This window comes from Juglans microcarpa x Juglans regia, chromosome 6D (assembly GCF_004785595.1).
Source record: "Juglans microcarpa x Juglans regia isolate MS1-56 chromosome 6D, Jm3101_v1.0, whole genome shotgun sequence".
Classification (NCBI taxonomy): Eukaryota; Viridiplantae; Streptophyta; class Magnoliopsida; order Fagales; family Juglandaceae; genus Juglans; species Juglans microcarpa x Juglans regia.
In genome coordinates, this window is record NC_054604.1 from 22,961,654 (window position 1) to 23,033,742 (window position 72,089).

General features: G+C 37.1%; 2 protein-coding genes across 9 annotated transcripts; both read left to right on the forward strand.

Moving 5' to 3' along the window:
- The first annotated feature begins 17,576 nt into the window (after positions 1 to 17,576).
- On the forward strand, positions 17,577 to 57,818 carry LOC121234448 (MATH domain and coiled-coil domain-containing protein At2g05420-like). 2 transcript variants are annotated; one of them, XM_041130388.1, is made up of 6 exons: positions 17,577 to 17,719; positions 56,175 to 56,322; positions 56,434 to 56,603; positions 56,793 to 57,075; positions 57,162 to 57,334; positions 57,513 to 57,818. In XM_041130388.1, the coding sequence occupies exons 1-6, from the start codon at positions 17,695 to 17,697 to the stop codon at positions 57,665 to 57,667; spliced, it is 954 nt and encodes a 317-aa protein (XP_040986322.1). In that variant the 5' UTR covers positions 17,577 to 17,694; the 3' UTR covers positions 57,668 to 57,818. The 2 variants fall into 2 exon arrangements, with proteins under 2 accessions (XP_040986322.1, XP_040986321.1); XM_041130387.1 differs by lacking the exon at positions 17,577 to 17,719 and adding an exon at positions 55,369 to 55,501.
- On the forward strand, positions 22,280 to 34,713 carry LOC121234450. Of its 7 annotated transcripts, none has more exons than XR_005934401.1 (4): positions 22,281 to 25,606; positions 25,713 to 25,918; positions 26,445 to 27,260; positions 34,405 to 34,713. XR_005934401.1 is itself a non-coding variant. In XM_041130390.1 (3 exons), the coding sequence occupies exons 1-3, from the start codon at positions 25,463 to 25,465 to the stop codon at positions 26,613 to 26,615; spliced, it is 525 nt and encodes a 174-aa protein (XP_040986324.1). In that variant the 5' UTR covers positions 22,280 to 25,462; the 3' UTR covers positions 26,616 to 27,454. The 7 variants fall into 7 exon arrangements, 1 of the variants encoding a protein (XP_040986324.1); XR_005934399.1 differs by having other exon boundaries at positions 22,281 to 25,388; positions 25,504 to 25,918; XR_005934400.1 differs by having other exon boundaries at positions 22,281 to 25,388; positions 25,507 to 25,918.
- Positions 57,819 to 72,089: the final 14,271 nt, after the last annotated feature.

Sequence of the window (72,089 nt, forward strand, 5' to 3'; positions counted from 1 at the left end):
TTTTCCATTTTGAAAGAGATATCTATTTTAATTTACTTGTTTGAACAAATATTTGGACGTTCGATCAGAGGCTTTAGATGTTTGAACTATGTACGATCCCATCCGAACACATGGATTCGTGAAACTTCAAGAATAAAATATGACGATTCATTTGTGTCGATGATCCCGGTCCATTCGAATAGGCCCGTACTCAGTTCGAATGACTATATAAGTACACTATATAATATAATACTTAACTATATACTACTAGAAACTACTATATACTATACTATATACTATACTACCATTAAACATATATATATGTTTATAGTAGTATGCTATATATGTAGTATAATATTTAACTATATATTATATTACTATATACTAAACTACTATAAACTACTATATACTAGACTATATACTATACAATATAGAATACTACCATTAAACAAATATATACTATGCTATATACTACTATGTAGTATATTATATAGTTATTTTATTCTTGTTAAACTAATTGAGTTGTCATACTTCTCAATTATAAGATGATAGCTTATATGTTACTAGTGCTTATACTAGTGTTATCATACTATAGTAAATAAAATACTAGTTGTATTATAGTACTAGTTATAATATTATATTATAATTAGTACTAGTCATTTTATACTAGCTATAGTATAGTACTAGTCATATACTAACACTCGTAATATTGTATAACACTTACACTAACTAATTATATGATACTAATGTCCATTATAATATAATATAATAGTACTAGTTATAATAATTTATTTCAAAATTATTACTAGTCATATTATACTATTGCTACTATTATACTATATTGTTAGTAGTATACTAGTAAAAATATAATATTGTATATAGTGCATACAGCTGCACAAGTTATTTATTTGAAGGAAAAATATTCCATTCGAATAGAATATTATCATATTCGAACGGTCTGGAACTATGTTCGAACAGAGACTCTACTGCATGATAAGTGCATTTGAACGGAAAGGATTTGACGTGTTTTTTGCGAGAAAATTATCACAAAATCCATGGAATCTATTCCCAATCGAATGCAATTTTACGGCATTTGAACATAATTGGATAGGCGATGTCACATACGCAAACCAAAGTTTGAGGGAATATGCTGAGGTATATTCTTTTCAATCTGTTCGAACAGAGTATAACTTATTCGAATGATTCTTTGTTGAAATTAAGTGCGCGGAATGTACGGCACCATTCGTAAAATTTCATGTTTGAATGCATAATAAATAAGTTTTCGAATGAGGACATTAAACTTAAATCGCCCAGACTTCCTTTGACTTCAGAATTAGACATAAGGATTTTTGGGGTGCCAAACAGAGTTCCGAGGGGGGGGGGGGGATTTTTGCCTTTCAGTGTGTTTCAATCTTAGTGAGAGTGAGAGGTAGAGAGAGATTGAGATTTCGTTCTAGAGAAGGAGTTTGATAGAGCCCAATGGTATGTATTGAATAACTACGCAGAGATTAACAACTACATGAGGTTAGTGATCTGTGCGTATAAAAATAAATTAAAAGTTCTAGAATATAATATAAATGATATGAATTAATTGTTAACTTGAACATGTGCAACATACATATTCAATTACTTTGAATGGATAGTGTAACTGACGTAGAAAAGAAGCACAAAGAAGAGTTCACCTCGTGTTTTAAACAGACAATATTAGTAAATAATATCCTACTATCTACGAATTTCATATCACTAAAATAGAAATTTTCCTATCTAATACTAATATCACTGAAATAAAATTTATCGATATAGGTTGAATCAAAATATGGTGATAATTAAGAAGAAATCTCAAGTGAACTGTATGCTTTGACATGTGGTCTCTCCAGACGAGCCATTCAATACTCAACATGTTTGGTGAGTAGATATAGATTTCACACGACTGATAGAGAATGGTATAGAAAACCTCAAAATTGTGGGGTCATAGTCGAAGGAAACCATGGGGAGGAGAAAAATTACTTCTTTGGAGTTGTTGAAGATATCATTGGGTTAAAATTACGTGGAGGGACACATGGTCTAGTTGTTAAAATGTAATTGGTGGGATGTCTCAACTCTTAGATTAGGAGTAAATAACAATGAATATTTTGTTAGTGTCAATACATCTTGCAAATGGTATGATGAGAATCCTTTCGTTCTCGCTTGCCAAGCAAATCAAGTTTTTTATTTAAATGATCTGGAGTACGGAAACCCATTGTGAGTAGTACAAAAGTTTTCACCAAAAAATATATATGATTACATTTTAGAGGCAGATGAACAACATGAAGAATTTGATGGTCCAACAAATGAATAAGCATATCAAGAAAATAAATCAGACATCAATTTATTTGCTGATTTTAGCTAATATGACATGGTTCCATTGGGTAGAGAAGATGTTGAACCAGAAGTAGTTGTGTAATAGTCGGCCCAGTACGAAGCTTTGAATTTTTTTTATTATTATTTTATATCAATGAAAGGCCCACTTAGAATTTAACAAGTAATCTTGGAATAGGCTATGAGCCCAAATTTATTTTGACAGAGTAGGAATTTTACTGGCCTTGATAATTAAGTTAAAATATTCTAATGGGCCAAGTGGGAATTGACCCAAGAAATCTATGGGAGAAGTGGATTATTTTAGAAGTGAGTCGAGGCCCATTAGTGTTGGTTAAATACTCAACTTATGAAAACACAGTTAACCTAAAGAGATTGTTTCGATTACTCTAACTTGCCCAGCCATTTTTTTTAGTCTTTATGTCACCCAAACAATGAGTCCAAATATTTCAGAAGTGACCCAAAACCCAAGACCATGAACAAGGCACATTTCCAGACCATGCAATGCACGTCTCCCTTTCCTTTCCTTCTCTAGGTTATACAAGTATAACCTCACATGTACATAGAAATTGTTAAGAAATAAAGAACAAATGGAAGCGGAATTTTAGCAATATAGTGACACTCCCGTGAGGGCATTTGTCCGGTGATAAACAAAGCGAATTGAGTGCATTCATTTGTGCACCAATGACCCATATTTATAGGCCATCATGCACCGGTTGGTAAAGGGCACATCCATTGGTTAACTAATGGTAACCCAAAAGTCACAACCTTAAGAAGTGACACAACCTATTGGCAAAGGGCACAACCATTAGTAAACCAATGGTAACCCAAATGTCACAACCTTAAGAAGTGACTGACACTTTACTAGTCACACACAAACTTTTGACTAAATCAAAAGGTTGTGTCTATTGACACTTCCTTAAACATCACCCCTCATGGGAACCATCACCATGTTAGAGGGTATCATTCCAAGGGGTACACCATTTGGTGATCACACTTCTTAGAATAACATCTCCCACTTGATCACACAAAACATTGATGATCCAGTTGAGTATTTTACCTTGGTACCAATATAAACTTTCCACTACTCAACTCTCATATGCTACTCTTGCAGATTGGCGTTAGAGCATGACAAGCCTCTACATGCACACGTTTTTGTCATTACCTTATCTGACCGCACCCTTTACCATATGTGCTCCCACTGATCACATATTATGGGTGACTTCATTTCACTAAAAAGAAAAATTTAGTGAACGACATCAATTCTCCATGATTGGATCAATTAATTCATATCTTGTGATTGGATCAATTATTCATTCCCCTGTCACAATTGACGACTTCAATTGAATACATAACACATGTATCGACCTGCGCTGAATTTTCGTTAAGTACTTTCTCTAGAGGCTATTCCTGAGGTTTTCCCTAATCACCTTATCAACGACTTTGTAAATGATTGACCATTTACTTGGGTAATCAAATCACATTTCACTAAAATTTTAATGAATGACACTGAATTTTTGTTAAGTACTTACTCACCTGAGTCTTTCCTTAATCACCTTATTAGCGACTTTACCATGATCAACCTTTTACTTGGTTAATCAACCTGCATTGAAATTTCGTCAAGTACTCACCCTAAGGCCATTCTTGAGGTTTTTCTTGATCACCTTATCAGTGACTTTACAAATGACTGAAATTTTCATTTGGGTATCACCATAACTCTAATTTTCTAGGCGTTCCCAGAATTTGCTGAGTTATGCATGTCCACCATGAGATTGCTTCACCTAGATTTCTCTCAATCTTATTCTAGTCACATGTTCTCTGAATTTCTCCAGAGTAAAGCTTTGGTCATCGGATCTGCTACCATTTCGGTCGAGGAAATAAAATTAACCTTGACCTTACCTCTTTCTACTATATCTAAAATATAGTGATAATGCACATCAATGTGTTTTCCCTTGAAACTTTGTGTTCTACTTTTTATCAAAGAAATGACAGACTGATTATCACAAAACACATTGATTGGTTCTGTGGATGTACCCAAATTCAAGCCTTCAACAAAACGTTTTATCCACACCGCATTACTCACTTTAGTACTACAAGCAATATACTCTGCTTCCATAGTAGATTTAGCAACACAACCTTGTTTCTTACTTAACCAAGAAACTGCTGTTCCACCAAATAGATATATATCCAGTTATGGATTTTCTATCCTCTATATCACTTCCAAAATCAGCATCACTATAGCCGATTAATTCTAGATCACTGTTTCCAAAGCACAATTTCAAATTTTTGGTACCTTGTAAAATCTTAATATATGCTTCACTGCTTGCCAATGTTCTTTACCTGTATTGGAATGAAATCTACTTACCAATCCTACTGCATGACAAATATCTGGTCTGGTACTTGTCATTGGATACATGAGGCTTCCCACAGCTTGAGCATAGAGAACTTTAAGCATTTTACTTATTTTCTCCTTATCTTTTGGGTACATACTTTTATTTAAAGTATGAGCTTTGCAAACAGGCATACTTAATGATTTATAATTTTCCATACCAAATCTTTTAAGTATTTTTTCTAGATATTTTTCTTGATCTAAATACAATAGATTTGAATTTCTATCTCTAGAAATTCTTATACCAAGAACATAGGCGGCTTCATCCATATCTTTCATTTCAAATTTAGATTTCAAGAATTCTTTTATTTCATGTATCATATCTAGACAATTACCTACCAGTAATATATCATCAACATACAATGATAATAATGCTAATTTATTATTATTTTTTCATATGTATACACAATGATCTAGTTGACTCATTTCATATCCCATTTCCAAAATGGTTTGGTGAAATTTCAAGTACCATTGTCTTGAAGATTGCTTAAGTCCATACAGTGACTTCCTCAACTTGTAGACTTTATCTTCATGTCCTTTAATTTGGAATCATTCTGGTTGAATTATAAAGATATCCTCTTTTAATTCACCATTGAGAAAAGCTGTTTTTACATCTAACTGATGTAATTCCAAATTCATCCTGGCAATAATGGACATGATGATCCTTACGGATGTGAATTTCGCCATAGGCTAATATGTATCCACAAAATCTACACCTGGTTGTTGAGTATATCACTTTGCAACTAAGCTTAATTTGTACCTTTCCAAACTACCATAAACTTTAAATCTTCTTCTGAGAACCCATTTACAATCAATAGTTTTTCTATCTTTTGGAAGATCTGTTAACTCCCAAATATTGTTTTTGTTTATTGATTTTATTTCATCTTTCATGGCCTCAAGCCATTTATTTGAATCAATAATATTGACTGTCTCAGAAAAATTTTCAGGATCATTATCTAAATTTTCCAAACTTGTATTTAGTGAATAATGGTCTTGAAATAATATTGATGGTCTTCTAGATCTTTTACTCCCACTGTCTCCAACATCAATATCTGAAGATTGATTTTCATCTGACTTTCTTTTATTTTTATTATTTTGGATTTGAATAATATCAACATTTTCATTGTCAGACTCTGTGGAGATCTATCGATTCTCTAAATCATTTAATAAATCTATCTGATCAACAGGAGTAATAAGGTTCGTATTTTTCAAGAAAATGACATCCCTACTTTCTATCAATTCTCTTTTTGAATGATAAAATTTGTAGTCACTTCCGTTTTCTACATACCAAATAAACTTGCATTCCCAGATTTTACTTTTTAATTTATTTCTTAGTGGCCTTGGGATAAGCACTTGTGTCTTACAACCCCACACTTGCTTACTTAAGTCTGGTTTATGTCCCGTCCATAACTCGTAAGGTGTAAGAGGTTTCGCTTTAGTTTCAACTCTATTCAATATATATATAGCAGTCGATAATGCTTCACCCCAAAAATGTATTGGTAGATCAGCATATGCCATCATCGATCGCACCATATCCAATAGAGTTCTATTTCTCATTTTTGCAATGCCATTCTGTTGAGGTTTATATGGCATAGTATAAATGTGTCTTAGACCATTCAATTTGCAGAAATTATCTAAAGTTTCAAATTCTCCCCCTCTATCACTCACTATTCAAACTTTTAATTGGTCTACCCAAGTGGGTTTAATTCTTTAAATTTCTCAATTGCTTTAGATTTATGCTTGAGTAAGTAGATATGTCCATATCTTGAATAGTCATCAGTGAAAGTAATAACGTACTCTATTCCTCTATGGGTTTTTATTTTAAAAGGTCCACAAACATCAGAATGTATAATTTCTAGTAAATCCATGGATTTCCAACTTTTTGAAAAAGATTTACTACTCATTTTTTCTTTGATACATGGTTCGCATATATCAAAATTATCTGAGTTAATTTGTGGTATTAATCCACTTTTACACATTCTGATCATTTTATTTTTATTTATATGGCCTAATCTTAAATGTCATAAATATGCACAATCTGTAGACACATTCAAATACTCAGAAATAGGTCTTTATTAATATCAACATTCAGTACATACATATTGTGATCTTTCACTGATATATTGTCCTTACTTATTACAATGGTTCCAAACTTAAACTCAACTGTGTAGGCTTTCTGATCTAGTACAAGCACTGATACTAAATTCCTACGAATATTAGGTACATATAAAACATCACTACGTAAAATAACGGATCTATTCACTTTGAATTTACATGTACCTTGCCCCAAGACATCGCAGTATGTATTGTTGCCCATATACACTTTGTGCTCTCCTATTTGTTTATCTTCAAGTTTGACAAACATGTGTTCCAGCATATATGTCTTGTTGCTGCAGAGTCAACCCACCATGAATCTGACGCTGGTTCTACTAGCATTACTTCTAAAACTGTCATCACAATTTCCTTACTTTCTTGTGCTTTTCCCTTATTAGGACATTGTGATTTGTAATGCCCTTTCTTTCCACACTTAAAATAGTTTCCAGAAAATATTTATTCTGTTTCCTTTTTAACCATTTATTTTTCTTAAACTGTTTTGGCTTCATCTTGTACTATGTAGAACACTTGTCTTGAGCGATCAATAAATTGGATGATTCACTATTTTTATTCCTTCTCTTCATCCTTTCTCCTTCAAGTACTAAAAGTACTAGAAATGATATTATTGTTACTTCATTTTCACTGTGTGTTAAAGAAGTAACAATATAATCCCAAGATGAAGAAAGACTATTTAGTATGGTTGTAACTTGCATTTTATCAGTGAGAGGATGACTGACATCATGTAATTCTTTTACAATTAACTCCATTTGAAGCATGTAATCACCATTATCATCATTCTCTTTCATATAAGTCCAGTTATACTTATCCAATAATAACTGTATATAAGTATCCGACCTTAAACCATACTTTGCTTCAACTGCATCTATAATTTCTTTAGCAGTTTCATAGTCTTCAAATAAAGGAATAATATGATCACTCATGCAATGCAAAATTAAACCTTTTGCCCATGCATTGTGTTCTATCCATTTATCTTTATTTGAAACGTGGCTCCCACTTTCACTTTCATCATTTTCTACAATTTCTTCCCATGGCTCTGGTGTTGTTAATGCATATAAGGTCTTTTCATAGGTTAGAAGAAAAGTTATATGCCTTTTCCAGGCTCAGAAATTTCTTCCATTCAGTTTTTCTATCCCTGAGGGATCAATACTTTTCTTTGGTGTCATGAATAATAAACCTTAAAAAGTAATCAACAAGAAGAATATAGAAATAATAAATGTGTACTATTTAAATATAATAGTTCAACTGTGAAAAAATTAAAACTATTACAAACTTAATAGTAATAATAACCCTTGTATTTAATCCAAGGTGGCAACCTAGAAATTCTCCTATATATTTTAAATAAGGAGAATAATGAAAGTGACGTCCTGATCGAGGATATCCATGACCTTTCCTTGATATTTCACCTTTTTCAAAGAATTTTTGGCGATAATTTTGACCAACAGGTACTTTGTAATGCTTTGGCTTGAAATTTAGAGCACAACGACTTTTAAACGGACCAAATCAGATTTGAAATGATCTCGAATGGCCCGATTGAACAAATCTGTCACGAACCGGTTCAGGAAACCGAGTAAACTGGTTCAGCTGGTTCAAACCGGGTTCTAGAGAAAATCTGCGGTCGGTGGCTCGGTCAACGGCTTGTTAAGCAGCTCGGCTCGAAGATCGGCTTGCGGCTTGGCTTGCGGCTCAGCTTGAAGGGGCAAAACGGTGTCGAAAATGACGTTGTCGGTTTTCTCTTTGGGCTGAACGACAATGTCATTTAGTCCATAAGGAATTTGAAATTCTTGACCGTTGGACCAAACGACGTAGTCGTTTGGATCTACGAGCTGAACGACACTGTCGTTTAGTCCCTCTCGATTTTGAATTGGGTGACCGTTGTACCGTTTCGTTTTGGGTTGTCTTCAACCTCGCGCTGGGACTTTCCAGAAACAGTGAAGCTCGTGTCTTCACTTCCGTCCAACCAGTTGGTGGTAGGCGACGAGGACTTCGACCTACTCCTGAGGTCCATGAAGTCCGGCGGCGGTGAGGGGCTCCGGCGACCGGCCGAAATAGTGACAGTGTGTGCAAATGGGCTAGATAATTCACTGTTTCTTTGTATAAAATAATGCCAATAATTTTCTTCAAAATAATAACAACTTACAAGATTTTGATGATTTCTAGTGTACTCTAGACCCCCCATTGTGATCTGAAAAAGTTTCTCTCTCGAATTTTCAAGCATGCGAAGATGATTATAATATGCAAGTGTGATTGCCAAACCAAGCACTTGCCTATTTATATTGTCTTCATAATGCGCGAAAAAATTCCCTCTGTCATGACCTAGGCTCTTGATACCACTGTTAAGAAATAAAGAACAAATGAAAGTGAAATTTTGACAATATGGTGACACTCCCGTGAGGGTATTTGTCCCACAAGTTAGTGATGAACAAAGGAAATTTAGTGCATTCATTTGTGCACCAATAACCCCTATTTATAGGCCATCATGCACCGTTTGGCAAATGGCACATCCATTGGTTAACCAATGGTAACCCAAAGGTCACAACCTTAAGAAGTGACACAACCTATTGGCAAAGGGCACAACTATTGGTAAACCAATAGTAATCCAAAGGTCTAAACCTTAAGAAGTGACACAACCTTTTGACTAAATCAAAAGGTCGTGTCTATTGAAACTTCCTTAAACATCACCCCTCATGGGAACCATCACTATGTTAGAAATTATCATTCCAAGGAGTACACCATTTGGTGATCACACCCATTAGAATAACAGAAATCTCCCTCACCTAGGGTTGTCGCACCTTCTCCATAAGTTTCTATCAAGCACGACGCTGCCACCACAACCCTCAACATGCACGTTTCCACCCCACATCGCCCTCCTCTCCCAACAATACCACATCTCAATGGCAGCTGTGAGCCACTGCATGCACCACTCCACCCCCATGACCACGACAACCACCAAGTGGCACGTCCACGAGCCACCCAGTCACTGCTCTGCACCACCTCCAATATCACTTATCGATTCCTTGGCTACAAGTAACTTCCTCGTTGCCATCCCTGCACTACACCATCGAAGGGTAGCCCACTGGCTAGCCCCACGTGAAAACTGACAACCACCTTGGCCCCCTTCCATAAACAGCAACCACCCACACGCACGACAACACCACCACAAGTCGCTATCGTGGAAACTACACGTCCTTTTCATCACGCAAAGCCCCTGTTTTAGCCCCTAAAAACAGAGCAAATCCACATACAACAACTCCTCCATGCCGGTTGCCTCAGCCGCAAATAATGCCACTCCAAGCCGCAAACCGAGAGCCATGAAAGCCAACCACAAGAGCACAGATTGAGAGCCGCCAACGTCAAGCAGAAAACCCCAGGAAGAAGCTTTCACCGCCACACATTCTTCACCCCATGGCTGTTAAGCCACTGTGGAGGCCACGACCTCACTGCCATCAGAAGACGTCAGAAGACAAGCCTACACCTTCGGACTTCGCCTGGTCGACGCCTAGCACCCCAGGTTGTCGCACGCCTCCTCGCTAATTCACGGTGAGTTTCCTCTCATCCTCACGCCGTGTCCTCTCTCTCTCATCACTCACTCAGTCTCTCTCTCTCACTCTCTCTCTCTCTCTCTCAGTGCCTTACTACCTTCCTCACCAACGCCGACCTTAGCTAGCTCCGTGCGCCATCGCACATTCCCTTCCCTCTCAGTGAGCCTTTGCCGCGCAAACCTTTGCTTCACGTAATATGAGCATGATTTTAAATAAAAAATGTTTTACTGAAGCTGTGTTAGTGTGTTTTGAACTTTTATTTTAGGATGGACATATTTTTTACGATGGGCCTAAGTTGTATTGTGATAAAACTATTATTATAGCTATGATGGTATTGTTGTGATAAGACTAAGAGAAATTAGATGATTAGGGGTGGAGAATAGTTTTAGAGTTTAATCGATTAATAGGTGAAATTATGTGACAATCAAAGTATTTTGGAGAGTGACAATATTTTAGGATTTTAAGGATTTTTAGACAATAGGAAAATATCTCAGGTGTTAATTACAAAATATGTGTTCAATCGAAAATTTACGAAGCTTACGTGATTATTTTATAGGTGACGATTAATATTTGCTCGGCACTGTTGTGAAAAAATTTAGAGAATTAAAAAGTTCAGGTAAGCGGAGTTTCTATACTAGACTTTGCATAAAAAAAAATGAAACGAGGTTGATTTTGAAAATATTCATGTTTGTTTTGAAAAGAAATCTAAAGACAATCTCAGATATGTGTTTTGCATATGCATGAAAGCTGTATAAGAGAAAATATTTTTTGTTATGACTGGTGTAGACATGAGCTAATTTTGTGCATTTTGTTTCAGAACTATGCAAAAAGAGCAAATATGGAATTTATGAAAATTTGTGCATGTGATGTGAAAATGTTCTAAAACTTTTTTTGAATATATGAAAAAATCTGAATTTGTTCAGTGTTCTATTTGGATATGTTGTGGTATCTGAAAACCTTGGTATGAGATTCTGAATTTGTATTCTGATTAAGTCTGATTCTGATGTTTGTTCAGTTTCTATTACGGCCCAATCACGAGTGATAATAGTGGCATACGACCATTCCATAGGTTATAATTGTGGTTTATAACCCTACCACGAGGGTTAAACATGGTATTTGTCCCGAAGTGATGCTCTGATATGATGAGGATGAGTTTTCAAATTTTGATATGCAAAGGATTTTTGACTAAGAATGTTTTATGAAGGTTTCGTTCTGATACTTTTGGTAACATGTTTTGATTTTGCATTCTGAAAACAAATGTTTCTGATTCTACATTATGAAAGTAACTATTTTGTTCTGTATTCTAAATTCTGAAAATGTTCATATTTACATACTAGTATATGTTCTCTACTTATTGAGTTGTTGATAACCCATCTCTTATCTCTACAAAATTTTTCAGATAATTTGGATATTTCAGCTGAGGATCATGATTATGAAGTATGTGTGAGATGATTTAAGCATAAAAAGTTTCTATGAGTATTGATGAGTTTTATTAAGAAATCTTGTTGTATACATCATGACTTGGCATTTTGGGAGATTGATTAAATTGAGGAAATTAGTTTAAATCAAAATTTTAATATGATATTGGGAATTTGGAGTCTATAAATATATTGTTAGAATGTGAGTAGAAGTGATAAGAAGTAACTCTTCGAACCCATGCGGAATCGGGGTGTTACAAGTTGAGGGCGACGTGTCAGAAGAACATGAGTTAACTGAAGTGTCTAGTGAGGATGAGGGCGACTGGTCCAGCAAAACTCATAGTGAATATAAATGTTTCTATGTAAATATCGTTTTGATAAAAATAATAACATCTTTGTGAATAATAATTTATTATAGTTTAAAATATATATACCTCCCAAACACAAAGCAATTTGTGTGCCATCCATTACCAACTTCCCAATTGGTTCGCCTGCCATGAATTGTGAGTGAATATCACCAGACCCAAAACAATGTATGTTATATAGAAACTTGATTTTATGTGATGATTTAAGTAATAGTATTTTAAAAATAAATTTTTTTTTTGATATCATGTGCTTTAATTATTGTATAGTTGTTGTAAGCTATTGTCGAGATCGAGGTGCTACTAGAGGTGTGTGCATATAGAAAATAAGGAAAACGAGAAAAATTAGAGTTGATATTCCCGATGATCACACCGATGGCTCTGAAGATTTGGCAGCATAGCTTGCTTCCTATGTTAATACCTTTACCCGCACATATACACCGATAACTACATCCTCTTGGGCAAAAGTTCTACAAGATATAAAAGGCCGTATCATAAATCGTTACATGGTAATAAGTTACTTAGAAAACAATTAAGATTAACTTGTTACTTAATTTACAATTATTTTGTATTTGGACTAATTGTTTATAACTTTTTCAAGGATAAGTTTAAACTTAATTTTGGCCGGCGAGAGGATCGACTAACAGTTGATGAGCTAATGTCTGATGCATTCTAGAAGTACAAAGGTAGATGCGATACACACTATCAGAAGTTCAGTAGTGCAACAAAGACGCGTCCAAATCCATTCCAATACATGCACCAAACGAATGAGAGAAGTTTTGTGATATGTTTGAAGATCCCACATATCAGATAATGTCACTAATATCTTTCTTTAAACAAATATAGTAATAATATTATTTCTTTTTTGTAGCAACAGAGTACTGTCAACAAAACAAATAAAACAAATATAATGATACACAATCATGTGGGTTCTAGATCTTTTCATTAACTATAAAAAAAGTTGATAGCATTATACTAGTCTCCGTTAAATATTAACATATCAAAATTTGTGATTAAAGTTATAATATAGATTTTCCTTTTGTAGGAACAAGATAGTCTAGTTATTGATTATAATCTGATACAATTGAATGCTAAATCACATACAAATCGTGATAGTGTTTGGACTAGTTGCAAAGCAGAAACAAATTATGTAAGTTTAGTTTTTTTTTTATCTGTATTGTCTAATAATATTTTTGTTATTTATACTATCTCTAATGATTTTTTTTATAAGACAGGATGGCATCACTTTGGGAAAATGCTACGGCTCCATTTGATGAATCATATGTGAAAATTGTTTAGATCTTTTCTCAGGTTCTTGAACCATGTTCTGCATATTTGAGGGGCTTTGGATGTTGCATGAAGCCTTCCTCAACATGAGCCTCTTCTCAAGTCAGATCGAATAACAACTATCAAGAATTAGAGGAAGCAAGGCTCGAGATCGAACATTTGAGGTCTAAGCAATGAGAGTGAGATATTCAATTAGATTAGACAGAGGATATAAAGGCGAGATTAGAGCAAAACACGCAGAAGAAGCTGGAGATTCAATCCAAGAAAATGTTTGAACAGTGACAATTAATGATATCCCAAAACTCTATGCCACCACCATCCAAGAACTTAATTTCTTTAGTTATGTCTATTGACCTATTCTGACTCGATGCAACATTTAAACAATTGTGATGTTTTAATTACAATACTTAATATTAGTTTCTTATTTTGAAGTTACAACTTACTGTATAATGAGTACCATTCGAATGGTAATTTACAATTTATTACCATTCGAACGTATTTTAGATGCTGTTCGAACAACTAATCAAAAACCATTTGAATGAACTGAGAATCGTCAATCCTGTTTGAACATATTAATTGTCTAATCGAATAGACTGCATGTTTGAAGACTCGAACAAATAATACTTTGTTCGAATAGATTTTTCATCATTCGAATGTACCATACAACGTTCGAACAAAAATATTGAACCAGCCGTTCGAACAAATTTTTTCAATCCGAATGTTTAACAATGGTGTTCGATTAGATTTGTTTGTTTGAACATAAATAATTCTGTTCAAACATAAATAAACTGTTCGAACATGATTAAACAAATTTGCATCGTTCGAATCAAATTTCGATAATATTCGAACAAATACTCGACCTTTCAAATAGTACTTGTGCCATTTGAATGGGTTTTTGGGATGAAGATGTTTCGTCCCTAAAAAAGATTCTTGTTTGACAACATTCCATCGTTTTGGCCAGATTTCATCCCTAAAAGTATTTTTGGAGACGAAAATCAAATTTTGTCCTGAAAAATCTTTTGAGATGGACTTTTTGGGATGAGATGGAGACGAAATTATTTCATCTCTAAAAGTTTATTGGAACGAAAATGAAATTTTTTGGGATGAAAATTTTTGTCTCAAAAAATGCATTCTGTTGTAGTGAATTGGGTAATTTGGCACCACATCATCACAAAAATCTTTATTGCTCTATAAATGTATAAAAATTCCAACTAAATCAATAGTATCAATTATTTTGTTTAATTATGATCCTAAATAGCTCAATTAAATCCAAAGAGCTAGTTTCGGTTCTTTTAAGGATCATAAGGTGACATAACTAGCTTAATCCATAAAGTACCAATATTTTCTTACTAGATCGCTATGCCAAGATTTTTGTAATACCCTTATTTTAGTGTATTTTAATTGAAGGGTTATTTTAATTAATTTAAAATTTTGGTTCTCTTATTTTAAATTTACCGGATCTCTTGTTGGTTTATTTTTATAATTTTTAATTTGTGAAAATTATTTTGATTTGCTTTCTTAATATTAATTATTTTTTTGCATTTAAATTGCTCTTTAATTTAAATTAATTTGTTGTGGGATTTAAAATTATTGTGTTGTTGGATTTTTATTATTATGTATTTTAGCTACGTTTAAATTATTTTTACTTAACTCGCCATTTTGAAATCTTTTCGTTGGATCAATTTGTGACCCAAGATGTGAGGATTCGACTTCATTTCTTTCCTTCACTTTTTCTTTTTTCTTTTTTCTTCTTCTCTTCTTTTTCTTTTTCCTTCATTTCTTTTTTCTGTTCTCTCTCTTTCTTCCCACGCGCGACACCCTCCCTCTCTCCCGTCCGTTTGTTTCGTCCACCCATAGCGCCGCCGTGCACCGCCCATTCCCGTCAGTGCCCCTCCCAACCTCTTCCCCACCGGCCAGAGACCTCACCCCTCTGTTTTCAACTCCTCTCGCGCCGCCGTCAGTCCCCACGTGCAACTCTAAGTCACGACACCTGCTGAGCTAGTGCTCCGCCGTCATGGCACCATTGGCCACCACCTTTTTACCACATCACCGGCGACCCCCCAGCTACCTAAACCACCCATCCTCAGCCCCGTTCCGCCATTGGTGAAGCCCATCCATCCCCATTTCCGATTTGAACTTTTTGGACTTTAACCGCCACTCATGCCGCTACCCACGGCCAACCACCACCACCATTAGTTTTATCAACATCCCTAAGTCTTTCTCTTGTAATCTTAAGTCTTTGTTTATCTCCGTTCAAAATCTAGCATTTTGAGACCCAAGACCTTTGTCCATTTTTCACTGTTACATTGCTGTGTTGCCACTTCTAATACTTCTGTGATCCTTCAAAAATTATATTATAGCACTGTAAGCATTTTTGCAAAGAAATTTTGAGATTTAAATGTATTTTTGCACTAACTCATATTTACTGTAAACTGGTTGGTTGTGCTGGATGAGTCCGAAGAGTAAGAGGTTCAGTTGGGTTGGAGGATGGAGTTGTTTGTGTGACTGGACTATGTTGGGATTTGTTGGTTGTTGGATATTTGTATTGTGTCATGTACATTGCATATTTGCACGCATGTTCATGTTTGTAAATGAAAACTGAGTTTTTGCATAATTGCATACATGTTCATGTGTATATTTGAAAACTAGGTTTTAATGGGACAAATGGTTTTTGGGAGCGTGTGTATCACGACCCCAAGCCGAGATGGGGCATTATCTCGGTGGAGTTCCTTTGGTCACTCGGGAGTGGAATATACTGAGTGACGTTCCCTGGATTGTCGCTAGGCGACAGCGGGATCGGATGGGATGGTAATGGTCTCGTGCTGACTCCGTTGCCCCTCTGCTGGCGGGGGTTAGAGGATGTTTGGCCATGAACCCGCTGGGAACGGAATTGGGCATCGCTCATTACGAAGTCACTCGCATGGTCGTTACCCGTGGTGTGACGAAGGGAGTTAGGGTGTGCGGATGATCCCTAAGGGAGATCATGGTGCATATGGTTAAAGTGGATATTGGACCATTTTCTAGAAAAATGGCAGTTTTTGATGGATGTGAACCATTTTTTGAGAAAATGGTGGATTATTGTTTTGGGTCATTCTCTGGGAAAATGGCAGGAAAATATTTTTATGGATATGTTTTGGGCCAAATGGAATTTTGGCGTGCGTTGGAAAATATTCATCTTTAGGGAAAATGACATTTTGGGTCTAATGCATGTTTCATCATATGCATGCATAATTGTTGGTTGCATTAATGCATTTTTTATCTCGTGATTTTTTTTTTGGTTTATTACTTACCTGGGGTACCGTTTTATGGTATCGCAGATTTTGATGCAGATGATGCTGAGGTTGAGCTTGAGGATTCGGCTTCGCCAAAAGAGTGATATGAGATCACTCGTTTATGTATTTGGACTTTGTATTATATTTTTTGGGATAATTGTATAACTCTTTTTTAAACGTTTTACATATGTAAATTTGTATAAACAATTATGGTACTTAGTTGACTTACCTAAATTATCTGCTACTTTGTTTTTGTATATTGTTGTATGTACACACACTTGACACTTATCGTTGGAATGCGTGACTGTGTTGTTATCATCCGGACGTTTCGATTCCCGAATTTCCGTACGTGGGGGTTGGGGGCCACGATTTTCAAGTGATTCCTTGACTTATATATTCTTTTGGTGTATTTCAAAATTAAACTTGCCCAGAAAATAATGTTCACAAAAACAAAACTAGAGTAAATGATTAGGTCGTATATATAGCTTGAATGCCGTACGTAGTACTCCAGGTAACCATTCAAGCTAGCTAGCTGGGTTAAATGCCGCCAGTTAAGAACTTTTTGGTCTCCTAGAATCAGGATTTATCAAATGCAAAGCAAGAATATAGGAAAAGTAAGGGAAGAGATCACCAAGGCCAAAAGATTTATTTTTTTATTTAAAAAGTAAAACTAACTGAAAAGGTTGCTGAAGCAAAGAAGAATATTGCATTACTTGGCCTTGCCTCTCATCAATTTGCTTTTATCCCAGTTTTGTAATTGACGTTAGAATCTTAAATTTCTTAATGGTCATGTACGTGAGTAAACCTAGGAGATTTACGATGGAATATTGTACGTAGCATATATATATATATATAGAGAGAGAGAGAGAGAGAGAGAGAGAGAGTAGAGCAACAAGAACGATAGGGTTCACCTCTTTCGATCGCAAAGGAACACCCAAAAGCAGATTTTCAGATTAACGTTAAAAGCTCCTCATCAACATGGCGGCCAACATCTACCGGCCTGGTATGCCCTCTCTCTCTCTCTCTCTCTCTCTCTCTCTCTCTCTCTCTCTCTCTCTGATCTCTCTTACAAAAGAAGATCACCCAAGCAGATTTTTGATGGCCGGGGTTTTTTTTTAAGTTCTATTTTGTAATTTTTGAGTATCTTTTGCCGTAGGTACGTGCAGGGTTGTGCATGCATATATGTCGAGTATATTTTTTAATAAGTATAGCTGACGGCCAGAAGCTGAAAGAATATAATTATTAACATGCTAAAAGACTTGTAAGATATTAATATGCGGTTCGTGATTATCAAATAAGATTATTATTTCCAATAATTACTTTCCTTCTCTAATCAAAGTTCACAAGTTCTTTTGAAATTGTGGGTGTGAAATAAAAACTTGGATCGGAGATCAGTAAAGAGGAGCTAGCTAAAGGGATTCAAATTAAAGATCATGATATGCTAATATATTCTTTAGCATTTTGAAACTTGTTGGGCTAAACTGATATGCTAAGGCGTTTGCACCATGCACATACTACTTATATGACATAATTTGATTTAGAAGATAAATTTTAAAATATGAATCTTACAAATCAAATTTTATTATTTAAGTCATGCTGTGGATGAATGGTGTGCTTTATACACTGGCTTATTGTAAAACATGTTAAATGCACTATGATGATATTATCTAAATATTTCTACCATCAACAGAAGTCATGAAAAGATTAATTACCAGAGATATGCCACCAGCTCACTACACATTTAAGATTGAATCATTCTCAAAAATCATAAAGATATTTCCAGGGGACAAAGAGCCAAAGTATGACTCAGAGGTTTTCGAAAGTGGTGGCTATAAATGGTATGCATATATAAATCCCTTAATTTGTTCTTGCGAACATATAGTACCATTGATATTGCTTTCCTGTCAGGTTTTAATGACCTTTGGTTCTGATCTAAATCTTTAATTAGGAAATTATCTTTCTACCCAAGTGGAAGAAAAGAATTCGACGGCGACGAAAATATTTCGCTCTACTTGGTGATTGAAGATACAGATTCATTACCTCTTGGTTGGGAGGTTAATGCAATGTTCAACTTGTTTGTGTTGGATCAGATTGGGGGCGAGTACTTGACCATCCAAGGTTGCTCATGTTTGTCTGATATGAGAAATATTAATTTTCATTTTATCATTTCCAATCATGATATTAATGTGACAGATTTTAGGTGACTAGCCATGTAAATGGAAGACATATATATATATATCATGTATTTATAATAAACTATGTGCAATTTAGGAATCCTTTTGCCCTTAGTGTTTTTTTCTTGTTCTTTCAATTAATTTTTGTTAATATAATTAAACTTTTTTCCTCTATATAGATGATAATGGGAAAATAAGGCGTTTTCATGCAATGAAAACTGAATGGGGATTTGCCCAATTTCTCCCCCTCACTATGTTTGGTGATGCCTTAAATGGATACCTTCTCAATGACTCCTGCGTATTTGGTGCTGAGGTTTTTGTCATCAAATGTACTGGTAAGGGGGAGTGTATGTCCATTTTGAGTTCTCCAATCACAGGTTACTGCCGTTGGGACATTGGAAGGTTTTCAGCAGTATATGTGGAATCTTTGTCAAAAGAGTTCAGAGTTGGGGAACGTAAATGGTATGTGTCATTCTAGCTGATATATTTTTGCATGTATTAACTGTTCCCTAATTTTTTTTTACCTCTATTTCCATTGGTGAACACAGGGAGTTGAAGCTATATCCGAGAGCAGTTTCAACTGACGATGGTGAAAGCTATATCAAGTTGTTTTTATCATTGTCTGATTGGGAAACTCCTCCCCCAAAAGGAAAATTGTATGCTGAATATACTCTACGTGTAAGGGACCGAAGGGTGGATGGAGAACATGTGGAAGTAACAGGTGAGCTCCCATTTGGTATCTTGTTATATAAATATCAAAAGGTACTCTCGGTACAATAGAATATAGATTGTGATTAGCAAAACTCTAGATGATATTCTAATGGTTGAAAGTAGTACTACTTCCATTGAGGAAAAATGATGTACGTTTTGGTTATTCATTGAATGCTCTTTAATTTGCAGATTGTAATTGGTTTTCTACCTCAACAAGGGGATATGATTACCCAAAGTTCCTGTCGCTACGTATGCTCAAGGATTCATCGAGGAGCCTTCTAGCAAATGACCTCTTGGTGGTTGAAGCACATATTGATATAATATCTGTGGTCAAGAAATTTTAAAGAAAAAAAATGAAGTAGGCTACAGCCAGCTTTAATGGTTGAACTTGTAATAATACATGGAAAAACTACTCTGCACACGTATATCAGGGGCTTTAGTCACATTCAAGTCGTAACTTCTAGCCTCGGGCTTGTATTAATTATTTTATGCTTGCATTTGGCTTGAAATTCATTATAAAAGATGTATTTAGGACTGTTCATCCGGGCCAAGTTTTTTTCCCTACCGAGTATTGCATTATAAAACTGGGTGAAGCCGGGCTAGGGTTTCGGGCTTCAAACCAGGTACTGGCATTTTTAAAATACAGCCCACAAGTATTTAAACAAAATCGTTTTTATTAGCAAAACGATGCCGTTTTGATACTCTTGTTAGGTTACCCTACGTCTCAGACTCTCAGATCTCTCTCTCTCTCTCTCTCTCTCTCTCGCCAAAACCCTAGTCTCCTCTATCGGTTGAAGTTCTGCTCCGTCGCGTCGTCTTCTTCATCACATCGCACTATCTTCTTCATCACGTCGCTTTGTTGGCTTCATCACTGTCCGTCGTCTTCATCCTAATGTGCAGATCTAAGTTGTTTTCTCCGTCTCTATGTCTCTCTGCCTCTATCTCTGTCTCCCTCTCTCTCTCTCTCTCTGTCTGTCTCTGTCTCTCTCTCTGTGTGTGTTGACACTTGGAGTTTTTAACATCTTCATCCTTGTCAGCTCAGTTTTTAACGTTCGAATGTGTTGTTTCACGTTCGAAGACAAAAATATTTGTTTGGCAAATGGTCGTTCGAACATCTTTGAAGTCGTTTGAACGAGATCATCGATGAAGATCGATGGCTGAGTCGACTCAGGACCGAACATGGAAACCAACGATTCATCACGAATCGTTGTTTTAAGCAAAAAAATTAATATAGAGTGAAGCCTAGAGTTTACTCTATCATTTGTATGACCAAATGTCATGTGTGGTGGTCATAAAATACCAAAAAGTGGTCAGATTGGATTCAAAATTTGACCCTCATTTCAACTCATTTTATCCAATTTTCAAGCACATAGAGACATTGTGTGATGGGCCATACCTCTTAGATGGTAGCAAACGGTCGATATACGGCAGAGTTGGTGGTGAGTTGTGGCGTACAACAGAGAAGGGGCTTCGTACGACGGTTTTTATGAATGTGAATCCTTCGACATTTGAACTGGGTATTTTGTATCGAGCAGTCACATTCGAATGCATGTTCTCCATTTCAAACGAGATATCTGTTTTAATTTACTTGTTTGAACAGAAATTTGGACATTCGAACAGAGGCTTTTGTTGTTCGAACTCTGTACGATCCTGTTCAAACACGTGGATTCGTGAAACTTCTAGAATAAAATATGACGATTCATTTGTGTCGATGATCCCGGTCCATTTGAACAGGCCTATATGCAGTTCAAATGACTATATAAGTACATTATATAATATAATACTTAACTATGTACTACATTACCATAAACATATATATATTAGTATACTATATATGTAGTATAATATTTAACTATATATTATACTAATATATACTACTAGTATAATATACTAAACTACTATATACTATATACTACAATACTACTATGTTACTATATACTATACTATATACTGCTATATAGTATACTATATATTATACTATGTAACTATGTACTATGTAACTATATACTGATATAGTATACTATATACTCTACTATGTAACTATGTACTATGTAACTATATACTATACTATATAGTATAGGATATGGTATATTGTTATTTTATTCTTGATAAACTAATTGACTTCATGTTCTACTTATCAATTATAAGATGTCAGCTTATATGTTACTATATAGTATACACTACAAGAAATATGGTCTTTTGCCATGAATATTTTTTCCAAGATATACACTCGTGAAAAATAATTACCTAATGACACAAAAACTGTTTGTGGCAAAAAAATGACCTTTTACCATGAGGTATCGTCGACAACTACAACTTTGTGGGATAAAAAATTTTTTGCGGTGAGAAAACGATCTTTTGCAGCAACCTTTTGCCATTGCAATAGTATTGCCAAAAATAATGGTTTGGTCGTGGGTAATTGGTTTTTGTGACGGGGTTTTTAGCTTTTTGGGGTAACTTTATCTCGCCGCAAATAAACTTACCTGAATTGTTTTCCCTATTCTAGGTGATTTGTTGTTGCGGCAAGAAAACGCTCTTTTGCGGTGGTAGCAACCCGCCGAAAAAAGCTTTCAGGAATAAAACACTTCGTTTTCCCCTTATTCATTTCTTCCCCCATTCCCTACCTGTGATACTCACCTCTCCCCCCAACCCCCTCGCCCCACCACAACCTCACCTCTATCTCCCCCCTGCTGCGACCTCACCCATCACCCAGAGCCAGTCCCCCTCGCCCCCCGCGCAACCTTCCCCAACCATGCACCTCAGCAGGCCGTAGTCCACACGGTAAGCCTCTCTCTCTCTCTCTGTTCTCCCTTCGTCTTCTCTCTCTTTTCTCCCATCATTTTCTCTGTCTCTGAGTTGACTTCTATGTAATTTGATAGTGGAAATGGAAAATAGAAAATGTGAATTTGTGTAATTTGTGATGATATGATTGTGTAAAATTTGTGTAATTTTGTGATGATATGGTTGTGTAAAATCTGTGTAATTTTGTGTTGATGAGTTTGTGTAAAATATGTGTAACTAAAATAGGATGGATGTTGCAGTTGATGAGTTTGTGTAAAATCTGTGTAGGATCACCTCTTGAGTTTGCTTGAGAGACATGGAAGTTATGAATTGGAAGGCTGATAATGGTAATAGTAGTAGGGGGTGATGTTGTAGAAGTGAGTATGTAATTAAGATAGAGAGGGCTGATAATGCTAAAAGTTTTATTTCCCACATATTTCGGTGTGTGTAGTGAGTTGGGATGGTCCCATATATGTGTGATAAATGTGCGACTTACTTAAGGTAACACTGTTAGATTTGTAACATGTCATGTTATATAGACAAAGAGTCAAATTAATGTTTATTAATTACATGGTTGTTTACATGTGTGATCATGACCAATCACAAGGGAAGCTTGTAATTAATTAATTATTATATTTTATGGTACTCTGCCTGCAAGGCTAAATGCCCCTAATATAGAAACCACCCCCAACATGATATTCTTCTCATTCAAGATCAGTTCAATGAGGCCGGGACTGTGTGTGTGTGTGTTTTTAAGATATGTAGAATATATATATATATATATATATATATATATATATGCTAATATCATAATTAATGCAGCAAACAAGAAATGATATGAAGTGAACTAGTTGGCTTGATCATGAAGATGCCTCTGTCACTGACAAAAGCCCCATGATGTCAATTTCATAAAGCTACAAATTAAGTCATGCCCCATGCCTACACATGAATCCAAAACACTGCTCATGGAAACAATACTTTCATCTATCTAGTCATGTTTACTCGTAAACATCTGGTTGCTTTGTTTATAGCTTTATATTTGTCTGTTAAGTCATGGCAAGTTGAATATCCAGCTAGCCTATTGATGAAACAACTTTATGGGGCTGAGACTTAGATCGATCTCTTCTAACTTTCTACTCGAATTTGATCATCCAATTAATTCAAGAAAGACATAATATTAAATGTCCAGGTGTAACTTACACGGTCTAGCTACAAGCGGCCTAATTAGCTTGCACATTTGGAACAACATAAAATGTTACAAATTAAGTCCACTAATTAATGTGTATATATGTTGGATCATTCAATTCGAATAGAGAATTGCTTGAAAATATCTCTCTCCTATTTTATATGCAGGTATCAAATGCAAATAAAATAAATGGAAACATAGGTAGCAGCTAGCTATATATTAAATTGCAGTAGACGATTAAGAAAGGAGACTACATAAATATTCCACCCTTAATAGAATAGGGGTGGTACTTTTCTTTTTCTAAGAATAGGGGTAGTGCTTTGGTTTTTATTAGTCCTTTATTTAAAGAATATTTGGATAAATAATAAGTAGGAAAAGAACTTAATGAAATGAAGATATTTTTTATGTGATGACACATGCATCAGAGTAGGTTCTTAAAATCATGTTTTCTATTTTAGTATAATACTTAACATAGACAGCCAGAGAAGTTGCTCTTGTCACACTTGAAAATGACTAGTTCAACAATATTAATGTGGTATTTGATGGCTTCCCTGTGAAATGTGGTATTTGTTCTACTTGAAGAGATTATGATGCTAGCCATTAACGCTAGACAACATCTAATAGATTAGATGTTGTCCTTAATATTCATCAAAAAAAGATTATATGTTTTCAATTGAAAGTGATAATAGAGTCTTTTGCACTTCCAACCTAGCCTAGACCTGTTGGTTTTATAGGAGGATTGTTATGGCATCGTGACATTGAAAATTTCCAAGATGACCCTATCAACAAGTTATACATGAGACCTTCTAATCAAATGCTTTAGAAGAAGTTGTATTACAATCCACAGGGGTACCCTATATGTTTAATGAGATTGGCTAGTCACATTGACCACAAACGAGATATCAAGTCTTGTAATAGACAACTATGTTGACTTTTCTGCACATCTCTATACTTTCTTGGAAGCTCTCCTTGACCAACTATACATGATTGAGATTTGGATCCATTAGAGTGCCAACTTGGTTTGAATCATAATAAACCTGTATATTCCAATGCCAACGTGTATACTTCTTTTGAGTGAGGCTAGTCCCACTAGCAGCCTGAGCCATCTCTATGCCAATAGAATATCTAAGCTTCTCTATGTCTTCATTACAAAATTAGATTTACATAAAATGCTTTAATTCTTCAGTTCTCTTAGTATCTTTGTCTTCTGGAATGATATTATCAACATTTACTACCAATGTGAGAATAGAATGTAGCCAGTGAATGGAAGTCTGAATGATTTGTTTGACCTCGTGATATACCAAATTCTAGTGCTATCTCTTCAAATTTCCCAAACCACGTTCTAGGCAACGGCATCAAACCATAATTTAAATCTTTAATTCACCTTACCTAACTCCTTCCCATCCAAACCACACCTAGGTCTTGCATTAGAACTGTCCAGCTTCATTAATGAGCACCTATATTTTTATGTTGCCCTTAATATTCATCATTCACTGTGTCCTTTATGGAACTACCAACAAATACTGGTGTGGCAGTGTACTTTCAAATCCCACAGTTTGTCCAACAACATCAACTTCCAATGCAGATTAAACAACATGTGCTAGCTTCTAGGTGTCCTCCTCATCTCATGCTGTTTTCTAAAGCATGAGACGAGTACATTCTGAAATTCTGAATTATAAACTATGAGCAATACTTGACATTTGATAGAAATAAGGTATTGCGGATGTCTGGGGATAGTAGGAAGGGCATTTATCCAACTTAGATTTATGTTAGAAGACCAGTAGGAGGTGGCTTGCCCTCGATCCATTCCAAAGTAAGGGGTGAGTGTCTTGATACCACTTCCTAATTCTTATAAACTCCATTTCAATGCCAAGTGGCCCACTTTATTATTTTGATGGCTTATAAAAGTAGTTCGTCATCAACCATTGTATTCAGTAGTCGAGTGAGTTGGATAGTGAAAGTACATGTGAAAATGAGGCATGCAAGCTGGAGTGTGGTAGATGACAAGGAGAAGCACGAGCTCATCAATCGTGTTAGGGTAGGGGTTAGAAATATATTCATGAATCTTGTAATTTATGAAGTGGTAAGATATGATTTTTAGAGTGACAACAACTATGTGATATGATACAATGCTTTTCAGGCAGACTTTGTGTTGGATTGGACAAAAGAGAACCATCATGAAGATGTGGTAAATGCACTCGCTAATAAGTACAATACATACAACTATGAACTATATAAGCACTACCTAAAATATGCATCACATGAGGAGATACTAGCTGGTTGGAAAGGGTTGGCGGAGCCACATGTTTGGGAGTGGCTATGTGAAAGGTGGGCCAGTGGCACATTCAAGGTACTTATGAATTGTGTTGATGGCATTCTGGGAATTATGAGTAATGTTTTTTTTTTTGCAAAGTTATTGCAGCTAGTATTCTGAATATTTTGCTTTTTTCAGTTCCGTACAATAAGTGCAAGTGCATGACATTATTTATTTCAAATTATTTTAGGAGCAGTCTCGTAGAAACACTAATAATAGGAAAAAAAAAGGTGAAACATACAGGTCGGAGGAAATTCTTTGTTAGACTTTTGGAAAAGAAGGTAAGACATGCGGCTTGCAATATAGGTTATTTGTTTTGATTAAAGTGGAGTTTGAGCATAACCAATCTTGATATTTTTGATTGAAGAGTGATGAGGCACCGAATATGATTGCATTTTACAAAAAAACACATCGGTCAAGGGAAAAGGGTAAATTCATCAATGCAGCATCTGAACACAATTGTGTGAGTTAGCTGATCCAAAGATGATTTTCAATCATTTAATCCATCATTAATCATGATTGACATGATTGCTAAATGATATTTTCGTTTGTGAAATTTCAGAATCTTATGGTAGAGAGGTTGAATGAGAAAGACTCAGAAGAGAATGTTGATGAAGTTGCTACCTTTGTTTTCAAAGAGGTCCTTGGAACGACTATGCACAAGGGCTGGGTCACTCAGTCATTCCTGAGCCCTCCCCTTCATTGCAAAAGAACAAGGCATTTATATGTATGACCGAGGAGAATGAAAGGAACAAGAAATGTGCAGACATTTACAAGACTCAATTAGAGTCGCTTTTGGGTGATGTGGCTGCTTTGCGAAAACAGTTTTCTGAGCATGACAAATAATTGAACATGATATCATCATAGTTGGAGTCAAGTAGGGAGTCTCAACAAGAGATCAAGGAGATGCTTAGCATCTCTTGTTGGTGGCAAGTTTTTTGGAGTGTTGGAGATTTTTGTATTTTGTGTTCCCCCTATGGACATGGCAGTGTGTTAAATGCCAACGTTCTGATGGGTAGTGTGGGCCGGTTTGGGGTATTTTGATAGAGAGGGTGGCAGGTGGTTATATCAGTATATTTTGTGTTGGGAATATATAACGCACTATCTTCATGTTAGTACCTACAAAGGTTGTGTGATGGTATGCATCAGGTAATGGTTAAAAAAGAGTCAATGAGTATCTTCAAGGACAATGATGGCTTATAGGGCTCTTCACCTGAGTCTTCTGAGATTGTCTTATAATCTATTTTTGCTGGGGTACATTTTAAGCATTAAGGTAGCTGCATTCACAAGGGTTCTAGCATACTCCAGTTCTGTAAAATGGCAACCACCAACAGAATACACCAAATATTACTGGATAAGAGCAAAAGATCCAGTGATGGTTTATGTTACTTTCAGATAACTATTGTTTATTACTTAAGTTCATATCTCATGATGTTATATGGAAGGTGTAATAAAAAAGATAGTCTGTTTATAATAGTTCGAGCTTTGTTATTGACTACTGCATATGGAGAATAATTACCTTGGATTAATAAAAGTCACTGATGTAAAGAGAAGATATTAGTCATTTTTTGTTAAAAACACTTGGCTGGTTGCATTTTTATAAGTTTGTTCTTAATATGAAAATTTTACATCTTTATATCTTTTCGAGTAGAACCAAAAGGCATTTGAAACGATGCTTGAATTAAAACGTCATGAATACTTAAGTAATTATTTCTTTCAATTTTAAAGGAGGATTGTGCTCAATTCCCAATTGGTATGCTTACTAATGGTGCTTTTATGGAATATGTCCAGATGATTAATGTACTGCTTGGGTTAGGATTGGTTCCAAAGCTTATATATTGAAGCTGTCATACATATTCATTGTGGTACAATAGGCTTTATGTGATAAAGTATTACTGGAGTGATGGTTGGACATATGGGAAAGTTGCTCATAGGATACTGCATTGGCTAAACATGTTGTAATGCCCCAATGGAAGGCCCAAACCACATGGCCTATACTCCAAAATGACTAGTCATTGATACAATTGGAGCCCCATTGGAACATTATAAAGAGCAAGAACTTCTCCTTCCCAAGCAATGTGAGATCCCATACACCACATACCCTTATCCATATCATATGGGGGTATCACAATCTACCCCTCTTAAATTCCCGACGTCCTCGTCGGGCCTGTCCATTCTAGGTGGCACGGCTCAAGTCCCACATTTCTGGTTGGGATAGGCTCTGATACCATTTGTAACGCCCCAATGGAAGTCCCAAACCACATGGCCTATACTCTAAAAAGACTAGTCAATGATACAGTTGGAGCCCCATTGGACCCTTATAAAGAGCAAAAACTTCTCATTCCCAAGCAATGTGAGCATGATTAAGTTGAGGAGGGGATGTTAAGAGAAGGAATTCTGATGTCCTTCAGATTTAATGTCTCTTAGATTTAATTTTATCTTGGGTTAAGACTCGTTAAGTTATCAGTTTAGTTGGTTATGATTACCGGGAGATTGTGGACTCCTTAGTTTATTTTTTTGTTCGGTTGCAATATTGGTTTTATGGAGTTTTCAAGGTGTTTATTTGGAAGACTTGAGTTTGAGTTTTGATAATAAAGTTTTGATGGAGATTTATTTTAGTTGTGTCGGAATTTGTGTTTATAAGTCACAAGTAGTAATTCTCCAAGCCACCCGGGTTTGGGGCGTTACATTTGGTATCAGAGACAGGTTTGAGATTCTGCAGACTATAGTATGTAAGATTTCAGAGTATAGATAGTGTTTAAGAAATCATTTTCAGATTTATTATGATAGTGAAGCGAACAATAGGGTTGAATATTGTAGATGTGGGAAGTCTTAGAATTTGCAAGCTTTAAGAATGGTTTTGAGGCGTGGTATTTCACAAGTTTATGAACTAAGTTCATGTTGATTAAGGTTTAGTTTAATTTTGGGGTATGCTTAAATAGTTAGATGGGGTAAGGTATTAGATTTTGGGAGATTGACTATTACTACCGTTGTGCGTACTTCTTTTCTCTCTTTTATAGGTATTCTTACATTTTTCAAGTATAATATATATGTTTTGTTTTACGAATTCTACTAAATATTTATGTTCATATAAACTCTATTTTTGAAATGATTATTAAAGATCCTAGTTATTTTGTCAGGATGCCACCCCGTCGTCGTGAACGAAGCATTTCAGACCTGAATGCAAACGAGAACGAAAGGGAAGCAAACCCGAGTGCTTCCGACGTGCTACGAGCAGCTGCACATCAATTAATTGATGACCTTGTGCAGAATCCCCCGGGTCGCCAGAGTAACTATAATGAAGGGGGTTGTACTGTAGAGCAATTCAATCGAATGCACCCCCCTTTATTTGATGGGAGAGGCGATCTAACTTTGACGGGGGATTGGATTCAGGACATTGAGGAGATTTTGCGAGTCCTAACCTGTACAGATGAATAGAAGGTAGCGTTTGCCACTTTCAAGCTTACTGGGGAGGCGAAGAGGTGGTGGATCTCTGAAAGAACTATCAGAGAAGCATAGGGGACATAGATAGTTAGTTGGCTGCACTTCAAACAGATCTTTCTTGAGCGCTTCTTCCCTAGCTCGTTCCGTGAGGACAAGGCTATGGAATTTGCCACCTTGGTACGAGGAACAATGACGGTACATCAGTATGCAGCTAAGTTTATTGAGTTATCCCGCTTTGCTACTTATCTGATTCCCGACGAGGAAAAGAAGGTGTACAAATTTGAGCAAGGACTGAATGAGAAACTCTATGAGCGTGTGGTGGGTTTTCAGATTCGAAACTTCTCAGAAATGGTGAATAAGGCCACAGGTTTTGAGAGAACCCTCCAAAGAAGCACTACATTGCATGAACAAAAGAAAAGGACTACTCCTACTGGGTACCATTCTGGCATGGACCAGGGACCGTGGAAAAAGAGGAATGAGGGTAGTAGCTCGGGAAAAAGGCCGGTTTAGGGTAATCAACAGCCATATCAGTGTAGGACATGTAATCAAGTGCACTCTGGAGAGTGCAGAAAAGGGGCAGGATTGTGTTTTCGTTGCGGCAAATCAGGACACTACATCAGGGATTGCCCAGTGCAATTGGGTAGCAACAAGGCGACCATACTGCCACCTCAGAGATATGAAGTTCCAGCACGGGGTAGCAACCAACGTCCTACTGCACCTGCACGAGTTTTTGCACTGACACCTGGAGAGGTTGAGGGTAGGAATGACGTGATCATTGGTATGACTCCTTTGTTTTGCTTTAAAGATCTTATTTTTATTTTTTTACCTCCATTGTTTGGTTTTGGTTAAGGCTTTGTATATTTTTGGTTCATGGTTAAGGTTGATTGTGATCACAGGTACTTTTTCTTTGTTTTCTAATAACGCTATTGTGTTATTTGACTCGGGAACGACACATTCTTTTGTTTCCACGGCTTACTCTAGATTTTGCACTTTAGAAACTGAAAGGTTGAAGCACAAGTTAGTGGTCGCAACCCCAACAGGAAATTCGGTAGTTTGTAGTGAGATTCTCCCGGGTTGCCCTCTATCTATAGAGGGAAGACTGATGCCAGCAGATTTAATAGTGTTCAACATGATTGGGTTTGATGTGATTTTGGGTATGGATTGGTTGGCTTCCTACCATGCCAGTATTGATTGTTCTAAAAAGGAGGTGGTTTTCAGACCTCCACAAGAAAGTGAATTTCGGTTCACAGGGTCGAAAGTGAGGTTGGTTCCAACCATCATTTCTGCCATTCAGGTTGGAAAATTGTTGTGTGATGGTTGTCAGGGATTCTTAGCCTGTGTGGTAGAAGCACCAAAAGAGGAGTTGATGTTGGAACATATACCTATTGTGAGAGATTATCCAGAGGTCTTTCCAGAAGATTTATCTGGACTTCCACCCGAGCGGGAGGTAGAGTTTGCTATTGAACTGGTCCCAGGCACGACACCTCTTTCGAAAGCACCTTACCGAATGGCGCCGTCTGAATTAGTGGAACTCAAGGAACAACTGCAAGATTTGTTGGATAAGGGTTTCTTCAGGCCCAGTGTATCACCTTGGGGAGCTCCAGTTCTCTTTGTGAAGAAGAAGGATGGATCGATGAGAATGTGTATCGATTACAGGGAACTTAATCGGGTGACCATAAAGAATAAGTACCCACTACCCCGTATAGAAGATTTGTTTGATCAGCTTCAGGGTGCTCAGGTATTTTCAAAGATTGATCTTCGATCGGGTTACCATCAATTGAAGATCAGGGCAGAAGACGTGGCTAAGACGGCGTTCAGGACCCGATATGGCCATTATGAGTTTTTGGTCATGCCGTTTGGTCTGACTAACGCCCCAGCAGTATTCATGGACTTGATGAGCAGGGTATTCCATGAGTTTTTGGATAAGTTTGTGGTTGTCTTTATTGATGACATACTGATATACTCAAAGCGAAACCGAGCATGAAGAACATTTGAAGTTGGTACTTGGTACTCTCAGAGACAGACAGTTGTTTGCTAAGTTGAAGAAGTGTGAATTTTGGCTTGATTCAATCACGTTTCTGGGTCATGTAGTTTCAAAAGATGGCATTTCAGTGGACCCAGAAAAGGTGGAAGCAGTGGTTAATTGGTCGGCACTGTTTTGGGTAAGCAATTTCCTTCACCCTCAGCTTCCCCGATTCCTTCTCCCCCTCTTTCTTTTCGGTTTCTTCTGTTTTCCCCCGTATCCTTCTCTTTGCTGTAACCCACTCCCCTTCTTGTGTCCCTCTCTTCGTTTCGTGGAGTTTGTTGGTGAGTCCGAAGTCATGCCTAGTTTTTCCCCATTTTTTTTATTTTCCCTCACATTCTGTTTTTCTCTTAAATCCGACGCTCTTTCTCTCTTACTCTATTTTTCTGCGTTTTGTTTGGAGTTGCAGTGGATAATCTCAGTGAGTGACGCCGAGCCTTGTTAAGCGAAGTGCTACGTTGTTGGGTGGAAAATAAATTTTTGATGGGTTGCCGAGAGCTTCTTCAGTGGTCCGTGATTTTGGTGGTTTTTTATTCGGTGCGCCTTGTGGTTGCTGTAGTGCAGTGAGTTCAAAGTTCTACTCGGTTTCACATAAACATTGAGTCTTCACCGTAAGTTTTTCACTTCGTTGAGTATTTTATAAATTTTGGTTTGTTGGTTTGGTATTTTAGAAATAATCAGACGGGAATTTGTTGGGTGCCGTTTAACATCTAGAAGTGATGGAATTTTTTTTCTGTTGTGAATGGTGAGAAACGTGCGATGTGTAGTGTCGTTTTGTTTAAATTGTTGGCGATTGCTTGGGGTTATGAGCTACTGAAATAAGTGTGATTTATTGATGAGTTGAGTTGACATTGGTTTTGATGGTTGTATTGGACAATATTAAGATTAGTATATGGTTCGTTGGGTTGAAATGCGGGCTGTCCAGATTACTATTTGGCCGTATTAGTGAGTTATTTTTGGGCTATATTATGAGTTTTAATTATTAGATGGACGTTATGTCAATTGTTGTTTGATACTCAGTGTATATATATTTTTTTCTATCGATAGGTGACGAGATTCTTAGAGGTCGAGTTCAAGACATAGATAACACGCTACAGGAGTTAGGTAAGCGGGGTTCCTATGCTAGGTTTTACACAAGTTAATAAGACTGAGGTTGACTTTATGAAAACTTGCATATTTTTGTGATGAGATGAGAACTTGGAAAAAACAAAGATCAACCTCGGTCGCTTATTTGCATTATTCATGAAATCTGGATGAAAAAGAAAAAATACTTTCTGACATGCATTGTGTAGATATGAGCTAATTTTTGTCATATGGTTTCTGAAATCTGAAAAATGAGTGATATTGAGAATCTGAAAAATGGTGCAATTATTTAGAAAGATGTTCTGACTTTTGTTTCAGTGTGTAAACTGTCTGATTCTGTTTTGGTACTCTATATTATTTTGGTATAACATCTGAAAACCTTTGGCATGGTGTACTGGTTTTTGTATCCGACTCTGTCTCTGCTTTGCTCTGCTCTGCTCTGTTTGGGTTGGTACCAACTTCTCTGTCTCTGAGTGCACCCACTTTGGAAACAAAGTGGTTTTATTGTGGTCTTTCCTGTGTGCACACTCGGGGCTCCGAGAAGAATAAAGGAAAGATTCACCTCTGTCTCTGCCTGGTTTGGCCACCGGAGTTAGCACAACCCTACCACGGGAGTGAAACATGGTCTCTGCTCTGTGTGATGCTCTGTTTTGATGTGATAATGATACTCAGTTTATGTTATGTCAAAGTATTACGGGTTTTACTTGTCTTAAAACCATCACTTTGTTATTTTTGAAAAATACGTTTTTTTTGAAAAATACGTTTTTTTTTGTTCTGCAAGATAACTCTGTAAAATATTTTGTTCTGCATATTGCACTTGGTAAATGCTCATGTTTGCACGCTAGCATATGTCTCTTGCTTACTGAGTTGTTGATAACTCACTCCCCTATCTTCATAATATTTTTAGATGATGTGGATAGTCCAACTGAGGATCGAGTTTAGTTTGGTGAGCATGATTAAGCCAAGGAGGGGATGTTAAGAGAAGGAATTCTGATGTCCTTCAGATTTAATGTCTCTTAGATTTAATTTTATCTTGGGTTAGTAAGACTCTTTAAGTTATCAATTTGGTTGGTTATGACTACCGGGAGATTGTGGACTCCTTAGTTTATTTTTTTGTTCGGTTGCAATATTGGTTTTATGGAGTTTTCAAGGTGTTTATTTGGAAGACTTGAGTTTGAGTTTTGATAATAAAGTTTTGATGGAGATTTATTTTAGTTGTGTTGGAATTTGTGTTTATAAGTCACAAGCAGTAATTCTCCAAGCCACCCGGGTTTGGGGCGTTACACATGTGGTCTGATCCCCAACAAATGGTGTTAGTATTTCTTGTAATAGTTTTTTGTTACTTGGGAACTTACCGTATAGTCTGAATTGATCTGTTGTAAATGAGCAAAGAGTTTTAGGGAGATTTATGTCAGCAAATTTGTTTTGAATAGTGTTCACTATTGATTTGTTGTGGACTTTTGAGATATAAAACCAAATAATGAAGTTGGAAATGGGCTAGAGCTAGAACCGACGCCTGATAATAGTTGTTTCTTGGTAATGGTTTTGAGTTAAATATGTTCTGATCATTTGGCCTTTACACAAGTTAAAATCCTTTGTCTCATATGGTTCATACTGACATATATATGGCATCTACCTTGTAATGTACTTTATGATATACTAATAATCAGGAGGTGAAAAACAGGATGTGCATTTTTGTCTGTATTTCTAGGGAAAATATGTATTGGCTCAATGGTTTATTCTTTCCTGAGTTCTTGGATAAATGATCTATTGCAGCTTTATCCATATGGCTTGCTGGAGGATTTTACCATATACATGATTGAGTTTGAAATATTGTAAATCCACAGTTAGTATTAAGAGAGATATATGTCAGGATTTCTTTACTATGATCTTTGTGAATTGATTTGTTGTATTGGACAAGGCTACTGCTGTTGAGGCAAATGTTTGTGCTATCTTTTGAGGTCCTTATCAGCCATCTGAAATGTGTGGATGTAGAGGCTATTGTAGGAATTGTTCATCTGGGCAGATCAGGTTAAGATGCCTAATACAGTTCATGTGAATGAAGCTATCAGGAGATCATGCCATTTGGAGCCAAGTTGTATGAGTATATGTAGAACAAACATTGTTATATGGGTTATAAAATAGTATGCATAATCATGCTGACGGCCCTCTTGGCCTTCCCAATCAGTAAACATTAATGTATTGCCATTCTCTTCAATGAACAGTGGAACATGCGAGATTGATGCACGTAAATATTGATATATAAATGATGTTATATGGCTGTGAGTGTATTTTGTAGTATGTTTGCCATAAATCTCACCTAGGTATCAAACAGCTCTTTATGAAAAGCTAGCAAACAAATTGCCCAGAAATGTCCCAAATAAAAAATATTGTCTACGGTACCACTACCACCTTTGTGGGCAGAAGTTGTTTTTACCCAGAAACTAGCATTTGTGGTAACAAAATATAAATCAGTTTCATTTTAAACAATTTGCCACAAGATTCTTCCATGTAAAATAACTATTTCCTACGAGCATGGATTTCTGGGAATAAAATCGGTTTCCTGAGGTAAAACTGTTGCCTACAAGTAGAATGCATGGAAAAAAGTATTTTCCACGACTGATATGTTTGTGGGGAAAAAGGAAACCAGTTTCATGTGAAGAATATTTTCCACAAAAATTGTGCATGGCAATTGAGCATTTTCCACAAAAATCTCGGCAGGAAGAAGATCAGCCAACATGATTAAGAAATGTTTTGACAACAGTTTTCTCACCAATGTTATTGGTGGATAATACTAATTCCCACCAAAGTTTGTTGTGGAAATTTTCCTATTACCACGAGCTGTAAAGAAATTCAATTGGCTTTTGCTGCGAGTGGTGGAAGGCTGTTGCCGTGGAACGTGCCATGGAGAATTCCATTTATTTCCCACGAGTTAGAGTTTTTGTGGGATATACCACTTTTTGCGGCGACTTATACCCCACGAGACTCCCACGAAGAAAATTCGAGGGAAAAGCGTTTTTCCCACAAAAAAGTGGCTTCTTCCCACCAATTTCATTATTGGGGAAACACTGTATTTCTTGTAGATATACTACCATTAAACAAATATATACTATAATATATACTACAATACTACTATGTAACTATAGACTATACTATATATTGCTATATATACACTATACTATGTAACTATGTACTATGTAACTATGTACTATACTATATAGTATAGTATATATTATATAGTTATTTTATTCTTAAACTAATTGTTAAACTAATTGACGTGTTCTATTATATATAATGTATATATTATATATATTCTTAAACTAATTGTTAAACAATATTATATATTATATTGTTAAACTAATTGACGTGTTCTATTTATAAACTATAGGATGTCAGCTTATATTAACTATAAGAGAGCCATATAGAAAATCTCAAAATTGTGTGGTCGTAGTCAAAGGAAGCCATGGGGAGGAAAACATTTATTTCTACGACGTTGTCGAAAATATCATTGGGTTAAAGTACGTGGGTGGGACATATTGTGATACCCTGTATTTTAATGTATTTTTTTTGTGAAGATTATTTTAATTAACTTAAATATTGGTTCTCTTATTTTAAATTTATCGGATTTCTCGTTGGATTTATTTTATAATTCTTAAGTTGTGAAATTTACTTTGATGTGCTTTCTTGATATTAATTAGTGTTTACATTTAAATTTGCTCTTTGCTTTAATGAATAAATTTATTGTTGGACTTTAATTATTTTATTTTATTAATTTATAGTTGCAGTGTTTTATTTGGCTCTTATTTATTTTTTATTTATTGTGTTTTTTTTTTATTTCTTTTGTTGGACTCTTATATTTTCGGACTGGGCCTTTTTGTGTGTTTTATTTTTTTTTTCTTCTCTTTTAGGCCTAGCCCTTTTGGTCCCCAGCCCAACCCGTGACAACCCAGCCCAGTAATTTCTTCCCCCCTCCCCACCAAACGGTGTTGTTTGGTCCAACCCTTAGGGCTTCTTCATCTATTTCCTTCTCCAGCGCCGTTGCTTCTCCTCCCTTCCATTTCAGATTTCATTTTCCCCTTCTTCAACCCATGCGACTGTTGCTTCTCCTCTTCTCCTTCATTCTAAGTCATTCTTTTTCTCCTCTGTTTTTCATTCAGTTGTCGTCTACAGTGTTTCTTCTTCCTCTCCATCTCAATTTCAGATCTTCCCCTCTACGAGTCAGCAAACGCCACCACTCATTCCTCCATCTTCGGCTGATAATGTTTCCATTTCAATCGCTTTAATTTTTGGTTTCCCTTTTTGTTGTAAAACCGTGCAAATCTCTTCCTCTTTAGTATATATTTTTCATCTGTTTTTCTCTCCATTTGCAGGTCTGTCCGAGAGCCTCCATTGTGGTGCTTTCTCTTAACTCTTCCTTACTAATTTCGTGGCTCATGCTTGTGATTTATTCTCATTGCTTTCCCTTTTTGTTTGGTCCTTCGCTGTGCTGTTGTGTCTTTTTTTTTTTTTTTTGCCGTGCCCTGTTTTGCCATAAAAGCCGTGAGCTTCACTCATATCTTGGTGATTTTGGTGCTTGCCGTGAGTGCGTGTTCTGCTACTGCTTGTTGCCTCTCGGTTTCCCTTGGGTAAGTCTTTGCCGTTGCTCATCTCCTGATTTTCTTGTCTTGTGGAAGTTTTCTTAAGAAGGAAATATACATATGTTTGTGTATCTCTATTACTCTTGTAACACCCCGTATTTTAGTGTATTTTTATTGAAGGATTATTTTTATTAATTCAAAAATTTATTCTCTTGTTTTAAAATTGTTGGATTTTTAGTTGGTTTATTTTTATGATTTTTAATTTTGTGAAAATTAATTTGAGATGTTTTCTTATTATTTATTATTGTGATGCATTTAAATTGTTCTTCTTTCAAATTAATTGATTGTTAGATTTAAATATTTTATTTTCATTTTATCATTACGTTTAAATTATTTTAATTGAGATGCTGTTTTGAAATCATTTTCGTTGGATCATTTTTGTGACCCAAGATGTGGGGATTGGACATCATTTCTTTCCCTCCATTTTTCTTTTTCCCTTTTTTTTTTTCTTTTCTTTTCTCTTTCTTTTCTCTCCCTTGCTCTCCCGCGTGCTGCGACCAGCTCCCTCTCTCCCCCGTGCGTTGCTTCTTCCTCACCCAACCCACCGCCGTTTCGCAGCCGTGCGCGACACCGCCCCTCCCATCAGCTTCCCCACTGGCCGGCGACCACCTCCCTCTGTTTCCAGCTCCTCCATCGCTGCTGATAGCCCTCACACCCAACACCAAGCCGTGACACCTCTTGTACTCGCACCACCACCGGCCACCATCTCTTCACTGCTTCCTCCTCGACCTCCTAGCAACCCAATGGACCCAAACCCAGCTCCGATCCGTCACCGGTGAAGCCTATTTATCTCCATCTCCGATTTCGACATTTTTGGCCTAAAACCACCATTTGCGCCGCCACTCACGGCAAACCACCACCACCACTAGCTTCACCGACCTCTCTAGGCCCTACCCTATCAATTTCGGGTCTTAGTTTGTCCCATTCAAAAGTGGGTATTTGAGACCCACGGCCATAGTGTATTTTACACTGTTTCGTTGCTGAGCCACCACCTTTTGCACTACCGTGATCATTCGGAAATTATTATATAGCACTGTAAGTATTTTTCCAAAGAACTATCGTGATTTAAATATATTTTTGTACTAACCCATATTATTGTGATCTAGTTGGACATGCCGGACTGAGTCTGAGGAGTTCGGGGATCGGATGGATTGTGGATGGAGTTGTGTGTTTGGTTGGTATTGTGAAATGTTGGTTGTTGGTATGGTGTTGTTCATGTACATGGCATATTGCACGCATGATCATGTTTGTAAAGGAAACTGGGTTTTCGTGTACATGCATTCATGTTCATGTGTTTCATGAAAACTGGGTTTTTATGCTTTAAAGGATTTTGGGTGCGTGTGTATCACAACCCCAAGCCGAGATGAGGTATTATCTCGGTTGAGCTCCTCTGGTCACTCAGGAGCAGAATATACTGAGTGACGTCCCCTGGGTTGTCGCTGGGGGACAACGGGATCGGACGAGATGGTCTCGTGCCGACTCCGTGCCCCCTCTGCTGGCAGGGGCTAGAGGATGCTTGGCCACGTACGCGCTGGGTGCGGAGCTGGGCATCGCTTGTTGCGTGGTGAGTGCTTGGCCACGAACGCGCTGGGCGTGGAACTGAGCATCGCTACGATGCCAGGACGTGCGGATGATCCCTAGGGAAGATCATGGTGCATTGGTTAACGGAATAATGGGCTATTTTCTGGAAAAATAGCGTGTTGATTAAAAGGTTTTTATGTGATTCATTTTCGGGGAAAATGAGGTTTTATTGATTTGGGTTATTTTCTAGGAAAATGACGGAGTATTATTTTTGGGCCAAAATGAGATTTTGGCATGTGTTGAAAATATCTATTTTCGAGGAAAATTATATTTTTGGATCTAATGCATATTTCATCATATGCATGCATGTTAGTTGCATTAATATGTTTTTATCTCGTGGTTGTTTAGTTTATACTTACCTGCCGTACCGTTCTTTGATAACGCAGATTTTGATGCAGAGGAGGATGAGGGTGAGCCTGAGGATTCGGCTCCGCCCTAGGAGTGATTGGGATCACTTGTATTCTGGTTTGAGACTTGTATATATTTTTATTTTGGATGACTGTATAACTTTTTCTTAAAGATGATTTGTTTTGAATATTTATATTTAAAATTCTGGTACTTAGTAGACTTATGTATATTATCCGCTGCGTTGTTTATGGTACACTGTTGCATATGTACATACTTGACACTATCGTTGGGATGTGTGACCGTGTTGTCACCATCCTGGCGTCTCAATTCCCGTGTCTCCTTACATAGGAGTCGAGGGCGCCACAGGTGGTATCAGAGCAGTTCGGCTCTGGGTAAATCCACATGTCCCTTAGGTGAAGTACCATAAATTTTTATTTTTAAAGTTGTAAGTTAAATTATTTAATTTAAAGTATGTTGTTTTTGTTGGCTTTATTTATTTTATTGTATACTGCCTTGTTTGTTTATTTATTTTAGTGTATGTTATTTACTTTATTTGTTTTATTTTGTGGTAGGTTATTTTATTTATTTTTTTAATTATTTGATTGTGCACTACTTCATTTGTTTTATTCATTTTGTCTTATGATATTTTATTGTTGGTTTTATTCTATTTTATTTTATGTTGTATTGTCGTATTTTAATTTATTTTGCTACAGTTGTATTTTAATTTGCTTGAATTGAAGTGGGGTTAAAGGTTGTGCTATGGCAGGAAGAGGGTACGACTGTGAATGCCATTGTTAGGCTTGAATATTTAGTGTAGTCGGCTTGAACTTTTATCGGCTTGGGTTGTTTTTATTATATCGAGGCTTGAAGGGAACAACTTGGTCTGGGTGAACTCTTTGGAGTAGGAACTCAAGTTGCTGCTAAGGAGGGGAATAGTTTTAAATTGCTTAGGATAATTGAGGTTTTATATTTTGTGGAGATATGTCATGAGGCTATAGCATAGGAGGTTGTAAGTTCAACAAAGTTCAATGTTAGATTTATGAGAAGTTCATCTAAGGTTTGAGGTCCTATAGTTTTTAGGGAATAAGTTTATTGGATTTAAGGTGATAGGTTCAACAAGCATTTGAAGGATTACTTAGATTAGAAGTTTTCGATTTTGCCGACTTTGATAAGCAGCTTGTTAACATTTGGGACTTGAGGATTTTCAAGCTTTATAAGGTGAATGTTTTAGACTTAAGGTCATCGATCTTGAGGATTTTGGGGAATGATTCTTATCTGGTTTATGGTTTTATAATTGCAGAGTTGAAGGGTTGAATTATAATAGGATTTGAGCTCTTAGTTTTGTAGACTTGGTATGCTAGCTTGGTCTATTCTATCAATTGATTAGTTGGTAACCATTAAATTGGGATTGATCAGAGTTGAGTTACTGATATGAGAATTTTTAGGAGAGAACTTCTTTTGGAGATGGAAGGTAATGATCTAGTTTGTGTATTATCTGAGGATTGAAGATGTCGATCTAGTTCAGAAAATTATTGTTTTTAGCTCGAGGTTAGTGATAGGTTGAGGATTTAATCCATATCAATTTTAAGAATAATAGATGGTGCGAATTTAGAAAATGATTCTTGTTGATTTCGAGGATATAGGTCCAAATGATGGAAATGGTAATGATGGATCACTTGCACATTTGGAGGATTATTGATTTTGGCTAAGGGTGCATGAGATCGATGCGTAGTAGTAGTGAGTGTGTATGCAATTCGGAGAGTACAGGTCCTAGTCTCATTTTTTTTGGTTTGGAAGAAGTGGTTTTGTTAGGTGTTGAAGATGAGTAAATACAATAGTATTAGATTCAAGAGATTTTGACTTGGAGTTTTTTTGGTGAGTCGATTGGAGTGTATAGTCAAAGCAGGTTACCCAATGGAATGATGGTTGGCAATAGTTATTGTGATTATCTTCAGGAATTAATTGTGACTTGAGGTTACCTAGGAATTTTTTTTAATTTTGAGGTTACACTTTCTTTTGGAGATTGAGCACCCAGTTGGTTGAATTAAGGACATTGTTATTTAACTTGAAAAGAGATTGATGGGGCATCATGTTTAGTGTATGATAAGATCTTGGAAGTTGAAGCTTAGGCATTAGAGATGAATAATATGATCAAGTATGTTAGTTAATCAAGCATTAGGATCCTTGGGTGCTTTGCATTGGCTTTTGGTGGATTGATGATTTGAGCAGTATGACTTGCCTTGAGGTTTAGTAGTAATGTGCTATTGAAAGAACTAGTCATACTAATACTAGCTTATAGGAGTAGAAGTAGGTGGGCGAGTTACCAAGAAGGTTTTGATAATGTTTTGGTGAAATCAATGATGGTTTGTAGTGAGTTTTGTCATCGCTAGATTAGATGTTATTCAGAATGTAGGTGGCGAGCTTTTGGGTTTAGGTTGTCAGGTAGAAGTTTATAGGCGCTCTTATTGGTTGACCGAGTTGGAATCGAACCTTTTAAGGTATGCTCCTTATCTTTGATGAGATGAACATATTTTGGGGTAATGTTACTTGTTTGCAATTTGAGATGTTGAAGTTGATTGATATTGGTTTCTTGCCAATGATCAAGGATGTATTTTGCGGAATATTGATTTTGATCAAGGCAGCGGGAGTTAATTGAGGAATATGAGTTATAACTCCTGGTTTTGGGAAAGAGAGTATTTTCTACCAAAAGGTGGTAAGAGTTTTCTGGTTAGTAGGTATGGAGTCACCTTGTACTCGATGGTGTCTTTTTATGAGGACATAAATTTTATGCATGTGGCGAATTATCAGAGTGCGCAGTAGAAGCGTGAAATTTGTGGTTATAGTTAGGAGTTCGGATTTTGTGCTGATCTTGAGGAATTAGTGGTGACTTGAATTTTTTAGATGATGCTTGTAGTTGGATATTAATCATTTGGTTGTGCAAAATTTGTTATTGATGGTTAACCTTGGAAGTGGCCATTAGGTTACCAAAGGTAGAATTCAATGGAGGTTTAGAAGTTGTAGCATAAGAGTTGATTGAGGTTAGCATGGATTATTATATGGAGCTATTAATCATTGGAATTTATTGGATGTTGTATTAAGGTTCTTGGGGAATGGAGATTTTGGATAACATAGCCACCATAGGAATATTGGGCGTAATGTGCCACTGGGGGACTAATGCGAGTATGATAGAATTGCCTATGGGAGTAGACTTGAGAGAGCATTACTTACGCTTTTGGGCATTGGTGATGTATGTTGTCTCAAGCGTGTTCTGGTTGTATCCTATATCCTGTTTTAGCGTGATGTATGGCCTTACAAATTTCGAGGACGAAATTTTTTTTAAAGGGGAGAATGTAACACCCCGTATTTTAGTGTATTTTTATTGAAGGATTATTTTTATTAATTCAAAAATTTATTCTCTTGTTTTAAAATTGTTGGATTTTTAGTTGGTTTATTTTTATGATTTTTAATTCTGTGAAAATTAATTTGAGATGTTTTCTTAATATTTATTATTGTGATGCATTTAAATTTTTCTTCTTTTAAATTAATTGATTGTTGGATTTAAATATTTTATTTTCATTTTATCATTACGTTTAAATTATTTTAATTGAAATGCTGTTTTGAAATCATTTTCGTTGGATCATTTTGTGACCCAAGATGTGGGGATTGGACCTCATTTCTTTCCTTCCATTTTTCTTTTTCCCTTTTCTTTTCTTTTCTCTTTCTTTTCTCTCCCCTGCTCTCCCGCGTGCTGCGACCCGCTCCCTCTCTCCCCCATGCGTTGCTTCTTCCTCACCCAACCCACCGACGTCGCGCCGCCGTGCGCAACACCGCCCCTCCCATCAGCTTCCCCACTGGCCGGCGATCACCTCCCTCCGTTTCCAGCTCCTCCATCGCTGCCGATAGCCCTCACACCCAACACCAAGCCGCGACACCTCTTGTGCTTGTGCGCCGCCGTCGCGCCACCACCGGCCACCATCTCTTCACCGCTTCCTCCTCGACCTCCTAGCAACCCAATGAACCCAACCCTAGCTCCGATCCGTCACCGGTGAAGCCTATTTATCTCCATCTCCGATTTCGACATTTTTGGCCTAAAACCACCATTTGTGCAGCCACCCACGGCAACCCACCACTACCACTAGCTTCACCGACCTCTCTAGGCCCTACCCTATCAATTTCGGGTCTTAGTTTGTCCCCATTCAAAAGTGGGTATTTGAGACCCACGGCCATAGTGTATTGTACACTGTTTCGTTGCTGAGCCACCACCTTTTGCACTACCATGATCATTCGAAAATTATTATATAGCACTGTAAGTATTTTTCCAAAGAACTATCGTGATTTAAATATATTTTTGCACTAACCCATATTATTGTGATCTGGTTGGACATGCCGGACTGAGTCCGAAGAGTTCGGGGGTCGGATGAATTGTGGATGTAGTTGTGTGTTTGGTTGGTATTGTGAAATGTTGGTTGTTGGTATGGTGTTGTTCATGTACATGGCATATTGCACGCATGATCATGTTTGTAAAGGAAATCGGGTTTTCGTGCACATGCATTCATGTTCATCATGTGTTTCATGAAAATTGGGTTTTCATGTGTTAAAGGATTTTGGGTGCGTGTATATCACGACCCAAGCCTAGATGGGGTATTATCTCGGTGGAGCTCTTTTGGTCACTCGGGAGCGGAATATACTGAGTGACATTCCCTGGGTTGTCGCTGGGCGACAACGGGATCGGTCGAGATGATCTTGTGTCGACTCCGTGGCCGCTCTGCTGGCGGGGGCTAGAGGATGCTTGGCCACGTACGCGCTAGGCGCGGAACTGTGCATCGCTCGTTGCGTAGTGGGTGCTTGGCCATGAACGCGGTGGTTGCGGATCTGAGCTTCGCTACGAAGCCAGGACGTGCGGATGATCCCTAGGGGAGATCATGGTGCATTGGTTAATAGAATAATGGGCTGTTTTCTGGGAAAATAGCGTGTGTTGATTAAAAGGTTTTTATATGATTCATTTTGGGAAAAATGAGATTTTATTGATTTAGGTCATTTTTTGGGAAAATACACAGTGTATTTTACACTGTTACGTTGCTGAGCCGCCACTTCTTGCAGCTTCGTAATCCTTCGGAAATTATTATATAGCACTGTAAGTATTTTTCCAAAGAACTTTCATGATTTGGTTGTGATCTGGTTAGACATGCCGGACTGAGTCCAAGGAGTTTGGGGGTCGGACGGATTATGGACGGAGTTATTGTGTGATTGGTTTGCATTGTTGGTTGTTGTGGTGTTGTTTCATGTATATGGCATATTTGCACTCATGTTCATATTTGTAAATAAAAACTAGGTTTTCACATGATTGCATACATGTTCATGTGTTTATTTGAAAATTAGATTTTCATGTGAAATAATTTGAGTGTGTTTGAAACGACTAGATTGACTGGTTTGAGAAAAAGGAAAAGAGACTGTAGGGATGGTGGTAAACAGGGATGGTAGTTGAGTCCTGCCTGTGATTCCCGACTACGGTGCACTCGGTAGGGATGGTGGTAAGCAGGGATGGTGGTAGAGTCCCGCCTGTGATTCCCGCCTACGGTGCACGCAGTAGGGATGGTGGTTGTGTCCCCCCTGTGATTCCCGCCTATGGTGCACGCGGTAGGATGGTGGTAAGCAGGGACGGTGGTAGAGTCCCGCCTGCGATTCCCGCCTACAGTGTCCGATAAATGGTTTGTTTTGTGTGAATCATTTTCTGGAAAAATGACAGACTATGTTTTTGGGCTAAAATGAGATTTTGGCGTGTGTTGGAAATAATCATTTTTGGGCAAAAACGGTATTTTATGGCTAAGTGGATTTTGTCGTATGAATGCATGTTGGTTGCATTAATATGTTTTTATCCCGAGAGTTGTTTGGTTTATACTTACCTGTGGTACCATTTATGGTATCACAGATTTTGATGCAGATGAGGATGACGAGCCTTAGCTTGGCTCTGTTGGTGGAGTGATCTGGGATTGCTCCTGTTTATCGGGTTTCGTCTTTTATCAATTTATGTGTTGCATTTGTAATATATTTGGGATGATTGTATAACTCTTTAAGGGTAATTTGTTTTGAATATTTGTATTTAAATTTCTGATACTTAGATGACTTATTTATATTATCCGCTGCGATTTTTATTGTGCACTTTTGCATGTTGCACACACTTGAGCACATTTCGTTGGGATGCGTGACCCGTGTTGTCATCATCCTGACGTCATGATTCCCTTGTTTTTGTACGTAGGAGTCGAGGCGTCACAGGTGGTATCAGAGCAGTTCGACTCTGGATAAAACCACATGTCCCATAGGTGCAGTACTAGAAAATTTTAAAATTGTGATTTGAAATTGTTTTGTTGGGAGTATATTATTTTAATTGTTTTATTTATTTTATTGTACGTTATTTGTTTGTTTATTTATTTTATTTTTTGTTATTTTATTTTATTTGTTGGTTTTATTTTATGTGATATTGTTGTATTTTAATTTATTTTACTATAATTATATTTTAGTTTGTTTTAAGCTGATAGTGGGGTTAAGGGATACGCTATGGCAGGAAGATGGTACGACCAAGAAGGCCAACCAATGAGCCCGAGGATGAATTACCGAGGAGTGATGGAAATTATGCCATGACGAGGTCATTGAATAGGATGATGGAGTTCCTTCAGCAGAATTTTCGTCCACAACAAGGAGAGCAGAATAGGGTGGTGCAAGTCGGGTGCACCTATGAGCCTTTCTTGGCACATTGGACTCCTGCCTTTAAGGGCGAAGAAGATCCACTTCGAGCTGGGAGGTGGATTGAAGACCTCGAGAGGACATTCGAAGTCTGTGGTTGTACAGAGGCCCAGAAGGTGTTGTATGGGAGTTACCTGTTGCAAGGTGAAGCAGCTAATTGGTGGAAGACCAAGCGGGAACTCCTAGAGATGGAGTTGGGATCTTTGGCGGCTGTGTCTTGGCAGCGCTTCAAGAAAGAGTTTGACGATCACTTCTTCCCTGCTTTTGTGAGAAGGCAAAAGGCTCGGGAATTCAATAACTTGGTCCAAGGGGATATGACTGTCGAGCAATATGCCAGAAAATTTATAGAGCTTGGGCGATTTGCGTCTCATCTAATAGCCACCGAAGAGTTGCGGGCCGAACGTTTTCAGGAAGGGTTGCGCTCTCAAATCCGCAGACAAGTTGCATGCCTGCAAATCCATAACTTCTAGAGGTTGGTTGAGGTGGCCTATATTGCTGAGCGAGAGCGAGGTGTTGTGGTAGGCTCCCCTCCGGGTAAGAAGCAGCTAAACGTTGATGGTGAAGGGAGCAGCTCCGGGTCGCCGCAGAAGTTCGTGCAGAGGATCGGGTCTCGATCGCAGGCAGCCTCCGGTGTACGTATTGGGGGTCGAGCTCCAGTTTGTGGCAGATGTAATAGAGCCCACGAGGGCGAGTGCCGTCAGGGTTGGAACCAGTGCTTTGAGTGCCGTCAGACGGGACACTTTTCTCGTGAGTGTCCTAATCGGACCCAAGTGAATCAGGGTGGTCATCGAGGTGGTAGAACTGGTCAGAGGCAATTAGGTCAGGCTCGGATGTACGCGTTGACCCCTGGTAGTGCTGGCAATGAAGTTTCAGATACTCAGGACGCTGGAGTTATGGCAGGTAAGGGTCTAACCTGATCTTTTGTAATGGATGTCTTGTGTAGTTTATTCTTGGGTTTTGGGAAAAGTTATGCAAGCCGTACCCATACCCGTTGGGTGTTGGAGGTCGTGTGATTTTTCTTAAGCGTGTTCTGGTTTTGTCTTGTATCCTGCTTTAGCGTGATGTTTGACTCCACAAATTTTGAGGACGAAATTTTATTTTAAGGGGAGGATGTAACACCCCGTATTTTAGTGTAATTTCACTGAATGATTATTTTTAATAATTCAAAAATTTATTCTCTTATTTTATAATTATCAGATATTTTAAATGGGTTATTTTATGATCTTTCAATTGTGAAAATTAAATTGTTATGTTTTCTTAATATTTATTTATTGTTGTAGATTTAAATTGTTCTTCTTTTTAAATTAATTGATTGTGGGATTTAATTATTTTATTTTCATTGTATCATTACGTTTAAATTATTTTAATTGTTTGCTGTTTTAAAATTATCTTCGTTGGATCATTTTTGTGACCCAAGAGGTGAGGATTGGACCTCATTTCTTTCCCCTTACTTTTCTTTCTCTCTTTTTCTTTTCCCTTTCTTTTCTTTCTTCCCCTTTTCTTTTTCTTCCTCTGCTTTTCCCCTTCCCGCACGACAGCCTCCCTCTCTCTCCCCGTGCGTTTTTGTCCCTCTCCCATCCCACCGCCACCGCGCCGCCTTGGCCCTCACCGCCCAGCCCATTCTCTCCCCACCGGCCGGTGACCACCTCCCTCCATTCTCAGCTCCTATCGCGCCGCCGTTAGCCTCCACGAACCTCCAAAGCCGCGGCCTTTACTTCGTTCGTGTGCCTCCGTCGCGCCATCACCGGCCACCATTTTTTCACCACTTCATCCTTGACCTCCTAGCAACCCAATGGACCCAACCCCAGCTCCGATCCGTCACCAGTGAAGCAGACCCAACCCCATTTCTGATTTGGGTATTTTTGGTCTTCAACCACCCTTTGCGCTGCCACTCACGGTAAACCACCACCAACATTGGCTTCACCGACCTCTCTCGGCCCTACCCTATCAATTTTGAGTCTTAGTTTGTCTTCGTTCAAAAGTGGGTTTTTGAGACCCACGGTCACAGTGTATTTTACATTGTTACGTTGCTGAGCCGCCACTTCTTGCAGCTTCGTGATCCTTCAGAAATTATTATATAGCACTGTATGTATTTTTCCAAAGAACTTTCGTGATTTAAATGTATTTTTACACTAACACATATTATTGTGATCTGGTTGGACATGCCGGACTGAGTCCGAGGAGTTCGGGGGTCGGATGGATTATGGACGGAGTTATTGTGTGATTGGTCTGCATTGTTGGTTGTTGCGGTGTTGTTTCATGTATATGGCATATTTGCACGCATGTTCATGTTTGTAAATGAAAACTGGGTTTGCACATGATTGTATACATGTTCATGTGTTTATTTGAAAATTGGATTTTCATGTAAAATGATTTGAGTGTGTTTGAAACGACTAGATTGACTGGTTTGAGAAAAAGGGAAAGAGACTGTAGGGATGATAGTAAGCAGGGATGGTGGTAGAGTCCCGCTTGTGATTCCCGCCTACGAAGCACGCGGTAGGGATGGTGGTAAGCAGGGATGGTGGTAGAGTCCCGCCTGTGATTCCTGCCTACGGTGCACGCGGTAGGGATGGTGGTTGTGTCCCGCCTGTGATTCCCGCCTACTGTGCACGCGGTAGGGATGGTGGTATGTAGGGACGGTGGTAGAGTCCCGCCTGCGATTCCCGTCTACAGTGTCAGATAAATGGTTTGTTTTGTATGAATCATTTTCTAGGAAAATGACAGATTATGTTTTTGGGCCAAAATGGAATTTTGGCATGTGTTGGAAATAATCATTTTTGGGGAAAAACGGTATTTTATGGCTAAGTGGATTTTGTCGTATGAATGCATGTTGGTTACATTAATATGTTTTTATCCCGAGAGTTGTTTGGTTTATACTTACTTGTGGTACCATTTTATGGTATCGCAGATTTTGATGCAGATGAGGATGACGTGCCTTAGCTTGGCTCCGTTGGTGGAGTGATCTGGGATTGCTCATGTTTATTGCGTTTCGTTTTTTTATCAATTTATGTTTTGCCTTTGTAATATAGTTGGGATGACTGTATAACTCTTTAAAGGTAATTTGTTTTGAATATTTGTATTTAAATTTTTGGTACTTAGATGACTTATTTATATTATCCGCTGCGATTTTTATTATGCACTTTTGCATGTTGCACACACTTGAGCACATTTCGTTGGGATGCGTGACCCGTATTATCATCATCCTGACGTCACGATTCCCTTGTTTTTGTACGTGGGAGTCGGGGCGTCACATCTATTTTCGGAAAAAAATGGTATTTTTGGATCTAATGCATATTTCATCATATGCATGCATGTTAGTTGCTCTAATATGTTTTTATCTCGTGGTTGTTTGGGTTATCTGTGGTACCGTTCTCTGGTAACGCAGATTTTGATGCAGAGGAGGATGAGGGTGAGCTTGAGGAGTCGGCTCCGCCCAAGGAGTGATTGGGATCACTCGTATTTTGGTTTGAGACTTGTATATATTTTTATTTGGGATGACTGTATAACTTTTTTTTAAAGATGATTTGTTTTATATATTTGTATTTAAAATTCTGGTACTTAGTAGACTTATGTATATTATTCGCTGCGTTGTTTATGGTACACTGTTGCATATGCACATACTTGACACTATCGTTGGGATGTGTGACCGTGTTGTCACCATCCTGGCGTCTCGATTCTCGTGTCTCCTTACATGGGGGTCGGGGCTCCACAACTCTAATAATATTAGGTGTTTTACCTATTTGCCTTCTTTGGAACGCATGAGTTAATATTATGCTCATTGAATCTGAAAGCTTGAGTTTTGTTTTACGTGGTTATAGTCTATTTTGGGCATAAATGTATGGGCTTATAAACTAAGCCATTGTACTGGTGCTTTAAACAAAATATTTATAAGTTGATCATGTTGTAGTTTTTATATGTTAAATTCACTTTGTATTAGTTTTGTTTTAAATACAAATTGAATAAATATTTGAAAGATGTTATAAGTATTAATATTTTTACAAGTACATAATAGTGCAGGATTTCTATTTTGAACTCTTTAAAGAGATACTAATTAGTCTATTTTTATTAAATGAAATATTTGCCCTCCTACTTTAATCAGTTTTGTTTTAATGAGCCTTTAAACCAGATATGTATTTTACGACATGATTGTATCTATTACTAATATTATTATGCAACTTTAGAAATATTATGAGTTTTATAGTTATGTGGATATTGAGGAGTTTAGGAAGTAATGGTATCTTAGAATTAAGAGAAATCTTAAGTTTTTGAGGAATTAAAATAGGTATTGCATGTGTAATATGAGATTTATCTGTTCACTGAAGATTTATTTAAGTTGCATGAATTTTTATAGGTGACGATTGACAATTGTTCAGTACTATTGTGGAGAATTTCTGAATAAGCTAAGAAGCCTAGGTAAACGGGGTTCCTATGCTAGGCTTTATACGAATTATTGATACTGAGGTTGACTTTATGAAAACTTTTCATATTTTGTGATGAAATGAGAACTTGGAAAAAACCAACCTCGTCGATTATTTGCATTACTCATGAAATCTGTACGGAAAAGAGAAAATATTTTCTGACATGCATTGTGTAGACATGAGCTAAATTTTGTTATGCTGTCTCTGAAATCTGAAAAAGAACGATATTGAGGATACAAAAAATTGTGCATTGATTTAGAAAGATGCTCCGACTTTTGTTTTCAGTATGTGATAATGATTTGAATTTCAATACTCTGTTTTAATATAATGTGGCATATTCTGATTTTGATATGTGATTCTGTTTCTGTTTTGCTCTGATATGTGGCCCTATCACGAGATAGAATAGTGACCTTTGGCCCTGTCACAGGATATAATAGTGACCTATGGCCCTACCACAGGATATAATAGTGGATTTCTGTTCTGAGTGCAATCGCTTTGATATTCATGGTGATTTATGTTCTGTTTGGCTTTCCGCAGAATGCACAACCCTACCACGAGGGTTAAACATGGCCCTCTGTTCTAATATGGCATGATAAGATGAAGATGTTCAGTATTGTTGTGCCTAAGGAGTCTTTGAATATGAAAAGTTGGTTTCTGAATATGAAATGTTTGAAATATCGCTTTGATTTTTTGATAATATGTATTTTTGAGATATGCATATTGAAAACTGAAATGTTTTGTTTCTGCATTCTGAACTCTGTGAAAATGATTATGTTTATATACTAGCATATGTTCTTTGTTTACTAAGTTGTTGATAACTCGCCCCTTATCTCCATAATATTTTTCAGATACTTTTATGGTCTAGCTGGAGAACAAGAATATGAAGTATTGGAACAGTCTGATGATCATAGATGAATGAGTGCTAAGGGTACAAGTATTTTGGAGGATCATATTTAGTAGTTTTATCTCTAGCAGTTATTTTTGGTACGTCAAGTTATGATTAATTGGGGTCTTTGTGGAGATGTTATTTGTTATATTGAGGTTTTTGTTTAGTATTTATGTGGAAAGATACGGATTTTTGGATCGAACAAATAAGTTGAGTATTTTGTGGAGTTTTTGTTTATTTATTACTGATTATTAGAGATGTTATTGAGGAATAAGAGCTAACTCTCCGGACATCCGGGAACGGGGCGTTACACATATTGTCTGATTGTTTAAATATAATTGGTGAGATATCTTAAATCTTAGGTTAGGAGTGCGTAATGATGAATATTTTATGAGTGTCACTACATTTCGCACATAGTATGAGGATGATCCTTTCATTCTCGCAAGTTTTTTATTTAGATGATTCGGAGTACGAAAACCCATGACAAGTAGTATAGAAGTTTTCACTAGGGCTGGGCTCCGACTCCGACGGAGTTGGATTGCTCGTTTTCGACCTCCGACTCCGACAAGAGTCGGAGCCAAATTGGAGCTCCGACTCCGACTCCAAATTGGAGTTGGAGTCCGACTCTGATCGGAGGTCGGAGCTCCGACATCCTATCGGAGCTCCGACCTCAGATCGGAGCTCCGACATAAGATCAGAGCTCGACGTGCGCTCGACGTGGCGCTCGAGCGGAACTCTTTCAGAGAGGTTCGCTCGACTTCCGCTCGACATGTCGCTCGAGCGAACCTCTCTGGAAGAGGTTTGCTCAACTTTTGCTCGACATGTCGCTCGAGCAGAACTCTTCCAGAGAGGTTCGCTCGACTTCCGCTCGACATGTCGCTCGAGCCAATGTTCAATACAACGTGTGCTCGACTTGCGCTCGACACCTCGCTCGAGCGCAAGTGTACAGTAAAAAAAATTTCGGAGTCGGAATCGGAGCTTCTTGGAGCTCCGACTCCAACTCCGACTCCGAATACATATTCGGAGCTACTCCGAATTCCGACTCCGAATTCCGATGACTCCGACAAAGTCGGAGTTGGAGTCGGAGCCGAAGTCGGACGGAATCAGAATTTTCAGAATTTTGCACACCCCTAGTTTTCACCAAGAAATGTATATGATTACATTTCAAAGGCAGATGGACAACATAAATAATTTGATGGTCCAACAAATGAAGAAGCATATCAAGAAAACAAATCAGATATCAATTTATTTGTTGATCTCAGCCAATATGACATCGTTCTATTGCGTAGAGAAGATGTTGAACCAGAAGTAATTGAGAGTGGCTTGTCAGAAGAACATGAGTCAACTAAAGTGTCGAGTGAGGATAAGGGCGACTGGTCCAGCAAAACTGATAATGAATGATAGTTGTTTCTATGTAAATATCGTTGTTATAAAACTAATAACATTTTTGTGAATAATAATTTATTACAGTGTAAAACATATATGCCTCCCAAATGCAAAACAACTTGCGTGCCATCTCCTTCCATTATCGACTCTTCAATTGGTTTGCCTGCCACGAATTGTTGGCCAACATCACCAGACCTAGAACAATGTATATTAGATAGAAACTTGATTTTATGTTATGATTTAAGTAATAGTATTTTAAAAATAAAATAATTTTTTTGACATTATGTGCTTGAATTATTGTATAGTTGTTGTAAGCCATCGTCGAGGTCGAGATGCTACTAGAGGTGTATGCATAGAGAAAGTAAGGAAAAAGGAAAAAATTAAAGTTGATATTTTCTGATGATCACACCGGTGGCTCTGGAGATTTTGCAGCTTAGCTTGATTCCTATGTTAGTACCTTTAACCGCACATGCACTGATGACTACATCCTCTTGGGCTAAAATTTCCCAAGAATGTGAAAGATCAAATCATAAATCGTTGCGTGGTAATAAGTTACCTAGAAAAAATTAAGATTAACTTGTTACTTAATTTATAATTAGTTTGTATGTGGACTAATCGTTTGTAATTTTCTCAAGAATGAGTTTAAATTTTGGTAGGCTAGAAGATCGACTTACAACTGATGAGCTGATGTCCAATGCATTCCAGAGGTACAAAAGTAGATGTCATGCACACTATCAGAAGTTCAATAGTGCAACAGAGGCGTCCAAATCCATTTCAAGACATGCCACCAATGAATGGGATAAGCTTTGTGATATGTTTGAATATCCCACATATTAAGTAATTTCGTTGCTATATTTCTTTATGGTATATGTTAGATGCATTAAATAAATATAGTAATAATGCCGTTTATATAGCAACTGAGTATTGTCAACAAATCAGCTAGAGTAAATTTAATGATACACCATCATGTAGGTTCTAAAACTTGAAAACGTTATACTAGTCTTTGTTAAATATTGACATATCAAAATTTGTGATTGAAGTTATTATATAGATTTTCCTTTTGTAGGAAGAAGATAGTCTAGTTAATGACTATAATCTGACCTATTTGTATGCTAAATCACATACAAATCGTGATTGTGTTTGGACTAATTGCTAAGCAGAAGCAAAATTATGTAAGTTTGTTTTTGTTTTTTTTTTATTTGTATTGTCTAATAATATTTTTGTTATTTATACTATCTCTAATGATTTTTTTTATAGGACAAGATGGTATCACTTTAGAAAAATGCTACGACTCCATCTGATGAATCATCTGTGAACGATGTTCAAATCTTTTCTAAGGTTTTTGGACCACGTTCTGGATATTTGAGGGGCTTAGGATATCGCGTGAAGCCTTCCAGAACATCATCCCTTCTCAAGTCAGATCAAATAACAACTCTCAAAAATTAGAAGAAGCAATACTTGAGATCGAACATTTGAGGTCCGAGCAACGATAGTTGTAGACTCAATTAGATCAGGTAGCGGATATTGAGGCGAAATTAGAACAAAACATGCTGAAGAAGCTGGAGATTCAATCCTAGAAAATGTTAGAATAGTGGCAATTAATGATGTCCCATATTATTAACAACTAATCAAAAACTGTTTGAATGTACTAAGGACTGTCAACCCTGTTTGAATATATTAATTGTTTATTTGAACAGACTGCATGTTTAAACATTCTAACAAGTAATAATTTGTTCGAATAGATTTGTCATCTTTCGAATGTATTTCAAACAAAAATATCGAAGCCGTTCAAACAAATTTTTTCAATTCGAACGTTAACAATAATGTTAGATCAGATTTTGTTTGTTCGAACATAAATATATCTGTTCGAACATAAATAAACTGTTTGAACACTCACTCCATCCTAACATGATCAAATGAATTCATGTCGTTCAAATCAAATTTCAATAATGTCCAAACAAATACTCAACCTTCTGAACAATACTTGTGCCATTCGAACGAGTTTTTGGGATGAAAACATTTTGTCCCCAAAAAAATTCTCTTTCAACATCATTCCATCCATCGTTTCAGCCAGATTTCATCCCAAAAAGTATTTTTGGAGATGAAAAACAAATTTCATCTCCAAAAATCTTTTGACACAAACCTTTTGGGATGAAATAGAAATGAAATTTTTTGGTCTCTAAAAATTCATTCTCTTCTAGTGAATTGGAGCATTAGGCACCACATCATCACAAAAATCTTTATTGCTCTATAAATCTCTAAAAATTCCAACTAAATCAATAGTATCAATTATAATTTTGTCTAATTATGATCTAAATAGCTCAATTAAATCCAAAGAGTTTCGGTTCCTTTTAGTATCATAGGGTGACGTAACTAGCTTAATCCATAAAGTACCAATATCTTCTTACTAGATCGCTAGATTCAAGTGATTCCTTGACTTATATATTCCTTTCATGGTGTATCACAAAATTATACTTGCCCAGAAAATAATGTTCACAAAAACAAAACAAGAGTAATTAATGATGAGGTCGTACAGCTTGAATGCCGTAGTCCAGGTAATTAACCATTCTAGCTATCTAGCTGGTTAAATGCCGCCAATTAAGAAGTACTTGTTGTCTCCTAGAATGACGATTTATCAAATGCAAAGCAAGAATATAGGAAAAGTCAGGGAAAAGATCACCAAGGCCAAAAGATTTATTTTTTTATTTAAAAAGTAAAACTAACTGAAAAGGTTGCTGATCAAGCAAAAAAGAATATTGCATTACTTGGCCTTGTCTCTCGTCAATTTGCTTTTATCCCAGTTTTGTAATTGACGTTAGAATCTTAAATTTCTTAATGGTAATGTACGTGAGTAAACCTATAGGAGATTTACGATGGAATATTGTACATAGCATATATATATAGAGAGAGAGAGAGAGAGAGAGAGAGAGAGAGAGAGAGAGGGAGAGTAGAGAAACAAGAACGCGATAGAGTTCACATCTTTCGATCGCAAAGGAACACCCAAAAGCAGATTTTCAGATTAACGTTAAAAGCTCCTCATCAACATGGCCATGGTCAGATACCTCACCCCTGGTATATATGCCCCCTCTCTCTCTCTCTCTCTCTGATCTCTCTCACAAAAGAAGATCACCCAAGCAGATTTACGATGGCCGGGGTTTATTTTTAAGTTCTATTTTGTAATTTTTGAGTATCTTTTGCCGTAGGTACGTGCAGAGTTGTGCTTGCATATATGTCGAGTATAATTTTTTATAACTGAAGGAAGCTGAAAGAACATAATTATCAACATGCTAAAAGACTTAAAATATATTAATAAGCGGTTCATGATTATCAAACGAGATTATTATTTCCAATAATTACTTTCCTTCTGTAATCAAAGTTCACCAGTTCTTTCGAAATTGTGGGTGTGAAAGAAAAACTCGGATCGGAGATCAGTAAAGAGGTTACTGCCTAGAGGGATTCAAAAGATGATATGCATTCATCAAGTATTTGATTGAGAAAAATATTTTCTTTAGCTTTTTGAAACTTGTTGGGCTAAACTGATATTCTAAGGCATTTGCACCATGCACATACTACTTTTATGACGTAATTTGATTCTGAAGATAAATTTTAAAATATGAATCTTAAATATCAAATTTTATTATTTAAGTCATGCTGTGGATGGATGGTGTGCTCTATACACTGGCTTATTGTAAAACATGTTAAATGCACTATGATGAAATTATCCAAATATTTCTACCATCAACAGAAGTCATGAAAAGATTAGTTACGAGAGATCTGCCACCAGCTCACTACACATTCAAGATTGAATCATTCTCAAAAATCATAAAGATATTTCCAGGGGACAAAGAGCCCAAGTATGACTCAGAGGTTTTCGAAAGTGGTGGCTATAAATGGTATGCATATATGAATCCCTTAATTTGTTCTTGCAAACAAATAGCACCATTGATATTGCTTACCCGTCAGATTTTAATGGCCTTTCGGTTCTGATCTAAATCTTCAATAAGGAAATTATCTTTCTACCCAAGTGGAAGAAAAGAATGGGACGGCGCCGGAAATATTTCACTCTACTTGGTGATTGAAGATACAGATTCTTTACCTCTTGGTTGGGAGGTTAATGCAATGTTCAAAATGTTTGTGTTGGATCAGATTGGGGGCGACTACTTGACCATCCAAGGTAGCTGTTTGTCTGATACGAGAAATATTATTTTTCATTTTATCATTTCCAATCATGATATTAATGTGACAGATTTTAGGTGACTTGCCATGTAAATGGAAGACACAGACACACACACAATTTAGTGTTTTTTTCTTGTTCTTTCAATTAATTTGTGTTAATATAATTAAACTTTTTTCCTCTATATAGATGATAATGGGAAAATAAGGCGTTTTCATGCAATGAAAACTGAATGGGGATTTGCTCAATTTCTCCCCCTTACTATGTTTGGTGATGCCTCAAATGGATACCTTCTCGATGATTCCTGCGTATTTGGTGCTGAGGTTTTTGTCATTAAATGTACTGGTAAGGGAGAGCGTATGTCCATTTTGAGTTCTCCAATCACAGGTTACTGCCGTTGGGACATTGGAAGGTTTTCAGCAGTATATGTGGAATCTTTGTCAAAAGAGTTCAGAGTTGGGGAACGTAAATGGTATGTGTCATTCTAGCTGATATATTTTTGCATGTATTAACTGTTCCCTATTTTTTTTTTACCTCTATTTCCATTGGTGAACACAGGGAGTTGACGCTATATCCGAGAGCAGTTTCAACTGACGATGGTGAAAGCTATATCAAGTTATTTTTATCATTGTCTGATTGGGAAACTCCTCCCCCAAAAGGAAAATTGTATGCTGAATATACTCTACGTGTAAGGGACCGAAGGGTGGATGGAGAACATGTGGAAGTAACAGGTGAGCTCCCATTTTGGTATCTTGTTATATAAATATCAAAAGGTACTCTTGGTACAATAGATAGATTGTGATTAGCAAAACTCTAGATGATATATATTCTAAGGGTTGAAAGTAGTACTTCCATTGAGGAAAAATGATGTACGTTTTGGTTATTCATTGAATGCTCTTTAATTTGCAGATTGTAATTGGTTTTCTACCTCAACAAGGGGATATGATTACCCAAAGTTCCTGTCGCTACGTATGCTCAAGGATTCATCGAGGAGCCTTCTTGCAAATGACCTCTTGGTGGTTGAAGCACATATTGATATAATATCTGTGGTCAAGAAGTTTTAATGAAAAAAAAAATGAACTAGGCTGCAGCTTTAATGGTTGAACTTGTAATAATACATGGAAAAACTACTCTACACATGTATATCAGGGGCTTTAGTCACATTCAAGTCGTAACTTCTAGCCTCGGGCTTGTATTAATTATTTTATGCTTGCATTTGGGCTTCAAATTCATCAAAGAAAATGTATTGAAAATTTTATTAATAAAACCGAATTGTATACAATGACATGACTTGTGGTTTTGTCACTAATGATGACTTTAATATATTTTTAAGAGGACTATACCTCAACTTTTATTAACAAGTCATCACTTACAATTGAGGAAAACCTTTTGTTTTTTTTTTAAAGAAAAAAAGAGCTTGGGAGTACAACAAGATCACAAAACAAAGCATTTAGGAAAATTTTATCAAATTATTATTAATAATGTTCAATCAGTCCTCTTACATCAGTAAAGCATATGATTAGGGGAGTGGCTATTTTTAGAAAATATTATGTTGAAGTTGGGGTTTGCTGTTTCTTTTGTAAATCTGGTTATAGAATGTGTAAGAATAGTTTCTTTTTCCATCTTGGTGAATGGTGAGTCTCTAGGGCATATTATTCCTACTAGAGGTATTAGGCAAGGGGATGTAATGAACCGACCTTGTGATGAGATTTTTAAGAAAATAGTTTTAGAGAAAAGGAGACAGGAGTTACTAATCCTTTTAAAATTTTTGCTTCCACAGCCAGGCTGCAAAACTCTATGTTATAAAATAAAACATGTTTGAGAATAAATGAGATTTACAGCAGAAAACATCAAACTTAAAATAAAAAGGCCTCTCATACATTTAAAACTCTCTTACCTAGACTTTCGTGCTTTTCCCCTTAGACCATGTCTATCCTGATGCGTTCTGCTCATTTAAATCCTGTGGGGGGAGAGGCATACATAAAAATTAAAATGAGTCGAATACTCAATAAACATTATTTCGTACAGTTAAAATATACTAATATAGGTTTTCATTCATGCATTTATTATTCCATACATACTATACGGAAGAATTCATTTCATTTAAAACATTACGATGTGGAGTTTTTCTTTAAAAAAGTTTTTCTTTCACAAAACATTTCTCCCACCACGTGCCTTGATTTCTTAAAGAATTCAGTGCATTCATACATTCTCTTATCACTTTTCTTTGGCCGGTACGCACTATTACGCCCTGTGTGTGAGGGTTAGCGGTCTTCCTTTGGACCTAGATTTCATCTGTGGCCACAGGTTGAGAATCTCTTTTAGTCAGGGGTAGCACTGGGTGTACAACCAGTACTACTCACCTGGCATTGCAATCTGTTTATTCCTTTTGTACCCATTCATTCAGTCATGACCATTACGTATTTTCATACATTAAAACATTCATTTCCTTTCAGTCATTTCTTTCTTTTAGTTCTTTCATTTTCAGTCATTTTCATTTAATAGTTCATTCATGGAAAAATGTCATTTAAAATTGTAACACCCCGTATTTTAGTGTATTTTTACTGAATGAATTATTTTTATGTAATCAAAATTTATTCTCTTATTTTAAAATTGGTTGGATTTTTAGTGAGTTTATTTCTATGATTTTAATTTGGTGAAAATTATTTTTATGTGCTTTCTTAATATTTATTTATTGTTATGCATTTAAATTGCTTTTAATATTTAAATTAATTACCGTGGGATTTAATTATTTCAATTTGACTTTACCATTACGTTTAAATTATTTTATTTAACTTGGGGTTTTAAAATCATCTCCGTTGGATCATTTTTGTGACCCAAGTTATGAGGATTGGACCTCATTTCTTTTTCCTCTATTTTTCTTTCCTCTTCTTTTCTTTTCTTTCTTTTCTTTTTTTTTCTTTTCTTTCCTCCTTATTTCTCCTCCCCGCGCGCAACTCCCTCTCCCTCCCTCTCTCTCCGTCCGTTCTTCCTCTCCCCCAGCCCGCCGCCGTGCGCCGGCGATGGTCGACACCGCCCGGCTCCCCCAACCACCGGCGACGCCACACCTCCGTTTCCAGCTCCATTCGCGCCGCCGTTAGCCACCACAAGCCCATTGAAGCCGCGGCACTCTTTCTGCCGCTGCGCCGCCGTCGCACCGCCATTGGCCACCATCTTCCTACCACTTCATCCCCGACCTCTTAGCAACCCATTGGACCCAACCCCAGCTCCAATCCGTCACCGGTGAAGCCCCACCAAGCCCATTTCCGATTTGTGCATTTTTGGCCTAAAACCACCCCTTGCGCCGCCACCCACGGCAAACCACCACCACTACTAGCTTCACCGACCTCCCTAGGCCCTACCCTATTAATCTTGGGTCTTCGTTTGCCTCCGTTTGAAAGTTGGTATTTGTGACCTACGGCCACAGTGTATTTACACTGTGGTGTTGCTCAAACGTCGCATTTTTCAACTTCGTGATCCTTCGGAAATTGTTATATTGCACTGTAAGTATTTTCCTTAAAGAACTTTCGTGATTTAAATATATTTTTGCACTAACGCATATTATCTGTGAATTGGTTTGTTTTACCGGACTGAGTCCGAGGAGTTTCGGGGGTCGGATGGATTGTGGACGGAGTTGTGGACGGAGTTGTGTGTTTGTTTGCATTGTGAATTGTGGTTGTTGGTTGTTGGTTATGGCTTGTTCATGTACATCGCATATTGCACGCATGATCATGTTTGTAAAGAAAATTGGGTTTTCGCATGATTGCATACATGTTCATGTGTTTATTGAAAATTGGATTTTCATGTGAGTAAAAGGAAAAGAGACTGTAGGGATGGTGGTAGAGTCCCGCCTGTGATTCCCGCCTACGGTACACGCTTTAGGGATGGTGGTAAGCAGGGATGGTGGTTGTGTCCCGCCTGCGATTCCTGCCTACGGTGCACGCGGTAGGGATGGTGGTAAGCAGGGACGGTGGTAGAGTCCCGCCTGTGATTCCCGCCTACAGTGCTCTGTTAAGTATTTATTGTATGTAAAGGAACTGTAGGGATGGTGGTAAGCAGGGATGGTGGTAGAGTCCCGCCTGCGATTCCCGCCTACGGTGCACGCGTTAGGGATGGTGGTAAGCAGGGATGGTGGTTGTGTCCCGCCTGTGATTCCCGCCTACGGTGCACGCGGTAGGGATGGTGGTAAGCAGGGATGGTGGTAGAGTCCCGCCTGCGATTCCCGCCTACAGTGTCCGATAAATGGGTTGTTTGTGTGAATCATTTTATGGGAAAATGTTTTACGGATATTTTGGGCCAAATGGTATTTTTGGCGTGTGTTGGAAATAATCATTTTTCTGGGAAAAATGGTATTTTATGGCTAAATGTATTTTGTCATATTGTTGGTTGCATTAATGTATTTTTATCCCGAGAGTTGTTTGGTTTATACTTACCTGTGGTACCATTTTATGGTATCGCAGATTTTGATGCAGAAGATGATGACGAGCCTTAACTTGGCTCCGTTGGTGGAGTGATCTGGAATTGCTCCTGTTTAGTGAGTTATGTTTTTATCAATTACTGTATTTATCTTTTGTATTATATTTGGGATGACTGTATAATTTTTTAAAGATAAATTGTGTTGAATATTTGTATTTAAATTTCTGGTACTTAGTTGACTTATTTATATTATCCGCTGCGACTTTTTTGTGCACATTTGCATGTTGCACACACTTGAGCACATTTCGTTGGGATGCGTGACCGTGTTGTCACCATCCTGGCGTCTCGATCCCTGTGAATTTATATATGGGGGATTGGGGGCGCCACAGGTGGTATCAGAGCTGTTCGGCTCTGGGTAAAACCACACGTCCCTTAGGATAGTACCAGAAAATTATTTTTATTATTTTAAAATAATAAATTTTTGTTTAAGTTGTGTAAGTTAAGTTATTTATTTTATATTATGAGTTTATTGCTATTATATTTTATGTTAATTGATGTTATTTGATTTATTTATTTGATTTCTTTAATTAGTGTTTACCTTTGGTTGAGTATGGTTTTATTGGCTTTATTTATTTTATTGTATAATAATTCTGTTGTTTATTTATTTTATTGTATAATAATTTTGGTGTTTATTTTTTTTATTGTATAATAATTTTGGTGTTTATTTATTTTATTGTATAATAATTTTGTTGTTTATTTATTTTATTGTATGTCATTTTAATTTAATTGTTTTATTTTATGTCGGATTATTTTATTGTTTTATTTATTTTATTGTGAACTACTTCATTGGTTTTATGCATTTTGTCGTATGTTATTTTATTTATGGAATTTTATTTTATTTTGTTTTGTTCGAAATGGAAAGGCGGGTTAAGGGTTATGTTATGACAGGAAGATGGTACGACTGAGAAGGCCATTGTTAGGCTTAAACATTGGTATAGTAGGCCTGAACTCTTGGTGATTGGTTGTTTTAATATCAAGGCTTGAACATCAGGGTCTGGGTGAACTCTTTGGATTAGGTACTCAAGTTGCTGCTAAGGAGGGGAATAGTTTTTAATTGCTTAGGATAATTGTGGATTTAGGTTCCGTAGAATTTAGGTAATGAGTCTATGGGTAGGAGATTGTAAGTTCAAAGAATTTCAAGGTTAGATTTATGAGGAGTTCATCTAAGGTTTGAGGCCCCATAGTTTTTAGAAAATAAGTTATGAGATTTAAGCTGGTAGGTTCAACAAGCAATTAAGGGATTACTTAGATTAGAAGTTTTGATCTTGCCGACCTCGATAAGCAATTTGATAATATTTGGGGTTTTAGAATTTACTAGTTTTATAAGGCGAATGTTTTAGATTTAAGATCATCGATCTTGAGGATTTCAGAAAATGATTTAATCGAATATCAATTTTAAGGATAATAGATGGTGATGATTTAAGAAATGATTCTTATTGATTTCGAGGATATAGGTTTAGTGATGGAAATGGTAATGATGATCACTTGCACATTTGGAGCATTTTTTGGTTTTGGCTAAGGGTGCATGTGATCGATGCATGGTAGTGGTGAGTGTTTATGCATATTTCGGAGAGTTCAGGTCCTAGTCTCATTTTGTTTTGAAAGAAGTGGTTTTGGTAGGTGTGGAAGAGGAGTCGACACAATAGTAGTAATTTAAGAGACCTTGGCTTGGAGTTTTTGGTGAGTTGATCGAAGTGTGTAGTCGAGTGGGTTACTCAATGAAATCATGGTTGGGAATAGTTATTGTGATTATCTTCAGGAATTAATTGTGACTTGAGGTTACCTAGGAATTTAAATTTTTGAGGCTATACTTTCTTTGGAGATTGAACATCCAGTTGGTTGAATTAAGGACATTGTTATTTAACTTGAAGAGAGATTGATGGGTCGTCATATTTGATGTATGATAAGATCTTGGAAGTTGAAGTTTAGACATTAGCGATGAATAATGTGATCAAGTATGTGAGTTAATCAAGTATTAGAATCCTTGGGTGATTTGCATTGGCTTTTGGTGGATTGATGATTTGTGCAGTAGGGCTTGCCTTGAGGTTTAATAGTGATGTGTTATTGAATGAGCTAGTCGTGCTAATACTAGCTTATAGGAGTAGAAGTAACTGGGCGAGTTACCAAGGAGGTTTTGTTAATGTTTTGGTGTAGTCGATGGTGGTTTGTAATGAGTTTAGTCACCTCTAGATTAGATGTTGTTCAGAATGTAGATGACGAGCTTTCGGGTTTAGGTTGTTAGGTAGAAGTCTCTAGGCACTCTTTTGATTCGCTAGGTTGGAATTGAGTCTTTTAAAGTATGTTTCTTATCTTAGAGGAGATGAATGTATTTTGGGTTGACGTTGCTTATTTTCAATTTGAGATGTTGAGGTTGTTTGATATTGATTTTCTGTCAATGATCATGGATGTATTTTATGGAATTTGATTTTGATCAAGGCAGCTGGAGTTAGTTGAGGAATTTGAGTTATAACTCATGGTTTTGGGAGAGAGTATTTTTCTACCAAATTGTGATAAGAGTTTTGGTTAGTAGGAATGGAGCCACCTTGTACTCGATGGTGTTAGTTTCATGAGGACGTAAGTTTTATGCATGTGGCGAATATCTGAGTGCGCAGCAGAAGCGTGGTATTTTTGTTGTAGTCAGGAGTTCAAATTGTGCTGATTTGAAGAATTAGTGGTGACTTGAATTTTGAGAAGATACTTGTAATTAGAGATTAATCATTGGGTTGTGCAATTTGTTATTGATGGTTAACTTTGAAAGTGGCTATTAGGTTTCCAATAGTAGAATTCAATGAAGGATCAAGTTCAGTTTATAAGGACTAAAATGGCGGAAGCGCAAAATCGCCAGAAGAGTTACGCAGATACAAGAAGAAGAGACTTATCCTTTGAAGTAGGTGATTGGGTTTATCTTAAAGTCTCTCCTATGAAAGGCGTTAAGCGCTCTGGTAAGAAAGGAAAGCTTAGTCCAAGATATGTTGGCCATTTTCAGATCGTAGAGAAGGTTGGGTTTGTTGCTTATAGAGTGGCCTTGCCAGACTATTTTGGCGGTATATTCTTAGTCTGCTCTTAGTTGAATCTTATTCCTGTCTTAGTCTTAATGTTGACCTTGCCAATTTTGAGGACGAAATTTTTTTTAAGGGGGGAGGATGTAACATCCCGTATTTTAGTGTATTTTTACTGAATGAATTATTTTTATGTAATCAAAATTTATTCTCTTATTTTAAAATTGGTTGGATTTTTAGTGAGTTTATTTCTATGATTTTAATTTGGTGAAAATTATTTTTATGTGCTTTCTTAATATTTATTTATTGTTATGCATTTAAATTGCTTTTAAAATTTAAATTAATTACCGTGGGATTTAATTATTTCAATTTGACTTTACCATTACGTTTAAATTATTTTATTTAACTTGGGGTTTTAAAATCATCTCCGTTGGATCATTTTTGTGACCCAAGTTATGAGAATTGGACCTCATTTCTTTTTCCTCTATTTTTCTTTCCTCTTCTTTTCTTTTCTTTCTTTTCTTTTTTTTTCTTTTCTTTCCTCCTTATTTCTCCTCCCCGCGCGCAACTCCCTCTCCCTCCCTCTCTCTCCGTCCGTTCTTCCTCTCCCCCAGCCTGCCGCCGTGCGCCGGCGGTGGTCGACACCACCCGGCTCCCCAGCTCCCCCAACCACCGGCGACGCCACACCTCCGTTTCCAGCTCCATTCGCGCCGCCGTTAGCCACCACAAGCCCATTGAAGTCGCGGCACTCTTTCTGCCGCTGCGCCGCCGTCGCACCGCCATTGGCCACCATCTTCCTACCACTTCATCCCCGACCTCTTAGCAACCCATTGGACCCAACCCCAGCTCCAATCCGTCACCGGTGAAGCCCCACCAAGCCCATTTCCGATTTGTGCATTTTTGGCCTAAAACCACCCCTTGCGCCGCCACCCACGGCAAATCACCACCACTACTAGCTTCACCGACCTCCCTAGGCCCTACCCTATTAATCTTGGGTCTTCGTTTGCCTCCGTTTGAAAGTTGGTATTTGTGACCTACGGCCACAGTGTATTTTACACTGTGGTGTTGCTCAAACGTCGCATTTTTCAACTTCGTGATCCTTCGGAAATTGTTATATTGCACTGTAAGTATTTTCCTTAAAGAACTTTCGTGATTTAAATATATTTTTGCACTAACGCATATTATCTGTGAATTGGTTTGTTTTACCGGACTGAGTCCGAGGAGTTTCGGGGGTCGGATGGATTGTGGACGGAGTTGTGTGTTTGTTTGCATTGTGAATTGTGGTTGTTGGTTGTTGGTTATGGCTTGTTCATGTACATCGCATATTGCACGCATGATCATGTTTGTAAAGAAAATTGGGTTTTCGCATGATTGCATACATGTTCATGTGTTTATTGAAAATTGGATTTTCATGTGAGTAAAAGGAAAAGAGACTGTAGGGATGGTGGTAGAGTCCCGCCTGCGATTCCCGCCTACGGTACACGCGTTAGGGATGGTGGTAAGCAGGGATGGTGGTTGTGTCCCGCCTGCGATTCCCGCCTACGGTGCACGCGGTAGGGATGGTGGTAAGCAGGGACGGTGGTAGAGTCCCGCCTGTGATTCCCGCCTACAGTGCTCTGTTAAGTATTTATTGTATGTAAAGGAACTGTAGGGATGGTGGTAAGCAGGGATGGTGGTAGAGTCCCGCCTGCGATTCCCGCCTACGGTGCACGCGTTAGGGATGGTGGTAAGCAGGGATAGTGGTTGTGTCCCGCCTGTGATTCCCGCCTACGGTGCACGCGGTAGGGATGGTGGTAAGCAGGGATGGTGGTAGAGTCCCGCCTGCGATTCCCGCCTACAGTGTCCGATAAATGGGTTGTTTGTGTGAATCATTTTATGGGAAAATGGTTTACGGATATTTTGGGCCAAATGGTATTTTTGGCGTGTGTTGGAAATAATCATTTTTCTGGGAAAAATGGTATTTTATGGCTAAATGTATTTTGTCATATTGTTGGTTGCATTAATGTATTTTTATCCCGAGAGTTGTTTGGTTTATACTTACCTATGGTACCATTTTATGGTATCGCAGATTTTGATGCAGAAGATGATGACGAGTCTTAACTTGGCTCTGTTGGTGGAGTGATCTGGAATTGCTCCTGTTTAGTGAGTTATGTTTTTATCAATTACTGTATTTATCTTTTGTATTATATTTGGGATGACTGTATAATTTTTTAAAGATAAATTGTGTTGAATATTTGTATTTAAATTTTTGGTACTTAGTTGACTTATTTATATTATCCGCTGTGACTTTTTTGTGCACATTTGGATGTTGCACACACTTGAGCACATTTCGTTGGGATGCGTGACCGTGTTGTCACCATCCTGGCGTCTCGATCCCTGTGAATTTATATAAGGGGGATTGGGGGCGCCACAAAAATCATGAGCTTAACTTTCAATCCATTTGTAACACCTCGTCCCCGAGGGTACGGAGAGTTAACTCATGTCACCTAAAAATAATTTTCCATCCGCGAAGTACATAATCTAATTTTTCTCTATCACACAAAATACTGATTAATTCACATAAAATACTCCAGTATAAATATTCTAATACATTACAAAGCCTTAATATAAATATCAACCTCCCAACAAATCACATCATCAGAGCACAACAACCTTATTGAATAATAATAATAAAAAAAAATCCTCAATACTCATATAAACCTCTTATGCTTAAACCATCATTCTTAACTCATCTCACCCATGCTCCATATTCTTGATCCTCAGCTGAAATATTCAAATCATCTGAAAATTATTGTAGAGATAAGGAGTGAGTTATCAACAACTCAGTAAGCAGTGAACATATACTAGTATGTAAATATGAGCCTTTTTCAGAAAGTTCAGTATGTAGAAACAAAACCTTTCATTTTCATATGCAGATATCAGAAACGTATTATCAGATAATCAGAGCGACTTTTCAATATTTTCATACTAAAAATCTAACTGTTCATATTTAAAGACACTTTTCATTTTTAAAGACCATTTTCATATTCAAAAACCAACTGTTCAATATTTGGAGATCCGTTTCATATTAAAAAACGTTTAGGCATAAAACATAACTGAACATCTTCATCTTATCATATCATATACTATGTTTAACCCCCGTGGTAGGGTTGTGCTATCCCTGGTGGCCAAACAAGATAATATCATATTGTGAAACTTCTATTTTTTCAATCTCGGAGTCCCGAGTGTGCACACAAGAAAGAACACATAAAAGACCACTTTGTTTCTAATGTGGGTGTACTCATATCATATTATGTTGGTACCAACCATATCACGTGAACCAGTATCATCATATCATAACCATATTTAGAATCATAATCAAAACAGATAAGTATGCCAAAGGTTTTTCATATCCATATTATGTCAAACCACGTGCATCATTTTCAGATGATCAAAATAACAAATCCAAATTATTTCATATCACATGTATAAAAATCTCAATTTTCATATACGCTCTTTTGTACATTTCAGAAACATGTCAAATATTGTTCATGTCCACACTATTCATGTCAAAAAGTATTTTTCTCTTTCATATAGATTTTCATGAGTGAATGTAAAGCACATATACTAAGGTTGTTTTCACATTTTCTTTTAAAAACATATCATGCACATTTTACAAACCAATTTCAGTTCATTTTCCTTTGTATGCAAATCTAGCATAGGAACTCTGCTTATCTAGACTTCTTAGCTTTTTGAAAATTTCCTCAACAATGCCGAACAAATATTAATCGATACCTATAAGATAATCACGTAAATTTTCACAAATTTTCAATCCATCACGTATTTCGATATTTAAGTCTAAGCTCCTAAAAATAACCTATTTTTAATTCCTTAAAACTAAAAATTCTCATAACTTAAAATACCATCATTTTCCAAAACCATCAATATCCACTTAATCAAATTCGTACTAAACAAGAATTTAAATTGAACGAGCATACTAATAATTACGGAACTCAATAAATATATTAATATCTAAAATATCTAAAATATCAACAACATATTATAAATTAATAGAATACTTTGACTACTTTTAAATTTTTTTTATAAAATACGTCTTGAAAAACTCCTCTCTTAAAAATAGATTTACTTCATTCAGTTAACAATATTATTAAAAATATTATTTACACAAATATAATATTTTATAAGACCTAAAACAAAATCCATTGGGCGACGAGAATGAGAGAGATGAGCGGGAGGGAGAGCGAGAGATGGAGTGCGGTGGCTTCCATCATGTAACATGGCTAAAAACCGAGGGGTACGGGTAGAGTGAGAAGCTGGCGGAGAGGAGCTCATGTGGAGGACTTGAGCAAGAACTTGCTCCATTTTTGGATGGATAAAATAGAGCATGGGGCTTGAGGGGTTGGCTGGATGGTGGCGTTCGGTGGGGCTTGGGCTTTGGTGTTGTTCGTTTACGATGGAGAGAGGGGCTACGGTGCAACTGGGTGGGTTTGATTCAGCGGCGTCATGGAACGTGACACTGGGTTTTGTTTCAAGCTGTGGCTGGGGGCTGGATGGCTTTTCCACGATGGTCCCATGGCCGACACTAGGATGAGGGGAACAAAGCACTCAATGCTTGAGAGGTGGGGGTCGGTGTCCATGAAGCGCTGCTGGTCTTGGTTGTCCACAAAGTAGCGGCATGGAAAAGGAGGCTTGAGTGAAGGTTTGCAGCGACGCTAAGGCTTGGTTGATAAAGTTTACCTATGTATATATATGGTGATGGAAAAAAAAAACCTAGGGAGGGGGACATGCACAAGATGTGCATGTGACTAGCAAAAAGAGATGTGCAAGGTGGGGAGTTATTTTTTTATTTTTTATTTTTTATTTTTTTTTCTGAATTTTGGACCTCGACTCATCTTTAAAGAAAATATATTTGTTCCATGAATTCATCAGCCCATAAAAATATTTTTCAACTGACCCAAAAATAATTGAGGAAAATATTAAGACAACAAGCCTATTTTAAAAAATTTCGTTATCCGCCAAAACAAACAATTTGGACCCGCAACCCGTATATATAAAAAATAATATTCGCAAATTAAGTTGGCTCTTCAAATGTATAAATCTAAAATCAAAAATTTTGAAAACGGCTTATTGCTAGACCTGGGTGTTACACCATTCATTCATCAGTTAAAAGCATGGGCTTAAACATCATCTTTCAAAACATCATTTAAAACATCAGTTTCACTTAAGGCATAAGCCATAAGCCTTACATCTCATTTCATGAAAATACATACAATACATACTACATATAGTCATCCATTCACATGCATACACTTAATACTTTGGTTGCACAAAAAGGGGTTGCCAAGAAGGGTCATACATACACATATCTTTAAACACTTAGCATGTTTTTCAATAAAATATCATTTCCTTTCGTTTTGTAAAACATCGTGAAGAGAAACATTTCATTTCCATTTTCATCTCTTTTGGAAAACTCTAGAAAAGTATGAACATAATACTTACCTGAACTCTATGCTACTTTCATATCATGCAGTCCATTCATGTGCGTGTCAGATGGCAGCCTACATGCATACACATAACTTTGACGTCATTTTCTATCTAGTGCATAAGCAACTTAAACTAGAAATAGAACTAAACTTCACTTGGAACACTCTCCTTCCATCCTGGGCTCTTACATGCCCTTTACTATGTTAAAACCTTCGAGGATCTACTTACGGTTACTGCCTCTTCTAAACTCAATGTTCTACTTCGAGTGCTTATCCACTAGAGTGAACCTCATGATTCACCTTAGGTTAAGAAACTGAGACCTTCTTATTAACCTCATCTTGATGCATGACTCAAACTGAGTCACACATCCTAATCCTAGACAATACATACTTCACTTCCTACATTCAAGTTTATGCTTCCTTATCGTTATCATCATTCTCATCCATGCATCTCACAAAACTCTGAGCCAACTCTGAGGCTCAAACATCATGTACCTATGCTTAGGACAAATTACTCATTACATATGCTAAATCCGTCTGGCACACATATCTCACCAGATTACATATGTACCCTACCTCCTTATCACTTAAGATCAACATGTAACACGTTGATCACTTGCTTGTATAACAATCTTCACAGTTCAATACCAATCTCCTCTTACTTGGTTGGTAGGACTCTTCCCACTTCTCGTCCCAATACAAATTCATCCCAACACTTAACACAACAAGACTTTATTTATAACTACACCTTACGTTATGTCACAAAGCTCGAGACTACTCCCAAGCTTCCCGATGACCTTGTCACATCACCTAACATCCCATTATGTCATTTCTACGCCAACTCATGATCATGAGTATGGTTTCTCATGTACTCTTGTCACATCGTGACATCATGTCACGTTCTCGCTACATCACTCTTACACTAACTCCTCACTCATCACAAGAACGACTTATGATTTAACTATGTCACTTCGTATTAATTATTTTATTCTTACATTTGGCTTCAAATTCATTATTGAAAATTTTATTCATAAAACCAAAAAATACCAAAAAAATATAATAATCAATGGAAGCTCATTCCATTGTATACAATGACATGTCTTGTGGTTTTGTCACTAATGATGACTTTAATATATTTTTAAGAAGATGAGTGAACCCAGCCAGGTACCGATTTTAAACCTCCGGTACTCGGATTTTTTAAAAAACAGCCCACAAGTAGGAAAACAGTGCCATTTTGATACTCTTGTTAGGTTACCCTCCGTCTCAGACTCTCAAATCAATCTTTCTCCCTCTCTTTGTAATTGTGTCATTCTCTCTATCCTCTCTCTCTCTCTCTCTCTCTCTCTCCCCCTCTCTCTCTCTCACGCTGAGACCCTAGCCTCATTTGCCGATTGAGGTTCCACTTCGTCTTGCTGTCGTCTTCATCATGTCGCTTTGTCGTCTTCATCCTCGTGCACCGATCGAAGTTAGTTTTTCTCCATCTCTCTCGCTCTCTCTGTCTCTCTCTTTGTGTTTACACTATTGAGTTCTTAACGTCTTCATCCTCGCCAGCTCAGATTTTAACGTTCGAATGTGTTGTTTCACGTTCAAAGACAAAATTGTCTGTTTGGCAAATGCTCATTCGAACATCTTTGAAGCCGTTCGAACAAGATCATCCATGAAGGTCCATGGTTGAGTCGACTCAGAACTGAACATGGAAACAACCAATTCATCAAGAAACGTTGGTTTTAAGCAAAAACATTAACATAGAGTGAAGCCTAGACTTCACTCCACCATTTCTACGGCCAAATGTCGTGTGTGGCGACTGGAAAAAGCCAAAAAGGGGTTAGATTAGATTTGAAATCTAATCCCTATTTTAACTGCTCATTTTATCCAAATTTCACGCACATAGGGACATTGTGTGATGGGCCATATCTCTTAGATGGTAGCAAACGGTCAATATACAGTGGAGTTGGTGGCGAGTGGTGGCGTATGACGAAGAAGGGGCTTTGAACGATGGTTTGTATGAATGTGAACTATTCGACATTCGAGCTAGGTATTTTGTTTTGAGCGGTCACGGTCGAACGTGCATTTTCCATTTCGAACGAGATATCTATTTTAATTTACATGTTTGAACAGAAATATAGACGTTCGAACATAGGCTTTAGTTGTTCGAACTATGTACGATCCCATTCGAACACGTGAATTCGTGAAACTTCCTGAATAAAAGGACCGCAATTGAATGTAGTAAAAAATTGATGAAAACTAATCTCAAACACCATAAGTTAGCTAAGGCACAATCCAAGAAACCATGCTTGTCATTTTCAGCAAAGCCATCAGGGCAAAAATTATACTTGGAAGCCAAATTAGGTATCCCACCTTGTTGACTTTTATCATCTGTAACACCCCGTATTTTAGTGTATTTTTATTGAAGGATTATTTTTATTAATTCAAAAATTTATTCTCTTATTTTGAAATTGTTAGATTTTTAGTGGGTTTAATTTTATGATTTTTAAAATTTGTGAAAATTAAATTTGATATATTTTCTT

Coding starts and splice junctions, on each gene's coding strand:
- LOC121234450 (XM_041130390.1), top strand. CDS start 25,463: ATGGCTTATAAAAGTAGTTCGTCATCAACCATTGTATTCAGTAGTCGA. Junction 25,607..25,708: donor AGCTCATCAATCGTGTTAGG/GTAGGGGTTAGA, acceptor AATGCTTTTCAG/GCAGACTTTGTGTTGGATTG. Junction 25,919..26,444: donor GGGCCAGTGGCACATTCAAG/GTACTTATGAAT, acceptor GTGAAATTTCAG/AATCTTATGGTAGAGAGGTT.
- LOC121234448 (XM_041130387.1), top strand. CDS start 55,474: ATGGCCATGGTCAGATACCTCACCCCTG. Junction 55,502..56,174: donor GGTCAGATACCTCACCCCTG/GTATATATGCCC, acceptor TACCATCAACAG/AAGTCATGAAAAGATTAGTT. Junction 56,604..56,792: donor CGACTACTTGACCATCCAAG/GTAGCTGTTTGT, acceptor TCCTCTATATAG/ATGATAATGGGAAAATAAGG.